Source organism: Dreissena polymorpha, chromosome 4 (genome assembly GCF_020536995.1).
Source record: "Dreissena polymorpha isolate Duluth1 chromosome 4, UMN_Dpol_1.0, whole genome shotgun sequence".
NCBI lineage: Eukaryota > Metazoa > Mollusca > Bivalvia > Myida > Dreissenidae > Dreissena > Dreissena polymorpha.
In genome coordinates, this window is record NC_068358.1 from 25,124,093 (window position 1) to 25,196,181 (window position 72,089).

The following is a 72,089-nucleotide window of genomic DNA, read 5'->3' on the forward strand; positions in this document are numbered from 1 at the left end:
GTAGTAGTAGTAGTAGTAGTAGTAGTAGTAGTAGTAGTAGTAGTAGTAGTAGTAGTAGTAGTAGTAGTAGTAGTAGTAGTAGTAGTAGTAGTAGTAGTAGTAGTAGTAGTAGTAGTAGTTGAACGAATACTGAAAATAATATTCAAATATTCGTTGGTCATTGTTCGATTATATTCGAATATTCGATTTTTTAAACCTTATATTAAATGTCCGTTCTATTTCATATCGCCACTTATAAATCGCATCATACGCGCAGCTTTGAAGAGCTTGATAGAGTCATAATTTTATATTTTTTTGTTATTGAATATTATGTTCTTATTTTTAAATAAATACTGTTTATTGTCATAAAATATTTCCGGAAAACACATTACCGTAATTATAATTTATTTTAATACTCCTAATAGATTCTGATTAATTCCCATCGATAATATTTATTCTTTTGTTATCGCTATGTTTTCTGGAAAGAACCAAGGCGATTAAATTGGTAAATATCTGAGTCACTAAATTCTGATTAAATAAACATTGATTTAATATATGGACAAAACATCCATAACAAACGTGGCATACGTCCTGATCTCGATGGGATGGTCCCGCTTTCGGGGTATTTGGGCCCGTCGTCCTGGTATGAGACAATTTGTCCCGACATTCGTAAAACACGACGTACGTTTTATAAATTAATAATAAATTTCAAGGTCTGTCTTGCTTAAACTTACCTTCACTAATACCTCGGGTGCACCAGTTTAGCTTTTGACATCTTATCAGCGATCTAATTATTGATTTTATCAGGCATTCAAACAATGGTGTGTTATGATATGGGTCGCTAATTGCTATTGATAGATGCGTCGCATTGAAATAAAAGCCAACTGCTGCCAAATCAAGTCAAAAGATACTGTATATTATACCCCCTGAGGTTAAAAGACCTGTCAAAACACAGATTTTCTATATCAAACAAATTGAATGCTTATCGATACACATTGTTGTGTTTCACATTATTTAATTTTCAGAGTGATTTTCGACTGATTTTCAGAAAATAGTATGCACATATTGCATCAATATAAATTTAAAGTAAATTGGTGATTGGTCCCTCACCTTAGTTTAGTTTAAACCTATTTATTTTAGTTCGATTGCATCGAAAGCCTTAGGCTTATATAAACGCCCTCGAGTCAGTTTCCTGGGCCTAGAATCAGTACTTGATGTATTTGGGGGAGATCTAAAGAACGCTCCCACGGTGGGGATCGAACCCGTCGCTAGGCGGACACCATATCCATTATGTCCCACAATAATACACTCCCGTTTGTCAATTAGCATCTCGTTCATTGATGGCAGCTGTTATTAAAACAATATTCAGGAAAGTCGTCTGCACTAAACCCGAACTGCGACTTTGTACATGTACTTATACCTTTTTAAAAAGTATCGGTGCATAAAATGGAATATTCGAATATGACTTTTGGATCGAATATTCGGCCAATTTTTGAATATTCGAATATTCAGATATTCGGTCCCGTCCCTAATTCTTATTATTATTGTTATTATTATAAGTAGTAGTATAAGTAGTAGTAGTAGTAGTATATTATATATATATTTCATTAATAGCAATAATAATACAATTATAATAACTACAAGTATGTATGTCATAATGATAAAAATATAAAGAAGAAATAGACAAGAAGGAGAAGAAGAAGAAAAAGAAGAAAAACTATATACCGGTAACAATTCCGATGGTTATGTTCGTAAACTTTAAGTGAAACATCATTTCACTGCTTCTGACACTACATATATACAAACATCGTCTTGTTTAAACATAAAATCAGGGTTTAACAAGTCACCGGTACGCAATTGATATAATACTCAAGGCAGAGATAGATCTCAACGGTTATGTCACACTATGTATTGATAATACGGCCTGATTCGAATCTTTTTAAACTGTATACCTGTTAAATAAAAGGCTATATTTTAACCCAACGCAGACGAAGATAGAGTCGGTTTATTACGTGTATGTTAAGCTAAATTTCTCATAACGCGGGTTTTTGAACTATTTAGATACGACGGACAAACAAATGTACAAAGGTAATTGTATATGAAACTCTCTAAAACTCTCGCATACCTGTATGATGGAGGAGTGTTTTGAACACGATGATGAAGCATTCATTGTCGTCTTCTATATTTATTACGAAATGTCAAATTAATTATATTTAAAATGTTGCAAGGAAAACTCGATTAAAAAAACAATCAGCACAAATTCTGATCGAAAATTATCTGGATGATTTCATTAAGTGTTTATCAAGATAACCAACTCAAATACCTTATGGGATAGAGGGTCTACAAGTTCGTCGTAGATTCCACCATAATGTACGCCTCTCATTCCCCGTCTCAACGCGAAAACAAGCTTTAAATTCGACCATTCGTTGTTATCTTACGACAACAAATATTAACTCTCATATACAACACAACAACACAAATTTACACAATTCTTCAAGCTACATATTAACCTCGACACTGCTGCCTTTATTTTGTCTGCGCTTGATTTGCTTTACTTTCGTCCACTATAAGCACGTCCTTTTTATAATGATTGGTTTATTTGTATTTTATTATCTGTTCTAATTTAAATGTTATATTGCAATAGTTTTTAAACGCACTTCCACGGTTCTTATATTATCTGACATGGCAAGATTGCTTTTGATGTTAGAAAATAAATTAGTGTTGTCCCTGAAGAAAATTAAGTTAACCAAGTTAGTTGTAACTACTTTTACTTTCTATGTTGCCTAAGCTTAGTAATTTAGAGCCGCTAACTTGTCAATCGCCTCGTCAATATTTAAATTTTTGAGGTTACGACCGTTATCATAATAAAGCGCATGGATAAGATCTGCAAGCAGTTTTCATGGTTTTGATTTAACTGAACAATATATTTACTTTGCAAGGAAAAGTCGATATCTTTTAACATCATTGTATTCATGAGACATAATTCTGACAACTACCTGTTACCTCATAACGAATAACTGGGGACTTTGTGACAAACATTATCTTAATTATAGAATTCAATAAATGATGCATTTGCACATAATCTAAAAATTGTTCATTACAACGTTCAGAGCCTCCTCGCCAAGAAAGATATTCTGTATGCCGATCTCAACAATTTTGATATTATAGTGTTTACTGAAACTTGGCTCAGCTCAACAGTTGACACTGACGACTTACTTTTTCCTTCTTATCATAAGCCGTTCAGACGGGATAGAAGAAACGATCCCCATGGAGGTATTCTAGTATACGTAAAATCCGATCTCTTTGCCATTGAGCGACCTGACCTACAAATTGATGATCTAGAATGTCTATGGGTCGAACTACGTATAAAGGGAAGGCGTCTTTTATCTGGCTCTTTCTACAGACCACCAAACTCTTCTCCTTATCTACTAGAATGCATAAACGATTCGATCTCACTAGCCGTTGACACCGGTATTGAGAACATGGTTATCACAGGTGATTTTAATCTTGACATGAATAAACCACAGTGCAGGATCAAAATGGAGACCCTTCTTTTACAGTATAATCTCAAACAGATTATTAAAGAACCTACTCATTTTACTGAAACCTCGAATTCCATTCTTGACCTTTTTATAGTAACACCTTTCTTGAAAGTGCTAAAAAGCGGCGTTGGAGAACCCTTTCTTAACCAGCAACTTCGATTTCATTGCCCAGTCTACTGCGTCATAAACTTCAATAGAATAGCTGGATCTAATTTTAAACGTAAAATATGGCTATATAAATATGGGGACTACACTAATCTAAGACAACTTGTGCAGAATTTCGATTGGAACAGTTGTTGTGATAATAATATTGACATATATACTTCAAATTTCACACGTCAACTTATCAGTCTCTGCGAAGCTACAATCCCGAACAAAATAGTTACAATAAGAACAGCCGATCCTCCATGGCTACATACTAATATTCGTAAGGAAATCCGACGCCGCAAACGAGCATATAAAAAAGCCAAGGCTACTAATTTAGACCGACACTGGCACATCTTTCGCCAACAACGTAATATTGTTAATAATCTTGTCAGATCAGCGAAAAAAGTGCACTTTGAAAATCTCGCTAAACTTATACGTGAAAATCAACACTCATCATCCGACTTCTGGAAAATAATAAAAAAATTCACAAATAAAAACACCACACAAAACGAGTTGCCTCCCTTAAATCATAATGGTACCATATATGAGTCACCCCTTGATAAAGCAAATATTCTTAATTCATTCTTCCAATCTCAATTTACTTTAACTACACCAAGTACGCATATGCACAACCTACATTCCCAAGAGCCAGATTACCCCGTCTTTGAAGATCTAATTATTTCCCGTCAAGATGTCTTGGATTCCATTAAAGTGATGAAAACGGGAAAGGCATCAGGTCCAGACCAAATAAATAGTCAAGTTCTAAAGCAAATTGCATCCGAGATTTCAGGTCCACTACAAAATCTTTTTAATTTTTCTATGAGTAATGGTAGGGTCCCACGGAGCTGGAAAGAAGCAACTGTTTGTGCACTTCACAAAAAGTCTGATCCTCAGGATGTTGAACATTACAGGCCGATCTCTCTTTTAAGTGTTTTAAGTAAATGTCTCGAGAGAATTCTCCACAAATATATTTTTAACCATTTAAGGGCTATTGAATTTATAACCCCATCTCAATCAGGCTTCATTCCAAAAGATTCCACTGTCAACCAATTAGTCTCTGTGTATCACTCCTTTTGTAAAGCCCTTGACGAAGGTAAAGAGGTTCGAGCCGTTTTTTGCGACATTTCTCAGGCCTTCGACAGAGTATGACATGGAGGACTTATCCACAAGCTCCGACTTAGTGGTATCTCGGGCAATCTTCTATCTTGGTTAAAAGACTACCTACATGAGAGGACCCAGTGTGTTGTAATCTCTGGCTGCCAATCTGACCCATTAACCATAAACGCTGGTGTCTCTCAAGGGTCTATATTAGGGCCCCTCCTCTTTCTCATGTATATAAATGTAATTGTACGAGATATTCACTGTCCAATTCGCCTATTTGCAGACGACACCACGCTATATATCATCGTCGACAACCCTGTTGATGCGGCTAATCATCTTAACACTGATCTTGCAAAAATTCATTCCTGGGCTGATAAGTGGTTGGTAACCTTCAATCCATCCAAAACCGAATCCTTGGTTGTATCTAGAAAAATCAACCGCCCAATCCATCCCCTTCTCTTTTTCAACGACTGCCAAAATCACTGAGATTTCGTCTCACAAGCATCTTGGCTTAACTTTTTCTGATACATGTTCCTGGCATGACCATATTGAATCAGTCATGAAGAAAGCATGGCAAAGACTCAATGTAATGCGAACGTTCAAGTTTACGCTCGATAGAAAGTCCCTTCTATCGATTTACAAAACATTTATTAGACCAATTATTGAATACGCTGATATAGTATGGGATAACATTAATACACAAGATGAAATAGAACTTGAGAAGATTCAACAGGAAGCAGCAAGGATAATCAGCGGGGGACACGTTTGGCATCCTTGAAAAACCTATACAATGAAACTGCTCTCGAACCATTAAAAAATAGGAGAACAAAACATAAACTTACCCACTTCTATAAAATGTATAATTCACTAGCACCCCCATACTTGTGCACACTTATCCCCTCTAGCGTGGGAGAAAGATCTGCTTATCCACTTCGTAACTCTAACAACATTCGCAGTATCCAATGCAAATCACACCTTTTTACACGATCTTTCCTACCATCAACTATAAACCTATGGAACAATTTACCGGAATCGGTGAGAACGGCTCCTTCTCTCTCTGCTTTCAAAGCAAATCTTAGTAAAGAAAAGAAAATAATTCCCCAGCATTTCTACAATGGGGAGCGGACATCTAATATTCTACATGCGCGTTTACGAATGCATTGTAGCAGTTTAAATGAACATTTGTACTCAAAAAACATTGTACAAAGTCCATATTGTCAATGCGGTGCGATTGAAGACACATATCACTTTTTCTTCAATTGCCCCATTTATGCAGAAAAAAGAGTTATCCTTTTTAACAATCTGTCTAGATTCTTACCCATAACTTTGCAACTTCTTCTTTTCGGTGTTAAAGACGGCTCATATGAAGTAAATTCATTAATATTCAAACATGTTCAGTCTTACATCCGAGATAGCCATAGATTCTAACCCATTTCTATCTTAGGAACAAACCATATTCTGCTTACGACGCCCCGTTCCCGCAACTGCTTCCTTTCTTACCGCAACTTCTCTAATTCTGAAACTCTACTCTTCCACTGCTATCCCTTTCCTTCTCCACTTATTAGCTCATATGCTATCTACATTACTCTGTTATAATTATTGTATTATAGTTTATATTATTTTTACATTTCTAACCAGTATGCAATAATCTATCACTGTAATATATTGTTTGTTATTTTGACATGTCTTTAAATAGTTGTTATACGTTTGGTTGTTTACACCATTACAGCAGCACTTCTAACTGACAGAAGAGAGACATAGTATAAGCCTCGAGCTTCCTTCTCAATTCTGTCCAATTGTATTCTACAGCCTTTATGTAAAGCAATACTGCAATTCTACCTGCCTAGCATATTGCTCAAATATAATATGTATGTTTGTATTGTATTGCTTATATGTACTTTCAATAAACTAAATAAATAGTGTTTAAACCAATTATAGAATTTTAAAATAATCGTCTGTCTATTCATTCTTACTTGATGCGGCAATATTAGAAATTCCTAAACGAAAACAATGTAAACATTCATAACGGCATAAGTATGGTTCAATTGTTGTAAACAATGTAATGGCATGGATCTTTTATATGATTGAAACACATGGGAACTTTTCATGCAAACTTAACCTGCATAGAAAGAAGAATTGCGTGTTAAACTTAACTTTCACATTCTTGTTCGGGTGTACATCTAATACATTGAGGGAATTATCCGACGCCGTTTACACGCGTTTGAACCAAACGACGCTTAGGATATAAAAACGGATATTGAAATGTTTTTACGAGCTGGATAAATAACATATGAACGATTTCTAACTATGATATTAATTGCACCAATACGCTACTTGCGTACCCATTAAATTCTTTCCTTTGATAATTATAAAGTTTAAATTATTAAACAGTGTCTTTTTTATACCCACTGATGATGTTCGATTGATAACAACCTGCAAAGCGAGTAACAAAACCTAGGAAAATATTTTGTCACATGAAAGTGTGCCGGAGCGCTTATTTATACCATCCTTCGCGATATAACTGCTACCGTATGCTGAGCCGATATTTTGCTTTAACAGATGGCCTGTCGAATCCGATCTACATGTGTTTGTCAATTTGACGACTTAACCATCGGGTCGATGAACATAACACTGCACCCGATTCTATTCCATAAATTGCTTTTTGTTCTCCATTATACTACATTTTATATGGATAATAGAAGTAAAACATGTGCTGTTTTAAGCTACGGTAAATTACATTTAGTTCAGCGCTGATTAACGATGTCTTTCCGTGCCTCCTTTGATCGTTATTTACAGAAACGTCAGATTGATACCGAAAGAGAAACGTCTTCATTAGAAAGGCGATATACACCTGACGAAAATATTAAAATGTTTGTGAAAATGTGTTGGTTGGGTTAATAAGTGTACTGTACATATTTTATTTCCCAGAAAATTGCGTTGTTATCGGGTAGGTATATTGTACACATATAATTTCCTAGCATATTTATTGTATTGTAATTATATCGTTGTTGGTTATATGGATATACAGATTATTTTGTAATCTAATTTCGTGAGCTTCCACGTATTGAAATTTATTAGTTTGGAGCATTTAAAGAATTATTGTTTTCGCAAATGCATCAATGTAGTGATTATGTACTGAAGTTGTGGAGTCTTACTACTATTACGATCTGACAAATGTGTGTCATGCCAACTTGCCGCGATATTTACTCATCCGTACTAACGTAATCGCATTATATTGTATAAAGTAACGGTACAAACCAAAACTTTCACACCACACACGGGACATTGGTGTGATTTGGCAGGATCACGACTATTATTCCAGCAAATTTAGTAATCAACAAAAAGGATCACTTTAAGCGAGTAGTTGCAATAAAATAACTCCTCGCTACGGACCTTCCGTTACAATTGTGTCTTTACTTACGTTTCATGCCTGTTTTAAAGTCTTTTTAGAAATGAAAGGCATGTTATTGCGGATTAATGCAAATTAATAAAAAACAAAATGACCTCCTGAAAGAGACGCGTTCTTAGATGGATATTTACCGCAAAACTATGCAATGATATAATAAAACTATCCAACTCATTTGTTTCAGATTTGATGTGGCCGTTCAAACGTTCAATAATATTTGTGAGATTGTAAAATCTAACATATATGTTTTGTTTTCTTTTAATTAAGCCATTTCAAACTGCCAGAAGGGACAAGCAACTGTCTTATCTGTTTGACCCGGTCCGTTCCTGTGAATGCTTGATATATTTAAGTAAACTGCTATACTAAAATAGATTTGTATTTTTATATAATTATAATAGCTATATTACTATATTAATATTGCAATATTCAACAAACACAATCTTGATGATATAAAATAGCTACTAAATGTTTATATACGACGTTATATGATACCTGTATGCATAGTATACTCGACTATGTACCCTTACATACGTTGGTAGTGTGTCTAAAAATAGTGCATGTACGCCTCCTTATTTGGAAACAACTGTACCGTTAAAAAGATTGAACGTTCTTAATGATATCATTTTTAATAACGTTCGATCTATGATGTCTAAAACTGGACAAGATAGTCTATTCTATTTTGAAAACGGCATGTAACTCTGTATCGAAACTTAACTCGAGCTTAGAAAATATGCGCAAAGCATTAACGAAACCAACATACAAGATAGCTGTTTAACATATCTTAAATGAGGCTGAATTAAAAATAATGAATGCATGTTTCAAATTGAATGCATACACTTCGCCTCACCTGTGACATTTATGTAACTGAAGGCCTCCCCCCAGCCGACCAGTTGATCCCCAGCTGAGTGGACGACCAGCCGAACGGAATCGCAGCTTATATTGCATCATCACTTGTCGCGTAAAGTATGCACTTGAGGAATCGGATGCGTCTGTATTACATATCTACTGGGCGCGGAAAAGACCCTAAATGTTTACCACTATAGTTCATCCACTTACGAGGAAGCAACCCTAGTTCAAAGGCCAAGAAAGAAGAGGAGTGGAAGAGGTGGTTATAATGAAATGCGGAAAACAGAACAACCGACTTGCAAACCAAACGTAAATCACGTTTATTTCATATGTTCTCACAACGCGGGAAGGATGTGGAAATTACGCAAGCACATCATACGACACATGCTTATGCGCAGCTTAGCGTTTCCGTGATTCAGAATACAAACTCTTGAGTGATATCTGAAATGGAACCACAAACAATAACATATCTCAAGCTTCTGTGTTTACTTCCGTAACGATTCCAAACATATAACACGACCTGCCAAAAGACACTTTTATCCTGCCTCTGTTGCAAACATTGACCGAATAAAGCAGGGTCGAATAAATTAGCCTCCGGTCAACAGGAAGTAGTGTATTCCTACGCACGCTGTTACGATCAACATATTCTAATATTTGACCTTTGAAAATTATTGGGACGCATCATGCATGTTATCGTTATATTATATATCATCCTTTTTCTTCTTAACAATATATTACGCAACCAGCTTTCCGTATTTATCATTTTCATCTATTTTGTTACGCAATTTATGACATTGTGTCACACCGGTCTTACTGACCTGTGTGAATGCGCGCTAAGCATTGTGGGAAACGGACTTTTTTCCATCATGGCGTTGGTAAACATAATAAACACGGAAGTGAAAATGGTAATTAATAATTAATTACCATTTTCACTTCCGTGTTAATTAAATTATTATCAAAAACAGGCCCCATCAAACCGGGCCAGCTGTAATATATATTTGGATGCAGTTTGTGCTTCAAAAGGAGCCACATTTCATGTCAGTCTATTGTTTGTAAGAATCACTAAACACGTAACTTAGACTAACTAAACACGTTGCAAGACTGTATCTTCGAAATAGTAAATAAATCTCAATCATAAATAAATATTTTTAATTAAATACCTGCTGAAATTTGAGAACGTAAACGATTTAAAATAAACGCTGTGAACAGTACAAGGAATCTTACATGTAGGCCCAATGTGTGAGAGGATTAATCAGGGATAAAATAAATGGAGTTCGAAGGATCAAACATTTTGAGGAGGACGTCATGGTAGCTTGGACATTTGGCACTTTCATATATTTATTTAGTAGATACTGAAAATGCTGAATGTGCTAATTGCAACATCAAAGACGAGCAGGTGAGATTTTTACAGCTTTATTTTTCTTGGCATAATATTGTATGTTTTCCATTTAATTTATGTGGCGCTCAATTTTAGCTCGGCTGTTTTCAGTGAAAACCCTAGGTATTGCCATAGACAGCTAGTCGTCAGACGTCCGGGTCGTGTTAAAACCTTTACATCGGCTCTAAAATCAAAGTGCTTCCACCTATAACATTGAAACCTCACATGTATATGCACCTTGATGATTTCTACACACCACACCCATTTTGGGGTCACTCGGTCCAAGGTCAAGGTCACTAACCTCTAATTTTTTTTAAATAAATTTCATTTCTTCAAAACTGCACTGCAGCCTAGCTTGGCACCCATTATGGGGTGCTCTTGTTTATATATAATTTTAAAAATGTATTAATAACCAGAATAGTTGATGCATGTATAAATAAAAAGATACAGCCATGAACAGTGTGTTTTAATTTTTAATAAATATGCTTTGATTGCGTATATGCAAAACAATGAAGTCCATATATTGTTAACTGATTTTTAAAATGTTGAATGTCACACCTTACGTACCAGTCCGTTTATGTACAGACACTTAATGTACCACTATCTGACACTTTATGTACCATATTTATAATATATAGAGATAACTAATTTAATATGAATGTGTGTTATTGATGAAATGTATTTTGTGTGATAGTATTTATGAATTTAGACTTATATATTGGCCATAGATTTTATTTTTTGTCAGATTGTCTAAGTGTCACCGAGTGTCTTAGTTTAATTTATTAGCTCAAGTACATGTAGTACTTAATAAATGATTTATTAGTCTTACCTAAAATTGAAGTACATTATAAAAATTCATTTGTCTCTTATCTTATCCTGACTAAGGATTATAAAGCCTAAAATGTTTGTATTATATTGGATAATTGAAATGTGATACTTTGAAGAGAAGAGAAAATGACCTTTATGTTCAAACTGTAAAAAAATTAAATTATTTCCTTCTTTAGACTTTAATCATGTTTAGAGAATGACCTTAATTCATTAGGACTGCTATGAATGAATGGACAATAACACCTATATTTTATGTAGGTGGTACGTAACGTTTCAAAGTACTGGTAGTACATAAAAGGTCTGGTACATGTACATAAGGTGTTACACCCTAAACTGTTCATGGTATCAGTGTTTCAATAATGTAGTGTTTCTTATTATGTATTGCTTAGGTTGTTTTGTTTCAAATTTCAAATTTGCATTTATTTTAAAGCATTTTCAGTCATTTTGTGAATTCCATGTTTTTTGTAATAAGGTGAATTATGTTGCACATGGCGTCAAATATTAATTCATGGTCCCTATGGTGTAGAGAATGTTGTCCGCTGGGCGTGGGTTCGATTAATACTCTGGGAGAGTTCTCATGATCGTCTCCATGGACAACAAGTACTGGTGTACCAAGTAGTAGTAGTAGTAGTAGTAGTAGTAGTAGACTAGTAGTGGTGGTGGTTGTGGTGGTGGTGGTAGTAGTAGTAGTAGTAGTAGTAGTAGTAGTAGTAGTTGTAGTAGTAGAAGTAGTAGTAGTAGTAGTTGTTGTGAGGTTCAAACACAAAACCTGTTGAATAATAAAACTTCTCATTTTATGACAAAAGAGCTAGATTGTAGAGTAAAAAATAAGTACAGTATAAAATTCCCTAATAGGAAAGCTACCATTAAAGGACCATGTGAGCTTCATCAAAAGCAATGCATGAAACAGTTATATCTCTTTCAAATGCACTCAATATTGCTGTTCCAATTGATATGCTCAGAAATGCTTCTGAATGGGCATACACCAATGAGTACTTTCCTTCAGTTATTTCTTCTAAAGACACATTAACAACACTGTCGCCCTTAGCAGGAATTTCGGACTCCCCCCCCCCTAAGATGTTCCCTCCCCCGACATTTACCCCATTTTAGTTTTAGTGCTTACATTACCCCCCCCCCACCCCACAATAAATTTATAATGGTTTGGTTGAAGTATAATCTTGATTTATTATCAAAATGATAATTTTGCTTATGTAATCTTATGTAATTAACTTTTTATATGAAGCAACTTGTTTGTTGTTTTCTTTGGATTAATCATTAATTATTTTTGTTAAACTGTTTAAGGAGTGCATGTAAATCATTAGTAAGACGTGCATGTTGGTGTACTAGAGGAATACTAGAGGAATACATGGGATATTATCAAAATCTTACACATGTTGTTTTTACCGGTAATATAATTAAATAGGATCAATTGATGAATTAATTCAGTTTGAGTCAACTTGGGCTGGGTTGTGGAACTATATTTATTTGTTGTTTTTAAATTTTAATCCAATTAAATAGGGTACTATGTGCCTGTCAAAGAAAATATGCATTCATACGCATTTAATCCAAGTATTGGATGTCACTGATATTTTCAAATTTACTAGTAGCTAATTAAGACTAATTAAAACAGAATTGGACTTTCCTTGCAAAGTATTTCATTATTAATAATATAATAATATAATAAGCTAATGTAATAAAAACATATTGATATTTTAATAATTTAACTCAATGATATTAATTATATTTAAATTTGCCCCAAAAAACTAGGGCAGGTAGATAGGAAGGATTTTTTTTGGAAAACCAACAGTGTTGTCAGTGTAAAATATTTGTAAAGCTTCTTCAATTTCAGTTTTACATTTTATGTCCTGCAACATATTCTATGCTACTTTATTTTACTATGGTCAGTCATTAAAGTGTTTTTTATTTTTCAACTATAGAATGTGCTTATCTCATATAATGAATAACTACCCAATTTAAAGATGACACCTAATCTAAATTCATTAATACAATAGTTATTATTGTTTTATTGTAACATACTATTCAACTAAAAATGACCATCATAGAACATCAATGCTGTGCTTTATCTAAATTTTTCATTGATCTCAATTATTTAAAGAAAAAAATCTATCAGGCACTTATGATTTTTTTTATATAATTAGGGTGTCAAAATTTAACAAACTGAACAAGTCAATTTGAACTTCTCTTGCAATACAAATGGAGCCACTTGAAATATCAAATTGTTCACATACTAGTCGGCAATATAGCTATGACATTATGTCTATTCAAAACATGCATCAGACACACCTTCTGAAACTTTTTAATCGGTTTTGAAAACGCTATTTCATTGCAAACTTTCGTCAATAAAGGATACATGTTGTTATACAACCGAAAGTGAAAGTACAGTTTAAAAAAAATGAATAAAGAGCGAAATTGTTGAAAACTAACGAAATTTTAATTGATACTAACATAAGACCGTAAGACTGAACAAAATAATACTTAACTTTTAAATCATAACATGAATGTTTACTTATAAAGCAAAGTCTTCATTCATCCGCGGACTTCTTTGTGTCGTAGTCATAAATGCCTCCAAATGGAGGTGTGTGATGCGTCTAAGTATAGAGGTGACAATAACGTAGTGACGTCACCATCTATGTATAGAATGCAATTTATGACGTATCTACTCTAGTGTGACGTTATTTCTCCGACGAAACATACTATCCTGAGGTTTCTCAGAGTTTGGGTCAGAGTGGTTAGCATTCGATACAAACGCTGTCAAAAATAGTGTGGTTTAAAATGCATTTCGATAATAGGGATGGAAAAATAGAAAAATGATCTATACAAAGGGATGGAAGAACAGAAAATGGATGTGTATATCGTTGTAAATTTATTGTTATAAGCAATGGATCCCGCAATGGATTAAAGTTGTCATTAAGGTTAATAAAATTTAGTTTTTGTTTTGCTGCTGCATTTTGTTTTTTCATTTTTTACCAAGAAAAATATCACATGCTCGATTCGTTTTTTTATTTCTTCTCATATTTTCAATAGGAAAGTATTAAAAGGAACAGTTTAAAGTGGAACTATTTTTTACGTGATACAATCGGTAGTTATTCGGTCGTCTGTAATGTTGTGTACATGTAGGGGGCTCGACGAGAATATTTATATTGTTATGTCAATTTATCATTTGTCTTTGATAAAATGTGTCAACGGCATTAAGCAGGATAAATAGAATACATGGTTGGTGCCGAAATGGAGAAAGTTTATCCGGTTCGGCCCGAAAAAGAAAAAAAGCTAAAGCTCGCCCTATTTTACTTTTTCTAAGCCTCGCCGGATAAACTTTCTCCATCTCGGCACCAACCATGTATTCTCTATATCTTACCTTAAATGATGCCGACAAATTATCACAGATTTACACAGATTGCTCAAAAACTGGCGCTGTGCATTTTAAACCTCAATGAAAATATTGGCTGCTTAAAATTTCGAATGTTTTCGACATTTCTCTAGGACTGCTCAGCATGAAGACTTATCGTAGGAGCGGTAACACCATACATGCGATACCATTTGACCAAAGAACAATTGATGTAATTAACAAGCTATCAGGCAAGACATTTTGAACTGGTTGAACACATGATCGAGGTTTACAGTCATATCAGATTGCCCGTCTGGCGGATTTGGAGCTAATTTTGGAGACTCGCCCTTTAGCGGTAAAGCCTTCACACGTGATGCAGTGGTGATGATCAATAACAAACGTCCTCGGTCATAGTGACATTTTGTTGCGAGTTTTATAAAGGTTGTGCAAAACGAAAATATCAAATGGCTTTGTAGTTTACTTTAAACAATGAAAAACACCGACGTACTTAATTGTACAAGATGATTGAAAAAAGCATGGACAGAAACGTTTTTTGTCTTGAACAGTTTGAAATCATGCCCGCTTTTGTTAAATGGGTTATTTCTTTTTCAAAAACATAGACGCCTTCTCGTCTTAAAATCACAAAAAAACGTGTGCGTTTGTATGAAATAATGTGTCATAATTATTTTTTCCATCACTTTTCAATTACCTCGTGTTTAGATCGATACAAGAATTTAAGTTGTAACGGATAGTTATGTCCCATTTAAGTTTTTTTTAAAGATTAAATCATAGTATAAATCGTACATAGAAGACTTGAAGATCCAACGAAATCCACGCACACATCCTGTTTTCGCAATTCATATATCATGCAAAGGGATGTACATTACATTGTATATAAACCGTTGTGCAAATGGTTTGCTCGCATTTAATTTAAACATGGTTCGCAGATGTAATAGCTTCATGACAGTATCTGTAACGTATTGGCGTGTCGAACGTTCATCAACCCAAACGCGTCAAATTTTAAAATGCTCAAAGCGTTATATCGTGGTTAAAAGAGATACGTTTAAAATATAACTAACTTGCTCGGGCGCTGTCATCGTTAATACTAACATAATGTTTAATAAAATTTAATTTTTAGTTAACTAAATACCAGTTTGTTGTTTTAACCATGCCGGAATTCTATATGAGTACATAATCAGTATAAATTGAGGTTATTTTGGACTTGAGTTTTTGTACCTAGAATGCAATATTTTTTTCGCGTATTTTTTATCAGCATTTGCTTGATAATACAATGTCATGTGGGTGTGCTTTAAGCGTATTCACTCATTCCCTGGTGCACTATAATATCATATGTTTAATTTTTGTATCATGTGCACTGTTTTCTATGTCATTTATTTCTAGAAGATTTATTTCCCTAAACAATATTGATTTGATTTAATTCTATGCCTATAAATAATAGTTAAAACATATTTGTATATACGTTTACTCTTTTTATAATGTCAATGTTAACTATATGTTAATCAATGACGATGTGTAAGGCTTTGAACTGTGTATACATATTATGCTTGTGCTTTTTCTCAACGTTTGGAAACGTTTGTTTAATTCTTTTGTCAGCTCTTTATATATTTTGAGGAAATATGTACTTTGTGAATATATTCATACTAGACGGGTTGATTCGTGCTCTGTTGATGTCGCCTTGTGTTGTCATATTTCCAATATTCAAATGCTGTCAGCGATAAGTACGTCTTATTGTGTTATTGACTCCTGTTTAAGACCTTTCTGGTACAAAGTTTTTCTGTTTTACTGCTTTGCAAGTTGTTTATGAATTATATAATGAACACATATTATTAAAAGCTTTATCACAACTGGTTCATGTATATACATATATGATAATTTGAAGAATCTAACTACATTATGTATTTAGATAAAACAGACACACGTTTTTCGTAAATTATATAACATAAAAAATAAATTGCCTGACTCTTCAAGGCTCCTTCACTTAGTTAGACAGCCGTTATGAATTTGAATTACCCTGACGGTTTAACATAGTCACACTAATTCGTGACTTGTATTCACACAACGCAAGTGTTTGAAGGTCGTGCTTCCCAAAATATCAGCATTCAAGCTCGTAAAGTTTATGACTTATCAAATAAGAAAACTCATAAATAAGTTGTAATGTATTACACTTTCGTCATATTTACATGCATTGAAGCAATTGAATCATGCCACTGTTTAGTCTCTTTATACATGCACAGTTGCATGCTATGCAGTTCCACATAATGGAACTTAACTGTTATCAATGTGCAATGTAAAGCTGATAGGCTTAATTATATTTTTCCCCTTTCAACAACTAAGCAAAGAATTACGCGTGGAATTTATTATCATCCAAATAAGAAGAAACACTTGAATAACTATCATTTCATTTACTGACGATGATTTTTCCACATCTGAAATAGAGGCACAGTATCGACTTTTTGTTAAAAATTCTCGCGGACGGCCAACAATCGTCTTAAATAGTTGTCTTACCACAGGAAGCAGTTTTGTTCTTGTACGGTCGCATGAATGCCAGCGAAAATGCGTTTCTAAAGATGCATACGATTCAGGATAATGTGTTAGAGGTGATGAGCACGTTTCGACATTTACACTATGTGTTGAATACAACTCACTGCATAAGGTTTATTATTTAAAGTTGATTTAAACATGCATCGGAAACAAATTTATTACGGTATAACAATTGCTGTTTAGTATAATTTTTAATCGACGTGATAAATAACAGCAATTTTAATTATTGTTCGCTAAATAGGTCTAAAAGAATAGCCACTCATCGTTAAAAGGCCAATCCTCGAAAGCGCGCTATTATAATCTACCACATTGTTGAATTTTCACTAATAAAATCACCGGTGAAGATCGTGACTTCCTATTAGACACATTTGTATATGGCTGATAACGGTTTCACGTTAAAGCAACTGTGGTAATATACTGTAGTCATTTGATCGAATACATCCCTAAACAATATTTACAACGAAACACGTAGGACAGCAATGCCGCTCGACTTCTTTCACAAAAATGACATTGTCTCCGTATATATTTTCGGATTTATTGGTCACATTCGAGTTGCAATGGTCAATCGTACCTTTGCATAGTATGAATAGTTGCTCGTGAAGACTGAGGCAAAGACCGAAATCTGCATTCAAGAAAATATGTCACTTCTTTATATTAATGTAATATTCCCGCTACTGGTATATGTTATCTAATCTACTCCAGTTCTTAAATTCTTAAATTCTTAAATCAACATTATCACTTGATTATACAATGAAGAGCGATATATAAAGTGCATTAAAAACCTTATAAACGATACAAACTGAGGCTAGTATTTTAGACAGTTTAACCATTTTTTTTTAATTAATTCTATTGCTTGAAAATTGATAATTATTATTGTAGTTTCATCATAATTAAAAAAATGAGTAACGTTACTTTTTGTTAAATATGTCAGTACCTACATTTGCCACTTTGTACAGTTTATTACATCAAATACACATGCTTATATTTAAAGCGATATGCGGATTGATAAATAGGTCGATTAATTGACTCATCTTTGGTTTGATCATAGTTTTCTTGTAATCAAACTCGTAAGGATATTTCAAAATTATCCTGCATAAAAGTATAAGAATATACTCAAGTGCATATGGTCAAGCGAACATTGATTTAAATATATTGATTAAGTTTTAAAATTCTGACAACTTACCTATATAGCCAACAGTTTAATAATGTGTAAGAAAGGAAAAAATAATAAATTGAGACAAACAAATTGTGTTCAGTCGAAAACAGTTGTGGTTGTGGAGAATGGTTATTGGGCTTTAAACGTTACTACTTTCTTGATAAGTCAGTGGCTAGAGAAAGAGGACATTTCAGATAGTATCAGTGGGCAGGAATGGAAACGTGTAAGTTGTTAATGTAGTTTAATCAGCAGGCAGAAATGGAAACGTGTAAGTTGTTAATGTAGTTTATTCTTAATTTGTTGCAAACGCATTTACCATTACATATGGCTTATATTCAAAATGTATATGTAGGAACATATATACTATGGCAAACAGTATTTATTCTATTCACTTCAAGCACAAAACAGGCTTCTTTATTGAAGGCACTCACACAAAATAAAATAACTGATTTTAAGTAATACAGTTATGTCTTTGACAAATGGTCGTTATCTTTGTCAACCGATACAATTTAGACTAATAGTTTTATTTATTTGTTAGTTATATTGAACATTCGAAGATAATGCTTCTTTGTTTATTTGAGCCTTATTTTATTTTCTTATTCATCTTGTAGATATTGGGTTTGTGACATTTGCAGCGACACAGATTTTAGCAGACACTGGTATCAATATGGATGTTTTATGTCAATTATGTTTACCTTTTTTATAGATATATTAACATTATAATTTTAGGTTTAGTAATAACAATTATAAGTAATATATAAGTAACGTTTAAATTATATATGTAGTATGTCTCATGAACAATAGACGGTAACCAATACAAATATCAATCTTCAATCGTTTTATTATTGACACAATTTGTGATACAATTTTAACTGTTTTACATGCGTAACCAACAACAAACACGGCATCTAACAATGTATTGTTGTTCTTTTTTTAGGTCTTTTGGAATGTTACAGCTGTCGAAATGCCTCTAATATCAATGTGTGTAACCAAGCCGTTACCTGTGCAGCTAATCAGGTATAAAACAATACTGTGATAATTTGCCTTAATGTTTAGTTGACTTAATTACTACTTCGTCGGTAAGTAACGTAAGTTATCAAAAACAAATTGATACAAGTGTAACTGCATATAACGTATTATGTAGAAAACACAATTATTCTGATTGGTACATGAGCCATAACCTCGGAAATTTTTTTAAGTGCTTCCTTTCGATGAATAAGTGCTTCTTATCATGAATGAATAGAGTCTTGTTCGCGTCTTGTTATGTTGTATACAAATACTTGTGAAAATCTTTCTAACCCCTACCTATTGCACGGCAATGAAGATACAAACGCCGTTCTATCTGCATTTTTCTACGCACATACGGCGACCTTTTACCGATTGTTATTTGCATTTCTTCTTTTAGGCGTGTTTCATGGAAGTCATGACACAGGCGAATGCTCAAAAATCGTATACGATGTCGTGTCGTGATAACAACGTAAAGTTTACATCGTTTCAATGTTTAAAGTTTTGTTGTATTTGTTTGACAGTTGCTTTGTATTATCAAGTCTATTTAGTTGTAAGTATATATGCTAAGTTTTCAAAATGACCCAGTACAAATCAACACATATATTATAAAGTTATTATAATATTAATTGATTCAATGTAATTTGATGAAACATGTATCTTTAAACAGTTTCGCTTATACGTGCAAGTGGCAGTGTTTAATATAAATACATATTATTGAATCATTAAGCAATTGTGTTCGCAATCGTCAATGTTTACAATAGCAGTGTATCAGTTATTAAAATTAACACAATTATTGATTACTTCTGTGTTTGAATGTTGTTTAGGATTGTAGCAAACTGAGTTCTTCTATTCATCCGGTTGGTCGATCCCCTGACGGTCCAGTTAGAAGGCAATCTTCTTTCGATCACAATTATTGTCGAGAATGCTGTTCCAGCTCATTGTGCAACATAGGAATCTGTAACCACACGCAACGTAAGTATTTTTGTTTATAGCGTTTGTTTGAGTTATTATGCATTTAACCATGCTGTTATGTACGTATTTGTGCGATACTACACGATTTTGTTTTTAATTCTAAAACGATTTGTGAGTTTTTATTTTCAATCGTATGTAATTAAATTAATTAAATGAACTAGTTATTTATTGCCTTATTGTAAATCATAACATATGTTTTTTATAACGTTATAACGATTTTATAACGTATCTATTATTTAACTGAACGCACGTGTTTGATTGCTATTGTTTGATTGTTATGTATTATCACACCCCGTTAGTTATTCATTACATATGTAGAATCTCTTTGTAGTATATTTGTGACTTTGTGCCTACAAATATATGTGTGTTACGTTTTAGGACTTCATTTGGGCAGGACTAAGCAAAATAAAAGCTAGTGTAATTATTAAGAAAGGTGGGCTTAAATGATAGCTATTTGTTCTTTTGAAAAATACGTGAAAATAACATGGCGTTAAAGATTACTGTCAGGTGAGGGAAATTGTTATACACTAGTTAAATCGATTATAGATATCAAAACTATGTTTAATACTGGCAAAATGTATGCAGAGAAATTATGTTTACACTTGAAAAAAACAATGTTGGCTCGATGTTCTTTAAAACTGTGTATTGTGTATTAAAAAAGTTGCCTGTAACAAAGGGTAATTTTAAAATTGACAAGAGCCATTCTTGTATTAAACGTATACATGAGAGGGGTATTCGTTTTTGGAGAGATATTCTGACAGGAATAAATTGTTTTATTTCCAAAGTTCTAAAGAACCTTTTAACGAACATGTCGGAACAAAAAGTAACTGTTGTATTGTACTAAGGATTAATTAACATTATAAGTAAATATATTTAACATTTTGAAACATGCCAAATTTTGACAATAAAACTCATTGACCTAAATTACCAACATACATGAAGAAAATAGTAAGGCGCACAATAGAAAAAAAAAACAAATTTATAAAATATAAATCCAAACAAAGGCATTCAAGCTTGTAAAACAATATGGAATTCAAATTGTTTTATATCGACTGGAAAAAAGTACATGAACTCGTTTGCAACCATACAAAAGATAAATATATTAGAGGGTTTCAGTGCTGAATAGTGTACAGAATCTTAGAAACAAAATCTCTTAAGTTTAAAATGAAAAATATTGCCAATAATCTATGTACATTTTGGAATAATGAAGTAGAAAATAGTATGCACTTGATTTGGTACTGTACATATTTCCAATAAATTGTTAAATTTGTTGTTGAGACTATTAATAGGAGAATACCAAGCTTAACTATTTATATCAAATGTCAGGATCTAATACTTGGAATAACGACCCCAAACATGAATTTTTAAATCACTGTGTGTCTAGAAATTAAACGGTATATTGTTCATTCCCAGAAGAAAAACAGAATCCCTTCAACTTTTGGACTTGTAAAAATCATAAAAAACACAAAAATATACAAAACAACAATTAAAACAGATGATGAATTAAGAGACTGGTTCCTTATAAAAACATCTCCCATAGTAAGACTTATCGTACACAACACATAATATAGATACTGTATATATATATATATATATATATATATATATATATATATATATATATATATATATATATATATATATATATATATATATATATATATATATATTTAAATCACAAAGTACTTTGTAAAGTCTGCAGTTTAAATGTATTTTACACAATGCGATTAAGCACTTAAGCACTTAAGTAACCTTTCGAATGTGCAATACATTACAGACAAAGATATACATAATTACAACTAAACCGTATAATATGTATGAGCAAATTAGTTGGTATAGTTCTTGAAATATTAGAACATATACATTGTATGTGAATGTATGTTATATAACTTTATTTATGCTGTTTGAGTGTCTGTACTCCTATTGTTGTACTTAAAATACTCTGTAAATAACATGCTTGCATGTATATTTGTAATATCTTACGGAAAGAATAACTTAGTTTATGTACAGATCTAATACCTGATCTTAAAATGCTATGTTTAATATATTCGTGCATGAATGTCTGTAATATTTTACGAAAAAAATGTCATACAACAAACTTAAGAATCATAATGATGCTCAATCTGTATACGAATATCAAAGTTCATGAAGTTTAGCATGATGTTTGAACTGTATGTGTTTGTCTTGCTATGTTTATTGCAGCTATTGTCTGTGAAGACGACCCAAGCATCGACTGTGCAAGAATCAGCTCAATTTTCAATGTGTGTGAAGATATTCATAAAGCAAAGATGGTTTGTCCAAAATTCTGCAACCTTTGCAATATTGGTGCGTGGAATGTGTGAAGTTATGTGTATGTTTATATTTGATTTTTCTTAAGTTATTTATAGTTAACAACTTAAACTCGCACATATCTTTAAATAAATATGGTTTATTGATATTTAAAATACCGTCTTGATATAATACAATTTTTAAGAATGTATTTTAAGGAAAACACGTAGTTTTTTACTAGTACATGGAAGGCACAGACAGGAAAGAAATTAATATTAATACTTCAGTGGACGGAAACTGGAATACGTGGTCATCCTGGACCGTCTGTGACGTCACGTGTGGAAATGGAACTCGGTCACGTGATCGAGCATGTACCAACCCAGCGCCACAAAACGGAGGTCAAGATTGTATAGGAAGTAGTGTTACAAGCGAAACGTGTTCTATGGCAGTTTGTCCAAGTACGTCTTTATTTGGAACGATAACGCATTTGCACTATATGCTTAACAAATCAAGCTGACACAAGCATAAAGCTGTTATCAGTGGTCACAATTCATGCATTAACTATCGATTACGAGATCAGTCGGTGTGCGGAATAGTATATCTAAAGGAATAATTTAACTTGATTATGCCACTACTGCGCATTTACTGAGAACACGATCTGAGAACTACTTTTTTGTAGGCTTGGAATGTCGCTAACCTCATTAAAATGTAAACAAACTGAAACATTCATAGTGTATTTAGAAAATTAATAAAAAGTAAGTATTAATTAAAACTTATATCATATAATAAGTTTATAAAAAATGGAAAACATGAAAGAAATTAGCATTCATCTTTGGGATAAATAAAACAAATACAAATGTGGGCCTCACTTGTTTCACTTAAAAAGAACACACATTATACAGCATAATAACTTAAAATAAGAAACATTAAACTTAACAAAAAAAACTTAATACGTTTTAATAAAAAAGTATACATGACAGATTTGATCAAAAGAAGAATTCAGGACAACTTATACTTTAAAGATGCAAATGCTTTCCCTTTTTTGTGTCACTCTTTAAATAGCAAGGCAAAAAAGGTTATATCATACACAATACATTTATGTCGACAAAGAAAAATTCTAAATAATACTGATGCTTTCTTAGTCAATACCTGCCATAACTTATATTATATAAATACATGAACAATTCAATTTTTAAGATTTTTTTAAATAATTAAGATGCTTCTTAATCAATACCTGCCATATCTAATAATACATGAAATATTCAATTTTTAATTGTCCGAAATAAATTTTTGACATAAAACTGCTTTTGTTTCCACATCTTTGAAAATGTTTGTTCACACGGGTAGTCTGGTAGTCTAGTTAACCTGAAAATGAAAATAAGAAACCTTTATAAAATCATCATTTAACACTCATTGCACAACTACTTATAAAATAAAAATCGACTCATTGTTCACAATTTGACTAGTTTGCAAATGATATTTCAAGAATTTTAAACAATGTGCGACTCATTTTTCACAATGTTGAATAGTCACCACCCATTTTTCACAATTGTGAACAGTGTGCGACTCAGTTTTTGTACAATTTGGACAGTGTGAAACTCATTTGTTCACAAAATAATGGGACAGAGGTTGCTGCACAAAGATGAAAAAAGCCCAATGCCAGAAACTATATCCAAAAAATAGCTCCATGGCTTATCGAATCTAAACAACCCATTCTACTTTCAACAAGCACACAGACCAATGACAGTAGGACTAGTGGCACTGATCGTTGGTTCATCAGCATGAAAATGGGTGTAAAGAATAGCACAGATAATGAAACCATGTGTATTGTGCATTAGTTGCAATAATCCAACTCCCAGCTATTTACCCTGTACGTATGTACTTATAAAAGCTCAGAGCATTCAAGAAGAACTATAGTGTGCCTGTATAACGATGAAACTTACCAACCCTCGACCAGGAAACATATTGTGCAGACTATGTGGATTCAGGATGCTCTCCCACTGATATCATGCAGATCATTGGTCAGAGGAACGTACACAACATCATTAATCGCAGCAATATATATCTCTGACTCCAAACACACAGCTTGCAAACTCGCTGAATATTTCACAAAAGCAGCTTCCTATGAAAGTTCCAGCGACTCGAAATCCACAAGAAGTCGCGTTCCCCACCCACTTCAACTTCGCACGCGAAGGCCTGTTTTTCGGGACAAACGTTTAAAGCTCACAACTAAATGTAGATCTATGCTACGGAGATGGACAAGTTGGAAAAAAATATCACTCTTATCACTTTCAATGATCGCACTACATTAAAATCCTGTTCCATTTGGTATTGTCTATATTGTTTGAATATTTCATACTACACATTCGCTTTGAAAATAGCGGTTACCGTGTACTTGGAAGTACATGTACATGTCGAATGTGTTATTATGAAAAAGAATTGGTATTGTGTTTTTAGTGCAGAAATTGTAATTTTAAGTATCGACATTTCGCTTCATTTTTTTTTATTTTGTTAAATTATGTGCGTTTAAATTGTATTGTTTGTTGCTTACTTTCGAACTATTTTTTATGAGTAAATATGCATAGAGGCTAGCGGATGTAATCAGGCTGCTACTAATATGCATGTTTTACTACAGTTCATCAATGAAATTTAGCGGTTGTTTGTTTTTGTGTTTTTTTGTTGTTAAAATTTGCATATTTACTTTAAATGTGGCATACTTAATAGAATATATGGTTGGTGACTTTTGATATCATGTGATATCAGACTCGTCCGATATGGCGTGTGAAAAGGCTCGGCAAGCCTCGCCTTATCCTACGCCATATCAGACTCGTCTGATATCACATGATATCAAAAGTCACTAACCATATATTCTCTATATATTACCAATATCAGGAAAAAACAATAATTATAAAAGTCTTCAGACATCTGAACGTTGCTTTAACAAATAAGGATAATAAATACAAAAGCACGGTAAAAAATCATTAAAACTTTCCTTGAATTTCCAATGCAGTTCACGGTAGCTGGAGTGAATGGTCATCATGGGGATCGTGTTCAGTCACTTGCGATATTGGCCTGCAGAGACGTGACAGGGACTGTGACACCCCATACCCGGCTCTAGGTGGAGACCACTGTTTTGGGGACTCCAGGGATGATAGGATATGCTATGAATCGGCTTGCGCAAGTACTTACACTTTGTTTAGTTCATACAGTATTACAATTATTTTTATCCATATATGAAATGAAATAATAAACTTATAATAATTATTGTGTAATAAAATTTAAGGAGTTGCTAAATACAAATACACTTCTTAACATTAGCAAAGCGTCAAGCAATACGTCTTTAAGCAACGTTTGAATGATATGAACATGTCGTGTAAGGCGTCATAAACATGCTTCTTAAAAATACTTTAAAGTCATAAATATTGTATACCTCTACAAACTTCTGATGACGCGTCGCAGATTTGATGGTGACTCGGGTTAGCGTGGCCCGAGGATATATCTGCATTTGTCATAAATAGCAAGGGAAACATATTATTAATAATTTAATAACTAAGAGATGTTTTATGCAACTGCATTATTTATGCATTGTACATATCGATCAATGTAGATCAAGACAAACACTCTTGAAGTATTCAGAGATTTGAATAATACAGTGAATGAGATTGTTAGATAACCAAACTGATACATGCAGGAAACGGGCAGTTATATGTACTATAAAGTTATTGAATAAATAAGTGCATATAGCAAAAGGTGAATAAAGAAAGGGACATAACAATACACATCGGCATTGTATCTTTTGTGTTTACTTAGACGGAGGATGGTCCCCATGGGAACAATGGAGTTCTTGTTCAGTCACCTGTGGAGACGGGCTGCGAACAAAAAATAGAGCGTGCAACAATCCAGCGCCATCCTTCATTGGTCGTTATTGCGACGGACAACCTCAAGTCACTGACCTGTGTTATAACAAACCCTGTTTAGGTTAGTATTATTAAGGTCATGTTTAATCGTTATATAAGATCTATCTATATCAGGCACTGATGGCATGTATAGAAAAACTATAGATGTTCAAATACGCTTTGCAAGGAAGTTAGATAAGAAGCAAATTTTATTTTAATACAAATTGACGCACATTATCGTTATTGATGAAATAGTACTACATGTAAATTATTTTCTTTATAAAATATTATTTAATATGATAGCATTTTAAAACATACGGATCAGACATAGAGATGTGTTTTAAACAATTTAAGAAATATGCTCTGCTAGTCCGCTCATCGCCCTGAGATCAAACTCTCCTTTTGTGCCAACATACTTAAATATTTAAATGACACACAGTGTGTTAAACTCACTTATGAAATAGCGTCCCCATAATTATATCACTTGGTTTACGTTATTTGAAGTGTGTCGCGTAAGTAATTATGACTTTGATCGATAGTTTTTGAAAATTAAACTGGATCAGCTAAAAGTTTACATTTCACATGGCCGAGGACTAGCCTATGGGGTAAATGTGTATTACCAGACGCCAACCGGTTACACAGACATATGCAACTAATTTGATGTTAAAATAGGTGATGCTATTTTCTATCCTCGTATATCTTTGTGATATCGGAAATCAAAACCAAAATATTTTGTAATTAGTGTATACCTTTACATCTTACTGAAAAAATGGGTTTTTGCACTATATCATGCAAGCTAATTCATAAGAAATCCGTATCTCACTTCAACAGATGGGAAAGTGGACAAGTGTGTTGTATCCATATACGTAACGTTCTTTACGACATTGGAAAAAACTTGCTTAATTTTTAAACACACACACAATATTACACTTACAGAATTGCGAACGTCTTACAAAGTCTTCATGCGCGTCTTTTTACAGCATGAGGTTCGTTTATTTATGTGATTCATTACTTTATGTTAAACTGATCCGTTTTCAAAGAATCTTTCAAGAGTATATTTGATTTGCTGAAATCGACATTAAGCAAATAAGTTCAACAATAGTACTCTTCGGAGGTGTATCGTGTGTGGCACTTCATTCGTTTATTGTCTTACATCGCGATGAATACAAAATCACAAATTCAACCTATGCGATAAACATTGTATAACACCATAGTCCTTTAATATAACATATTTACTCAACAAATAATTGGTTAACATGCAATATCTTATAGTTGTTACTGTTTCAGAAAGGCAGAATGTGGCGTTCTCAGTATATTTGCAACAGTCGGTGTACAACATGAGTTCAAACCAAACAATCACATTTGAAGTCGTTGTTATAAACGACGGAAATGCTTACAACCGTAGCACAGGAATATTCACAGTTCCAGTATCCGGGGTCTATATGCTCACGGCGTCCTTAGAATCAACACAAGGTCATCGGCAATGGTTCAACATTGTTGCGGACGGTCAGATACTTTCAACAATTGTTTACTTCCCGGCAAATGACGGGAAACATGCAACGGGTACAAATGTTGTAATTGTTCGTCTTAACAAGATGCAACGTATATGGGTTGCAGTGGATCCACTCGATACTGGGGAATCCCTACATGGTGATGTACGCACATCAACCTTTTCTGGACTCTTTTTGTGCGGTTTATTTATTAACAATATCATTAAAATAAACAGTTTCCTTTTAACATTTCTTTGATGTTTTGTATTTATTCAGTCAAAATAGTGCGCTGCTTGGTTAATATATGTTGTGGTATCTGATGACATGGTTATATGTCACATTTCGCGTATTTTATTGAGCGTTAAGGCCATTAAATTGTTTTTGTTAAATGTTCAGTAAAACAATATTTTGTTTTATAAAACTGTAACTCATTCTCAAAGTGGTTATATGAAAAGAAGGAACCTTCATTTGGGGCAAGTATATATTATTCCGAATTAAATAGAGTTACATATATATATATATATATCCTAATTGTTATTTTTTTGTTGATTATAATTCATTAGTATTTGTAATGAGTTGTACAAATTATGAGGACGTTTAATATTCTTGCCTGTACGCAATTCCTTGTGCCATAGTTAGTAGAGTTCGAATACTTCATAAAAAATAACATCCTTTCTAACTTTGTATTCAGGCGCTACCTACTAATTGTCATATTCCGAAACAATTTTAGAATAACATGCTTGTATATGTAACCTTGGAAATCAAGTAGGTTATTAAACACATCAGACTAGCTCGCTATTAAGATAGTAAAATAGATAAAAGCTTAAACATTGCATGGTTGAACCGCCTCAAGAATCTCTTTTATATTCAAGGAGCATGTTTTGAAGAAAACCTTTATATGATAATACAACCCGAACGTTAAAAAGCTTTCAGGGTTTAGGCAAGACGGGTTTCCCTTTACAGTGCAATTTTAACATTGTAATCCCTGGCGCGGATCCAGTTTGTACCACAGGTCTTTATTTCTTTACGCTTTGTAGAAGTCCAAATATTAAACCGTAGGGCCGAGCTTTTTTAGATGAGAATGTTGGTAGCATTTCTCTTTAAACCCCTTCTTTTTGGCCCCGATACTTTATTTGTTCAACGTAATGGGCATTTTCTCACGATTTTCATATATGACCATCCGACTGACTGTACTTTCATCACACCGCAATGTTACGGAACCGAAAACACATCATAATAATTACTATACACGATTCAGTTAAGACTCACACATCGAGATAATATTATATGCGAATAAAAAGAATCAGTGTTGAACTGCGTAAATATTTTTTAGAAAAGCATGATAAATGCAATATTCTGAACGTGATTTTTTTCACATTGGCATCAATAGCTAAGAACATTTAGCAGTTTATAGTTTAATGTAATTATAACTTGATTCTCTGAAAGACTTTTTTTAGTTTTATGGTTTACTTTATTTTATGCTACAGCGGTTTGGTTTGTACTGTGTGGATCAATAAAAAGTATAGTCATACATATCTTCAAGGTTGCAATTATCCATTCTCCGGATACTGTAAGCAGAAAAGATAATGTGTGTTATATGGATAAAATGTAGTTACGATCATTGTTTACATAGTTTATTTATACAAAAACACTTGTTATTGGTTTTATTTTGTAAACAAATGTGATGCCATTTTTTTAATGACTGTGAGGTCGTTCAATCATGTTTATATTTTTTGTTATTGTTGTGTTTTATTAAATAATTTTAAAAGCCGCGCGTTTTTTTTCGTGATTATATCGCTTGATAATGTGCAAAAACTAGATAGTGTTCATTTTACAAGTAAATCGTAAAAGTATTACATCTAATAGGCATGAGAGGTTATCAAGAGAGTAATATTTATTTTGAATCAGTGATTTGTTTCAATGTGTTCGATATAGTTGGTTTCTACTATTTAGACATTGCGATATTCATACCGCTTTGTTTATAACTACGCCTATGTCGAACTTATCAGAAATAATCCAATCCATTTGCCCTTCATGATAATAATGTCGTCTTGTTTCAAATATGATACAAACAAAGCTGTCTTATTTGAAACCGAGTTTCGTGTCAAAATGCACTTCTTGATTATAGATTTTTTATTTACTTCCCCTTTAGTACACAACTCATTTAAACATCCGATCCCTCAGAAGTACTCCAAATTGTATGAGCAGTGTCTATTGTATTAAGGTTTGATGTGATCACAAGTTGCCTCTTGAGACATGAGGATATACTCAGATAAATGCTGTGGTCATAATCTTCCTGTCATTATAACATTATTGTAAAATGGAAGAGATTGCCAAGAGCTCCTTGAAAAAGAATTATTCCAGCTTCCTGGTGAAATTTTTAAATGGTTCAATCTCAAGTGACAATTTCGTAAAAAATTATTACACAAAGCGATGACAAATACCTAACTGAAACAAAATCAAATTCGCCATCTAGTAATTGTAAATGCTTTGAAAAGTACATTTATTCTAAGCAGATCATAAATGTTCAATACTTTTCTAAATGAAGTAAACGAAACCCGTCAATGGGACGGTGAAAACGCAATACTAATATACGTTTATTTATAAAAACGCAATCTCAAAGAATTGATTTGACTTCTTATCTTTTCATGCCAAATCATGTATACATGCTTGATGCACTCCTTACAAACGTGTAGGCTGTCATTTGATTAATACAAATCTTTAAACTATATTTTCTATAAAACATTTTTTAATCAACAGTAACGAAAGCCACGATTAAGGATTCTAATAAATCGTTGTGTTTGCATAACGCCGTGTTGCTTTATTTACACAATTGTAAGAGCGTATGTTTTAATGTTTTAATGTGTTTTGCTTTTATTTGATAACTGTAACAAAAAATGCAGATAGTTAACTTGTATTAACATTTTATTCAATCGCAATTCATCAAAACACATGTTAACGACTATTAAAGTCAGAACAAACAGTGTCACACAATGCATGTTTGACATATAGTAAGAAGACACTTCATATGTGCTCACTTTAAACATTTATCAACTCATGCGGTCTGTATTAAAATGTCGATAATATAATTTTCGATTATTGTTTAAATGAACAAATTCTAAACAAAGTATATTATAAGAAATGTACATAGTTAGATAAGTATACAATGCTTTTTAAACTACGTTGTTGAGTTGGTCTTAAGAACATAGCGACGAAACACACCAAAATAAGTATAATCAATTCAATCACATTAAAGTAAGCATAACATCAAGAACTAAGAAGATAATCGTTTAATAGTGTTTTTAGAAAACCGTGTATTGTTCAGTGCATTATTAGTCACTTATGAGGAGCATCAACCATAAAATTTGAAATCGAACATAGCATTACTTTTTCATTTAGTTTGTGTTGTTATGAGTATAATTTTAAATTCGCAATCGGTTTTAATAAAGATTTGTTGGTACACATTTTCAGTAAATTGCTATAATAGATTATAATACTTATTTCCGTGTACTCAAGCCTCTGAAAAGTCGCCAATCCTTTGCAGTATCACCAGTTCCGGAATCTGTCATAATATTCATGACGTGCAATTGTTAATGGTCAATGGTTCTAGTTGTGGGCGAATTGTGTGTTGAGAGGATCTTATATTTTGTCCCGAGGACTTTATCTTCCTGTAAACAATTGATTTTTGCCATACGTTGTTCACGAGCAGTTCTCTGGTGCACCGCGTATATTGAAGTGACTAGTGACTATTTTTTAATAATTGGTTAAGTTATTATAGTAAGCGAGAAATACTCGGAAACAAAAATTCCATAATTAACTTAACACGAGGCATTACCAATACATATATAAAGTCATTAATGAATGTTTAAGTTGATTTTCAAATTCAAATCTTTATATTTCAAATCATACTGTGCTGAAATGCATGTTGACACGAGAACCGAAAGAAACAAATGAGTTTTCATCTTATTTCAATCATAGCTCTGATTTTATTTTAACTCCTAAATTAGAAACATACAACACGAGATTGTATATATGCTTGCAATGAAAACGACTACACAACATAATTCCAAGCATGTTTCATCAAGATTGAGTCATATAGAAGTGTTTACAGTGGTTACAAGGTTTTTCTAAGATTTAACCTAGTGACATTGTCTGGGAGCTAAAATTAGTGTTCAGACATAGTTTTAGTTACAACGGCTACTTTGGGCAGTGACCCGAACTCATATGTACATGTTTAGTAGAGGGCCTTCCAAGAGACATTTTCCAAAGTTCAGCATTTTTTTTAGACATTTTGAAAATATAACAAGAATACGATACAAAACTTAAATGCAATACCGGTTTTCAAATATCTATAAGCTCGTATTTGAACGTGTATCAACACTTACATAAAAGTGTGGATTTCTTTTTAATAAACAACACTTCACTGAAAACAGGTACATGTATACTTTAAATGCTCATCCTGTCAATTGTATAAGCGTGCATACTAAAGAAATGAAGATATATGTAAACAAGATATTGTAATAGACCTGTCAATAATAATGCAACAAGTCTATAATTTGAATCATTAATATGGTTAAACAAGGAACAAATAGCAATTCATTGCACACTTCGAATTCTAAAAGTTCTTCAAAAAGATTAATATTATACACTTTGTGTTCCTTTGACTGTTTACATCAGAGCGGAAGTAGATGATCTTATTGTCCCTTTCGGAGAAATGCAGGAGCAAGATCAGCAAAATTGGTTTCTTCGCCAATTAATGTTGTGGTGATATGACGGAATCGTTTCACTGTTGCTTTTACAATATCAACGTCTGCATCCCCTTGTGACACAACGACATAACATACCCGTTAAGTACGAGCTCTGCTGATCAGAGCAATCATGCCTGCCTTGTTTTTGTTACGAGAAAAAAAGTCCCCCCCTTTTGCATGAGCATTCTGTTTCTTTGGCGATACTCACAACAGAGTTCACGTTCTTTCCTTGTCTCTGGTGTGAGTTGTCTTTGATAGAAGGACCGTTTTCGTAACCATCAACACCACTGTCGCTTGTCCATAACGCCTTACAGTGAAACCTGCATAAGACTCGCCCCTTTTTTCATGAAGCAAAGAGCCAACATCTCTCACGTTAAATCGGTTTCAAGAATACAGTTTATTACAGCCTCACTTGATGCGTTTTCAGCATGACCTCGAATTGCCTCAATGATATCAGGCTTGTCTGCATTGCGCAGTATGGTCTTGGCTTCAAAGACTGAAGGGGGATGGAGATTTATTTCGCAGTATTGTCTTGGCTTCAAAGACTGAAGGGGGATGGGGATTTTGACACTACCAGAAAACGCTGTAATAGAAGTGCATGATCGATAGCACGGTCTTAAGCAATCTTTACAGCGGATCTATTCCCAAGAGTTTTGGCTGCTCTATCTTTTCTCTTAAATGTATAAGCAAATGCCGAATTTCCTATGATACAGACATGTGCCATAAGTGAACGTCATGTACGTTTTGAGTAATAGCTGCATTGGTAAGGGTAGCAAATAAACAACGTTCAAATGAAATAAAAATGTATGGGTTATATCCCTTCCTATAATCAATTATCTTTTTACGCTCATCATGGCGTATTTGTATCTAGAAAATGACGTTATCTGCCGCCGAAATCATGTCATAAACAGTCATGGTAGGTGAAAGGAAAGAACACCCCTGACTCAAAAACGGCTGTTGTTTCATTGTTTCAATCAGGTCTACGACAATCACCAATTTTAGCGATTATAAATATATATTTCGCGCACGGAATAGTGTTAAAACTTACCGAAAAAAGGAACCCCTGCAAAAATAAATGAACGTGAAAGTCGGGCATTGTACGGATCGTTAAAAAAAACAGGAAAATAACTTTATCGGACATAACTGGAGTTTTCAATCAAAATAGGAACGCTACAGTTTTCAGACGCACCGTTCAGAGAAAATTGTATAGTAAAGGATATCACATGCGAGTTTTTGTAAAACGGATTCAAATTCGAGAAATCAACCAAAAAAATCGCGTAAACTGGTGCAGAACAAACAGGTGGAGGACTGTAGACCATTACTAGAAAAGGGTGGTCTTCAGTGACGAGTGCAAAGTTGATATCGGGACCGACAATAAGGTTTTCCTTTGGAGAAAAGTCGGCAAAGAACGGCTACCGTGTTGCCTCGGAACTCCCCCAAACCCTGAGTTCAGTTTGATGATATGGGGTTGCATTACATACGAAGGTGTCGGTACTGTAACTGCTCTAAAGGGTACCATTTATGCTGAAAAGTATATTTCCATCCTAGATGATAATCTCTGGCTCGTTGTAGCTCGCCATTTCCAGGATTGAAGGTACATATTCCATGATGACAACGCCCCGATTTATAGAGCCCGGGTAGTATGCTAGTTCAAAACAGAACATAGAATTAATTCTATGATCTGTCCTGCCCGAAGTCCGGACTTAAATATATAATAGAGAACGTATTACATAGACTTAAATGACAACTAAAAAATCAACCTGATATCGTAGACATACAACATAAGCTCGAGGCAGCCATTCGGGACATCTGGATAAACAGTCCCATAGAATATATCAGAAACTTGTATTCGAGCTTACCAAGAAGAATACAGAGTGTAATAAAATCGAAAGGCTATATTACCAAATATTAAGGTAAATCGTTGGTGTTTAATATATTTAAAACGCTTTGTTTTATGAGGAACATTTATTGTTGACGTCACGTCAGCCATTTAGTTTTTTGACGTTCACTCGTGACGCATCTTATGATTTTGTTTCCAACCTCTTGAAATGCATGCACGTTCACATCTGACCCAGCCACTGTCTCATTGACAATGTTCCGTTAGTAGGATCAGCTGTGTAGGGTGAGCAGTTTGTAATATGTGTCTGCATTTTCTCGAGATCAGGAGTATCTCTTTTGATGCGCGCCTAACATGAGTCTTTGTGTTGTGGGCTTGAAGTATATACCAGGTATGTGAAATCATGTATGGTACAATTGTACTCGGATGTTACATGTGCAGATAGGGTTGAAAGGTTTGCATTTTCTCGGTCATCCCACTGCCACCAATAAGACCCACTGTGTTCTTTGGAGACTTCATCAATGTTTGCCAAATGACAAGATCACTGCTTAGCCTAGTCCGGCACTGATTGCTCCTACGAACAACGTGACAACCATCAGGGAATCTCGATAAACGTCTGGGTGCGTTTCTTCTAGGCTGCTCATTTGCTGCAGCAAAGAGGGATAGACAATCTGATACTGCCTGCAAATGCATCAGCCAACACCCAATACGATCCACCTTGATCAAAATCCTTGTCATGCTTACCATAAGCTGATAATTCAGCCATAATGTTCATATCTTTGATGTTTTGGCAAGTTCATTTTTGTTCTTCTCTGTAGCTGTATCGAGTTTGATGAAATCTCAAAACATGTGGCATCAGCTAGCATTGTCTCGCCCCTAAGAAGGGAAGAATAGAACTCCCCTGCCTGATCCAGCAGTATATTAATTTCGGGATCTTCCTGTTTCATTTCGGCTATAAGCTGGCTGTGTGGGCACTTGTCAACAAGAAAATGGCCTCGCAAAGCCCTCTTGACAGTTTTCCCGCTCTTAATGTACACATTGCATTTTCTTCATACACAGTCGCAAGATTTTGAGACCGGTTCCTTCCACGACGTAGCCTTACAAAACATGGATTCATCAAACGTTACAATGTTAGGAAGGTTGTTCCTCTTGGCATGATTGCAAACAAAGTCTAATGTTGACATAATGCACGATTTGTCCAAAGAGTACATATTGATCATAGGCAAAAATTTGACTGACGAATGTCCAAGGTGCTGGCTCCCCTGATGCAAAATATGCATAATTCCCTGCCGATTCGGTATTGCCTGTCTGAAGCTGAAGGAGACTTCCAACAAAATATCGACCCTCTAGTCATAATCTAGAAATCTCTACAGGTCTTCGAATACTACTTCATGACAAATATGCCTTACAAAACGGTACTCAAAGATAGAATTGTTTGTCTTATTTCTAGTGTTCAGCTCTGGGGTATGTTTTCGCGGAATCAGAAAGTTCGTCCGTGTTCTGGGGGTGATAGATGCAATGACACCGATCCCATGAAAAGGACGGTTGCAGTAAATGGTGATAATATTGAGGTCAATATTAGCGGCGGCAAAGAGAAAAAACATCTCCAACCAATCTATATTATTACCAAGGACATGAGGTTCCACGAAATCCGCTGCATTTTTCTCAAACCTCATAACTTCTGTATATAGGCCACATATACCGGCATTGTTGACACAACCTTTTAAGAAACAAGTATGAGGCAGTGTTTAGAACACGCATGTTTGATATGTGTGTACAATGGTGGTCTGTATTGATATTTTGTTGTTTATGACGCTTTAGCTTCAATATCAGATGTTTGTATACAAGATTTTACGGGGAATTAATATTTAAAACAAACATGAAAAACTATTTATTATAAAATTACGAGAAAAAAAACAGATTTTAGAGTCAATAGTGATTGTAACAGTATAGCCCTTAAATTGAATGCATGATCATACGCCGTGCCACTCTGTTAGTATATACATACATGCCTCCGCAGTTTACTCAGTCTATTGCTAGCGCTCACCACATGCACGCACACTATCAAGTTGCCTGATAATATATTTATAATGGATGTATAATAAACTTATAACCATACGTGTAGTTTATTAAGTACACCATAAACAGTGTGTAAGAAGATAGCTGATAATTGGATTAATCCGTTCAGACAGTTTCAAAACATTTTGTTATCTGTGCCAATTATCTGGATCTACGCCATGGGTGATGAACCACCACCAGCGGTCGCAATAGCAGCGCCAGCGACAATGCCATCGTTCATACCGTTACCAGGAAAGTTCGACATGGACGGTAAAATTACCACAAACTTGAAAACATTTAAGCGCTCGTGGATTAACTACGAAAAAGCATCAGGACTGAGTGCCAAGGCAAAGGATTGACGTGCCGCTACGTTCCTTACATGCATAGGACCGAAAGCTATGGACGTGTTTGAGGGATTCGCATTCACTCAGGACGAAAGCCAGGAAGACATAGACGTCATTCTACAGGAATTTGAAGCATTCTGTGTTGGGAAGGCCAACGCTACGTACGAAAGATACCTGTTTCATACGTGCGTACAAGGTGATATGGACTCATTTGACACATATTTGTCAAAAATACGCCAACTTGCCAATACATGCGAATACGGACAATTGAACGATGACTTAATCAAAGACCGATTGGTTATCGGAAAACGCGACACACATGTGCGTAAACGTCTTTTACAAGAAGACAAATTAACTTTGCAAAAATGCGTTGATATGTGCAGGGGCGCAGAAGCCTCAAGTGCAAAAATCAAGACAATTAGCAATGGTGCGTCAGGTGTGTCCGACGATGTGCATTTCGTAAAACCAAAATCAAAGCCGCAACAAAAGCAAAACAATCACAGAGGACGAAAGTCAGCCGTAAAGAAATATCCTTATTGTGGAACAAATTGCATGCCAAATAAGTGCCCGGCCTTCGGAGTAAAGTGCCGAAAATGTGAAAAACTTAATCATTTTGCGTCGGAATGTTGCTCAGTCAGAAAATCAAAACACAAAAGCCATGAAAAACAACGTGACCTTTCAGATGATGGGAATTGCAATGACATTTTAACACTAAACGCAGGAAAGTGTTTTAAGAACAAAATTTATGAAACATGTTATTAGTGAAACTCGGTAAAACAATAACATTTCAATTAAATTCGGGCGCGACAACAAATATCATTCCACGGTCACTAATTCTAGAAGTCAAAATTGAGAATGTATGACAAATCAGTGATCAAAGCTGAAGGGAAATGCAAATTAATGATAAAACATCCAAAGACACATGCTAGGTACACTGTTCAATTTTTAGTGATTGATAAAGATGCGACCCCGCTACTGGGCGCAGAAGCAATACAAGAAATGCAATTGATAAAAATTCAATATCATAACATATGCCCTGTGGACAACTCTGATTGTTTGTCAATGCATGATATTGAACAGAAATATTCAACAGTCTTCATTGGTGAAGGTGAATTTTCTAAGCCTCTTCATTTGAACGTTGATGATACTGTTCAACCAGTGAAAATGTCTGTACGACGCGTGCCGTTATAATTGAAACTTGAGCTTAAAAAGCAGCTAGATAAACTTGAGAATAATGGGACACTTGCGAAAGTTGACACCCCCACTGACTGGTTATCTAGTTTGGTAATTGTGAAACGTGCTACTGGAAAGATTCGTCTATGCATCGATCCTAAGCCACTTAAAAAAGCGCTGAAGCGTAGCCACTACCTGATGCCAGTGGTTGAAGATTTATTACCAGAGCTCTCACAAGCAAAAGTATTCAGTAAATTCTTTTTGGCATGTCAAATTAGATGAGGAGTCTAGCTTTTTAACATCATTTGAAACGCCTTACGGAAGTAACGTTGGCTCAAATTGCCGTTTGGAATATCTCCAGCGCCGGAATACTTCCAGCAGTATTTGCAAGAAAGCCTTAGTGGTCTCAGTGGAATATGCGCCATAGCGGACGATATAATTATTTACGGCAAAGGCTCAACATACGACGAAGCCGTCAGAGACCACGACACCAACTTGAAAAAATTGTTGCAACGATGCATAGAACGCAACATCAAGCCAAACAAAGATAAGTTGCAGCTACATAAGACAAGCATTCCGTTTGTTGGTCATTTATTAACGGACAAAGGTGTTAAACCGGACCCAGCGAAAGTTGAAGCAATCATGAACATGCCGAAACCAACAGACAAGCTGGGTGTGCAGAGTCTATTAGGTCTTGTCAATTATTTGACAAAGTTTCTACACAAGCTAAGTGACATGTGTGAGCCACTACGTCAGCTTACACACAAGGAAAACTTATTCTAGTGGTCCCATGCGCATGACGAAGCACTACACGCGATCAAGCAAGCATTGTGTAATGTCCCTGTGCTGCGATATTTTGATTCAAAGCTCGAAACTACATTCCAATGTGATGCATCCGATACCGGATTGGGGTGTGTGATGTTTCAAGGTGGACAACATGTTGCATTTGCACGTCGAAAAATGTCAAAATCGGAGATCAAAAAGGAACTCTTATCTGTGCTATTCGGATTTGAGAAGTTTCATTAATATATATATATATATATATATATATATGGTCGGAAAGTGACTGTAGAGGGTGACCATAAGCCGTTTGAAATAATAAGCAAAAAGCCGTTGATCAGAGCTCAGGGTTTGCAGAGGATGCTACTCAAACTGCAAATGTACGATTATGACATTGTGTAAAGGAAAGGCGAACACATATACATATCGGATACGCTTTCAAGAGCTTATCATGGCAATGGGTCAACGAAACTCGACGGCGTTCTACTCTCGGAGTTAAAAAGAGATTGAAAGTACAAAAATGACGGACTATCTTGTGCTTTCTCAAGCAAAACAAGACAATCTACGCAAGCAAACACTAGCAGATCCGACCCTAAGAATCGTGATTGATCAAATACGCAACGGATGGTCAAATACGCCACCAGAAGCAAAGCCATATGTATCAGTGCGCGATGAACTCTCATGCGAAAATGGAATTATATTCTGATGAGATCGCGTAGTGGTTCCAAAATTGATGCGAAAACACGCGCTAGAACATATTCATTCTCACAATAGTGTTGAAGGATATCTAGCAAGAGAACGCAACAGTGTTTATTAGCCGAACATGACGTCAGAAATAAAGGATTACGTCAGCAAGTGTGAAACATGCCAGTCGTTCGGTAGGAAGCAGTGTAAGCAACCGCTTATCAGCCACGACGTACCAGATCGTCCATGGGCTAAAGTAGCAACGGACGTTTTCACATTCAACAACAAAGAGTACTTAGTGACAGTGGACTATTTCAGCAATTTCTTTGAGTTCGATTACTTGGAACAAGCCACGTCCAAAATTTACATCAGAAAGCTTAAGGTAGCGCACCCATAATGATTACCCGCGATTTCTTTGAAGATTGAAGAGCCTGTGTAAAGTTGCCTTTGCCGAGTGCTTAAGGCGATAGACTAGAAATCTTTTGGGATTTTCCCGCGCAGATTCGAATCCTTACGACAACGCATACTTTTTGTGACGCGTTTTATTTGTTTTCTTACGTAATTTGATTTGATATAGCATATAAGCTATGTTAATTGTTAAATATGTTGCAATTTTTATGCTCATTTTTCAATTTTTAAAATTAAAACAGCGTTATGGCTAAATTTGGTGATTTACTGCTGAAAATACGAAGCATGCATGTTGCATTTTTTATCTTATTTAAAAAAGTAAACGGTAAATCTGTCTATTTCTTGGTATTTTTGCTGTATATAGTGTATCTATTAAAACTAAGTTCAAAATGTTACTTAAATGATACCATTTTTAATTGTATGACACTTTGTTTTTAACAAACCCAATTTCTACTTGGCTGAAACCACTTCCATTGCATAGCGCTCTACCATAGATAACAAGTTATAAAAAGTAAATGTCTGTGAAAGAATACTTATTTCATCTTGTTTAAACTTTAAACATCTTTACTGAATCTGTACACACCAACTGCATGCCAATATTTGAAAATCTGGATGAATTATGGAACTTTCATATACCCCATGGGTGCAAATAAACTGGACAAAAGCCGAGCATGGGGGTGGTTTTGAAAAAAGCAGTATATATTTGTTTTAAAGCACGGAAAGCCTTCCTAAAATTTGCATGTAGTTCAGTGAAATGATGCTGATTAATAAAATAAAACATTAGATTATATTTGGATAGGTGCCCATTATGGGTGCGCTACCTTAAGCAACACTTCGCAAGACACGGAATACCGGAAACGCTTGTGTCAGATCAAGCTACAGATATAAAGTCTGAGCAGTTCAAATCTTTTGAAAATGAATGGGACATTACTCACTTAAACTCGTCAGCTCGATATCCCCAGAGTAACGGAAAAGCCGAGAATGCTGTAAAACTGGCAAAGAACATAATGAAACAAGAGGGCCAAGATGGCCCTAGTTCGCTCACCTGAGAGGAGTCGGTTCATTTAATCTTTACCAAATGTCAAACTTGACCTAGATATTGTCCAGACAAACATCCTGGTCATGTTTCATCATTATTTCATCTGTGAGTCATGATCAATGTACCTATGAAGTTTCATGATCCTAGGCGTAAGCATTCTTGAGTTATCATCCGGAAACCATTTTTCTAAGTTGAGTCACCGTGACATTGACAGCCATTGTGTGAATACGTTTTTTGGCACTGTGACATTGACCTTTGACCTTGTGACCTGACAATCAATAGGGGTCATCTGCGAGTCATGATATATATACCTTTGACGTTTCATGAACCTAGGCATAAGCGTTCTTGAGTTATCATCCAGAAACCATTTAACTATTTCAGGTCACCGTGACCTTGACCTTTGACATAGTGACCTGGAAATCAATAGGGGTCATCTCCGAGTCATGATCATTATATCTATGAAGTTTCATGATCCTAGGCATAAGCGTTCTTGAGTTATCACCCAGAAACCATTTAATTATTTTAGGTCACCGTGACCTTGACCTTTTACCTAGTGACCTGAAAATCTATAGGGGTCATCTGCGAGTCAAGATTAATTTACCTATGAAGTTTCATGATCATAGGCATAAGCGTTCTTGAGTTTTCATCTGGAAACCATTTTACTATTTCGGGTCACCGTGACCTTGACCTTTGACCTAGTGACCTGAAAATCAATAGGGGTCATCTATGAGTCATGATCAATGTACCTATGGAGTTTCATGATCCTAGGCCTAAGCGTTCTTGAGTTATCATCCGGAAATCATTTAACTATTTCGGGTCATCGTGACCTTGACCTTTGACCTAGTGACCTGAAAATCAATAGGGGTTCATCTATGAGTTATGATCAATGTACCTATGAAGTTTCATGCTCCTAGGCATAAGCGTTCTTGAGTTATTATCCGGAAACCATTTTACTAGTTCGGGTCATCGTGACCTTGACCTTTGACCTAGTGACCTGAAAATCAATAGAGGTTATCTGCGAGTCGTGATCAATGTTTCTGTGAAGTTTCATGATCCTAGGCATAAGCGTTCTTTAGTTATCATCCGGAAACCATTTTGCTGCTTTGGGTCACCGTGACCATGACCTTTGACCTAGTGACCTGAAAATCAATAGGGGTCATCTGCTAGTCATGATCAATGTATCTATGAAGTTTCATGACCCTAGGCATAAGTGTTCTTGAGTTATCATCCGGAAACCATTTTACTATTTCGGATCATGACCTTTACCTTTAACCTAGTGACCTGAAAATCAATAGGGGTCATCTGCGAGTCATGATCAATGTACCTATGAAGTTTCATGATCCTTGGCATAAGCGCTCTTGAGTTATCATCTGACAACCATATGGTGGACGGACGGACCGACATGAGCAAAACAATATACCCCCTCTTCTTCGAAAGGGGGAGGGGGCATAATGAGAAAACTGCCCCCCTCCCAGCAGCCATGTTATTCAACTGACCGGAACCATTTTTGAACTCAACTCTCGTATCAAGAAAACAAATGTTCTGAGCAAACAATAAAACCAATGTTTTGACCAACGTTCTTGATGATTGGGCAAAAATTATGACTTTTAGAGTGTTAACAAGGTTTCTCTATAGCCAAATAGGGAAAACTGCCACTATTTACATATAGAGAAAAATGCCCCGCCCACTGGCGGTCATGTTTTTTTACCGATCTCGACCATTTTTGAACTCGTCCGAGACATCAATTGAACCAATGTTTTGACCATTTTTCATGATGATTGGGCAAAAATTGTGATTTCTAGAGTGTTTACAAGGTTTCTCTTTAGCCAAATAAGGAAAACTGCCTCGACCACTTTTGAACTCAACTAAGATATCATTAAGACACACATTTTGACAAAGTGACATGAAGATGTGACTTCTACAGTGTTTACAAGGTTTTTCCTTTTTTTGACCTAGTGACCTAGTTTTTAAACCGGCACAACCCAGTTTCGAACTCGGCCGAGATTTCTAAACTAAAAAGACAAATGCTTAGGTTATTGTAGGAAAATATATCTTCGTCACAATCGGCTCGGGGCGCTAATTGTCTTTGCTGCATTTTATGAAATTCGTCTTCAATGTATAATTTGTCTTGCCTTTTTTGTGTTATTTTAACATATTTTATCAATATATTACATTTTAACACAAATAAAAAATCGTATTATCTCGCTTTAATATTCATCATAAATGCTCGTGTTACCAATTAAGAATGCCGGTATACTTTATGTTACAAAGGTTTTGCAAACAACACACATTAAAACAAACAAACATCCCTACACAAATTTTAGAAACATTTATTTTTTATGAAACAGCCAATGCTGCATTTATAGCCTAAATGCAGTTTAATACACAATAATTGTTTTTTTTATTTCGTTTTGTTGTATTATCAAATGCGCATAATTAAATTCGCATTTTCCCATTTTATTGCTAACGCGACGTTTGTGCTAGCCCCATCTATTGCTAATGTACTTTTCTGTGTTCTGTTAGAAAGCGCGCGAAAATTAGCGTGGGTGTATACATTGTTGAAGAAAAAAAATGTGTAGCAAAGAGTTTGCTGTATCTTTGACGTTACGCTCATTTAGGTAGGTAATGTTCTGTGTACTGATTTACAGGAAAATCTGGTCAAGACTGGATTTAATTTTGGCTATTGTGAAAATATGATCAGCAGTGTTTAGACTGCGATGTTTGGCAAAACAGATACAAAATGTGCGAATGCAACGGCTTGCGGATATGGCCAATTATTACCAGTAATACATTGTTTTGAATGACGTTTGTTTTTAAATTAATACTTTCAAATAAATTTAATGGAGAAAATATATAAAGACAATGAACATGTGAGAGAACTAATGAAAGCATCGTTTTAAGATGAATCTTTTATCTGAAATAAACACGAAAGAGGATTAAACATTTAATGGATTAACATATATGAATGCAAATTTGGGAATATTTCATGATGATTTATGTGCGTCGTGTACGCCAGAGCGTCTTATGTATGGATAAAGAAATGAGATGCGCCTTACATTCTGGTGCGACACATAACCCGAAAAATACGGTAATAAATTATGAGAACATTATTTTTTTACTGTTTTAATAACGACATATTACAATATTGGATAAAATGCCCTGAGTGTCATATTATTTTGATATAATGTGCTAATAATGACCGTTTTAGCAATTTTTGAGGAAGGAACATCCGGGCTGTCCAAATAACGAATGAACGAATGTCCGGGCTGCCAAATGATGTAGGAACCATTATCCGCATTGTCAAAATAACGTAGGAACGAATGTTCAGGATGTGAAAAAACAAAGGAACGAATATCCGTATGTGTGAAATATAGGCTAGGACGAATGTCCAGCATTCTAGGTGTATTATTATGATTAAACTGGCTAATATCTATACAGTATTTAGTTTGGGTAGTTGGCGTTACATTAGTCTTAGAAATGACTACGTTATACTTCCATCACGATAAGACATTGGGGTACCATACATGGTGTTCAATGATCAGGCATCTACCACGGGTGGTTTATGACACCATGCTGTTTATTAGCATTTGTCGGCACAGTATCTGATCATAACGAGATAATTGGTTTATCGAGAACACAGGGGCTATTGAAACACAGATGTATCAATAAGCAAGATAGATCTTTATTCAAATCGCGTGATATGAAAGCTCTAACAAAGCTCGTCAAATGTGTGAACAATTGAAGAAAAACCAGTATTTCAATCATGACTATTTATTTAATATTTTACACTTATAATGTCAAGTACATATTAATAACTTATTCTTACAATGTCATATTGTGTTTTCTAAGCCGTTACATATCCGAATGTTCAAAAGAGTGAAAAGTTGAAATCAGATGTGGCGTTGCGCGGGGGGACTATTGGAATTTATACACGTTCAGCCTCGTTCTGATGTTCTGCGAGTCACGAGATATCTAAAAATAACAACAACGGTTGTATTGTGAAAAGGGTCTATTGGCCACTAGAACATGACACATCTTATTTATAGTAAAAATAAATATGATCTATATTTATTGATAATATAACCATTATTATTATGCATCATACTTAATATGTAATTGTTTATTTACAGGATGGGACGTTTCCATAGATAACTACATTCTGATCACTTATTTGTGTATTTACATGAATACATTGAAACGTTAAACACTGAATCGTATTGAGTTGTATAGTCTTCTAATGTGAGTTATAATACCTCAAAGAACCTCAGAGTTATATAATCATAGTGTAGTTTATTAAGTACACCATAAACAGTGATGCACTTACGGTCATTGTGTAAGCGTTGATTTGGACGCCATGTTGGAGTAAAACGCCATGTTGGATTAATCTGTTCCGTAACAGACTTATATATATTTTTTATTTTCTTAATGTATTATTTTACCCCCCGAAACCTGAGTAAAGAAACCAAACTTATGAAATTTGAGTGGATAGTCACATAGTTATCATCATAAATAGGTTTTGACGGCCATCTTTGACGCGATCTTGGAAAAAACAATTTCCCTGTGGTCCGAATTTGGTAAACCTTTGATATGTTATAAAGGATACTCTACCATACCAGGATCAGTTAATGTACCTTATGAAGCAATTTTTGGGGAGTTGAGGGGGGGGGGGCATTTGTCATATAATTTCCCGTTTAAATGTGATAATGATGTATTACAATTTACAGAAAGCTGTATTAATCCAGCAATTCAACTCAACACGAAACAAACGACAAACACAAAATAAATACAACGGGGGTCATCGCCATCGTCATTGCAAATAGTTTGGGGGTTATGCGGAAGTTATTGTACTCTAAGTCAAGATTAGAAAAGATTTATTCACAAAAAATCAAGTATACACACACATTGACCTCATGGCATCTGTATGAAATCATTTAAATGCAATTATCATATCATTTCTTAAAGGGGCCTTTTCACGTTTTGGTAAATTGACAAAAAATTAAAGTGTTTCAGATTCGCAAGTTTTGGTTGTAGTTAAGACATTTATGAGGAAACAGTAATACAGAATATTTACCATACTCGAAAATATCCATTACATGCATCGTTTGACGATTAAAAAACCTGAAAATTATATAACCTTGCAACGCGAAACGATTGAATAATTTGCAGAGTTTTGTTGTTGTAGTTATATTTTGTGATACTACGAGGATTTTTTATATCAAGTATAAATACATCAACATTGTGTTAGGACGGATTGCCGAGTGGTCATAACGATAAACGTTTACTCCGTTTACTCAAGGGGTCAGTGGTTCGAGCCCAGTGGAAGGTTACTTTTTTACTGGAGCTTTTTAGATCCAATATTTACATTTATCAATGTAAAGCATTTAATGACAAACTTCAAAACATGCCAAAATCTGTGAAAAGGCCCCTTTCATTGTTTGTCTGTACCTTTATATGGACCTGTTAACCGGTTTTCGTTTTTTTGAAAAAAGTCATTTAATATATTTACTAATAAATCAATAACGCAAGAAAAAAGTTGAAGAAGTAATTTTCTACCCGGGATTCGAACTCGGCCCATGCTGAAGCTCAATAATGCTTCCTTGTGCTACGCAAGGGTTCCATAGTAACCAGTGACTTATTTACGGTATGAAATTACCTCACTTATTTTCCAAATAATCGAGGAAAAGGGTCACACATGCTTTAATATTTTTCCGATTTTGAATGAACAATAATACATTAATGAACCAATATTTGTATCATTTGTCTTAGTCAAGAGTATTATTTCACTTGTTTAAACATACTGTATGCATTATCTTTTGAACCTATGACAATTATTTTGAAAATTGTCATTTTACCACACTGCGAACACTTTCTTTTAAGTAAGTACGATAGCCCATTGTTTTTGGGATAATCGTTAAATTATATAGGTAAATATATTTCACAAATTATATATAATAGAAAATTTTAAACAGGGCAGCGTTCAAAAACAAGCTTAGCTTAGAGTCAGGGTCAGAGCTTACCCTTACCCTTTAAAATTATACATTTGCCCCTTCATTATAACACAATGGGGTGGTTCATGTCAAAAGCTAATAGCATTTCCCATTTCCTTTTACAACATTTACAAAAAGACAAATAAACTTTTTAAACCATAATGGTTCTTGTTTAATGGGATGGTATTTACACACGATATCGTTTTTAATTATCTTTAGTACAGACATTATTTAAACCAGGGGGTGGATCGTACGCAAGTAACTGGCGTGGCGTAAGTGAGAAAAATAGTAACTGGTGTTCAAAATGGCGGTTAATGGGTGAATTGTGAATGTTTTCGTCGGAGTTTTTGAAAGGTTTGTACATTTACGATACTTATTCGACATTATACTTAGGCGCAGGATGATCTTCTGATATCCATTTAACCTCGGTATAAATCCTATTGATGAATTATCAATATTACAAAAGTTATTGAAGACTTTATGCACAAGATTCTCATTGTTTACGATTGACACGGTTCATTGTATGTGCATTTGTATGCCATATATAAGGGTTTCTCAGCAGTTTTTATGGAAAGGTGGACTCAAAAACCATTATAGTTTACCTTTTATGACCACCAGGATGCTTCCAACAGGCAATCGCAATATATGCATCAAAATTCGAAAATTAAACCCCATTTCAATAACTGGTGAGCACAGTACCCCCCACTTTCAGTAACTGGTGTTTCTTAAAAAAGCACACTTGGTATATGTACATAAAAACAAGGCTTAAATTCATGAAGGTTTTCGTCTGAATTATAGACTCAGACTTAACAAGAAATATCTTTAAAAAAGATATACGGCGTAAATAGTTTAATGAATGAGATCAAGGATAGCGAATGTCTTTTTCTGTGCAGTTCTTAGCTGCATCACACGCAGTACGGGATGTTACGGGGAGTTTTCGCGGCTTATTTTACATTATAACATATTGCTGGTCATAAACCTATAGATACAAAACAGAAAACCAAAAGAAGAATGGAAGTGAAATTTAAACATATGAGTCAACCGGCCACACGAGAACAAACCTGTTTTAGTGGTCTGTCGGGCATTGCTATTTGATTCGATTATTAACAGTATCGAGAATCATCGTGCTCATGCTTAAAGTGATATTATGGGCATTTTGCACTGTTGAATTGAGCTGAAAAGAATTAACAGGTCAAAATAGTTAGTTAAAATGTGGTTACTGATCAATTATCTGCAACTCCCCTTGCTACCAGTTGTTTATAAAAATATATTTTATATTCGATATTCTTACGTGACCCACCCAGTCCTGTAAGCCGAAATGATCCGTAAAACAATATTGTGTCTTTGTGTCGTATGAACAAATCTGCACTAAAACTAAATTTAGGTTCAACTCGTAAACGCATGATCAGTTGTCAAACGAAATTACGGTTAATATTCAAATGCATTATTTTTCTCTTTCTGGTATATTGTTTTAGTATGTTGATGCTGCATTAATTACTATAAGTGTATATGAAGTAGAAACATCAAAAATAATCAACGGTTGCGATAGACACCTATAAACTGTTACATGCTCATAATATCACTTTAGTACATTAGGCAATATGGTGGAATAATTATTGTTAACTTTATTAAAAATAATATTTATCATTGTATTGTTGAAAACACATTAAGAATCTATTATTGACATACCATAATTATATTGCTGAATATCTTCTTTTAACATATTTCTGGTCTAAAGAAAATTTCAGGTCACCTAGTTCACGGATAGCGTCTTTATTATATAACGATTATTTTACTGACCGCGAACTCCGGTGATGACCTGTATATAAACTCTGAATGTCCGCGACTTGACCCGAAACCTCGCGGGTTGAAATGCAATTCTTTAAAGTGAGGCCTCGCTTCCACTGCTCTTTATACTTTTACATGTTAACATGTTGACAGGAATATGGAAGTAAGTACTAAATATGAGAACATAGCCTTTTAAGTATAAACGCTTTTGCGTTGGTAATACTCTGAAAATAAAAGGTGTACGCACAAACTGTATTGATGTCGAGAATTGAGTGTAAAACTGTTCTATCTATTAAGCCTTTTCATTAGAGATAAAATTGTTTCATACAGTAAAACAGTGTTACAAAGACGCGGATATGTTTCCAATGTTCTGGTGGTATACTCAAATCAGCCAATGGAATAAATGAAGTGTATTCATTCGTACCTAGCCGCGGGAAATTTTATTTGAATTTTATTGGACACTTACAAAGGTCAAGTCAGGGTGAAAAGCTGGCTTATGCAGCTTACGCCGAAAAAAAGAATCGAACTATCATTTTATATACAATTCGTGTTATACAAAAATCACATTTACTATAAAGAGATTTACACAAAGACCACTTTTCATTCATTATTAAAGCATGATTTAAAATCGCTAATTAATTGATTGAAAATCTCAGTCTGAGTCTATATTTTAGCCTTTCAACATTTGTTAATACGGACCTTTGTGCAGTTACAATCCCATTCCTCACAACTTAGCTTTCTGTTTCAGAAACCATGAGTTTGACATAAGGGCTCCGCACAAAGGAAAGAAGAGAACGATAAGCAACCTCGGTGAAATTCCGAAAGGCGTTCATTATTATGTGCATAATAGACAAATAACAAGATTCAACGAGGCCGTGTTTTCTTATTTAAAGTGTTCGCGGAATTTTGATCAGAATGAGATTCATAGTAACTAATATTTGTGTGACACGGTAAAAGTTGTTTTACCCGTTTTGTAGCTTAAATCCGCGGGACAAGTACAGCGAACTATAAATATTAACGTTTTTTCCTGAATAAATTGCATTGCTGGTAAAACTGTTTACGTTTGCGTTTTACATGAATGCTCGAATCTGTATCATATAATACGCATGATCTGTTCCATACAAATAAGACATACTAGAATGTACTTTATTCATTGTTACGTTTATTAACATTTAAATAATGATTCAAAATAAATTCAAATAAATGTAAATTGACTAGAAACACGAAAGCCGCGTTCTGAGAAAACTCGACATAATACTTGTGCGTAAAGTGTCGTCACAGATTAGCCTACAAGCTTATCAGGGACAACACTTTCCGCTTTTATGACATTTTTCTTTTAAATAAAGTCTCTTCTTAGGAAAATTTCAATTTAGGCGGAAAGTGTCGTTCCTGATTAGCAGTGCGGACTGCACAGGCTAATCTGGGACACTTTACGCACATGCATTATGCCCAGTTTTCTCAGAACACGACTCACGGTATTAACACACACTGATGATCTTCTGATATCCATTTAACCTCGGTATAAATCCTATTGATGAATTATCAATATTACAAAAGTTATTGAAGACTTTATGCACAAGATTCTCATTGTTTACGATTGACACGGTTCATTGTATGTGCATTTGTATGCCATATATAAGGGTTTCTCAGCAGTTTTTATGGAAAGGTGGACTCAAAAACCATTATAGTTTACCTTTTATGACCACCAGGATGCTTCCAACAGGCAATCGCAATATATGCATCAAAATTCGAAAATTAAACCCCATTTCAATAACTGGTGAGCACAGTACCCCCACTTTCAGTAACTGGTGTTTCTTAAAAAAGCACACTTGGTATATGTACATAAAAACAAGGCTTAAATTCATGAAGGTTTTCGTCTGAATTATAGACTCAGACTTAACAAGAAATATCTTTAAAAAAGATATACGGCGTAAATAGTTTAATGAATGAGATCAAGGATAGCGAATGTCTTTTTCTGTGCAGTTCTTAGCTGCATCACACGCAGTACGGGATGTTACGGGGAGTTTTCGCGGCTTATTTTACATTATAACATATTGCTGGTCATAAACCTATAGATACAAAACAGAAAACCAAAAGAAGAATGGAAGTGAAATTTAAACATATGAGTCAACCGGCCACACGAGAACAAACCTGTTTTAGTGGTCTGTCGGGCATTGCTATTTGATTCGATTATTAACAGTATCGAGAATCATCGTGCTCATGCTTAAAGTGATATTATGGGCATTTTGCACTGTTGAATTGAGCTGAAAAGAATTAACAGGTCAAAATAGTTAGTTAAAATGTGGTTACTGATCAATTATCTGCAACTCCCCTTGCTACCAGTTGTTTATAAAAATATATTTTATATTCGATATTCTTACGTGACCCACCCAGTCCTGTAAGCCGAAATGATCCGTAAAACAATATTGTGTCTTTGTGTCGTATGAACAAATCTGCACTAAAACTAAATTTAGGTTCAACTCGTAAACGCATGATCAGTTGTCAAACGAAATTACGGTTAATATTCAAATGCATTATTTTTCTCTTTCTGGTATATTGTTTTAGTATGTTGATGCTGCATTAATTACTATAAGTGTATATGAAGTATAAACATCAAAAATAATCAACGGTTGCGATAGACACCTATAAACTGTTACATGCTCATAATATCACTTTAGTACATTAGGCAATATGGTGGAATAATTATTGTTAACTTTATTAAAAATAATATTTATCATTGTATTGTTGAAAACACATTAAGAATCTATTATTGACATACCATAATTATATTGCTGAATATCTTCTTTTAACATATTTCTGGTCTAAAGAAAATTTCAGGTCACCTAGTTCACGGATAGCGTCTTTATTATATAACGATTATTTTACTGACCGCGAACTCCGGTGATGACCTGTATATAAACTCTGAATGTCCGCGACTTGACCCGAAACCTCGCGGGTTGAAATGCAATTCTTTAAAGTGAGGCCTCGCTTCCACTGCTCTTTATACTTTTACATGTTAACATGTTGACAGGAATATGGAAGTAAGTACTAAATATGAGAACATAGCCTTTTAAGTATAAACGCTTTTGCGTTGGTAATACTCTGAAAATAAAAGGTGTACGCACAAACTGTATTGATGTCGAGAATTGAGTGTAAAACTGTTCTATCTATTAAGCCTTTTCATTAGAGATAAAATTGTTTCATACAGTAAAACAGTGTTACAAAGACGCGGATATGTTTCCAATGTTCTGGTGGTATACTCAAATCAGCCAATGGAATAAATGAAGTGTATTCATTCGTACCTAGCCGCGGGAAATTTTATTTGAATTTTATTGGACACTTACAAAGGTCAAGTCAGGGTGAAAAGCTGGCTTATGCAGCTTACGCCGAAAAAAAGAATCGAACTATCATTTTATATACAATTCGTGTTATACAAAAATCACATTTACTATAAAGAGATTTACACAAAGACCACTTTTCATTCATTATTAAAGCATGATTTAAAATCGCTAATTAATTGATTGAAAATCTCAGTCTGAGTCTATATTTTAGCCTTTCAACATTTGTTAATACGGACCTTTGTGCAGTTACAATCCCATTCCTCACAACTTAGCTTTCTGTTTCAGAAACCATGAGTTTGACATAAGGGCTCCGCACAAAGGAAAGAAGAGAACGATAAGCAACCTCGGTGAAATTCCGAAAGGCGTTCATTATTATGTGCATAATAGACAAATAACAAGATTCAACGAGGCCGTGTTTTCTTATTTAAAGTGTTCGCGGAATTTTGATCAGAATGAGATTCATAGTAACTAATATTTGTGTGACACGGTAAAAGTTGTTTTACCCGTTTTGTAGCTTAAATCCGCGGGACAAGTACAGCGAACTATAAATATTAACGTTTTTTCCTGAATAAATTGCATTGCTGGTAAAACTGTTTACGTTTGCGTTTTACATGAATGCTCGAATCTGTATCATATAATACGCATGATCTGTTCCATACAAATAAGACATACTAGAATGTACTTTATTCATTGTTACGTTTATTAACATTTAAATAATGATTCAAAATAAATTCAAATAAATGTAAATTGACTAGAAACACGAAAGCCGCGTTCTGAGAAAACTCGACATAATACTTGTGCGTAAAGTGTCGTCACAGATTAGCCTACAAGCTTATCAGGGACAACACTTTCCGCTTTTATGACATTTTTCTTTTAAATAAAGTCTCTTCTTAGGAAAATTTCAATTTAGGCGGAAAGTGTCGTTCCTGATTAGCAGTGCGGACTGCACAGGCTAATCTGGGACACTTTACGCACATGCATTATGCCCAGTTTTCTCAGAACACGACTCACGGTATTAACACACACTGTGTTACTATTTACGAATGTAATAATAATGAAACATAAAATCACATTACTATTTGTAATGACAATCACAGCGGTTCGGAGGGGGTGGGGATATTTATCACAATAAAATGTGAACACACTCAGACTCCATGCCAACTTTAAACGACTAGAAAAGTATATGACGCTATTAATGTATGGTTTATGTCACTTGTACGAAACTTAACTAGCACCAAAACCCATACTATATAAAATCTTTCCATGAATTCCACCACAAAATATTTGTAAATATATTAACAATGAAAATGCCGAATTCCGAACACAATGTATACATATTTTTTGATTATCTATGTGTCCTTGTGAAAAATTTACAAAATCGCATATTATTGGAATGTACATATTGGGAAATAAGAACAAAAACAACTAAGTGTATACAAAAACAAACACTCAGTTCCAGAATGTCTACTCGTAATATAGAGCATACAGCTTGTAAACAAAAAACTTTTAAAAAATCAACTGTGATAACTTAATTATTAAAATCTATTTTTCCTATCCTATTTATAAAAGAACGGATGCAAGCCTATAAGTTTCAAAACATTCGAGAAAAATAACTTCAAAAAGACTGTCAGTGTTGATTTCCTGATTACTTACATTAAAACGACGATAAAGCTCAAATTAAAGGAAATATTGTGATTTGTGGTTTGAATAGGAATTTTGTTAATTAAGCAAAAAATGGCACTCAACTTAAAAACAAGCAATTCAAACAATGAAATAATAAACAGGGAAACAGTGGCAAACGTTGTAGTTTTACGAGAAAGGGTGTTAGAATTACTCTTGATTAATTTCCACACAACATTGCTTAATATGATTGTTCATGCAATGCTTCTATTTGAACATTTTTCCACAGACGTGGCAAGAAAATTTGGGAGCATCGTGCTTATTCATGAGCTGTTTCAACAGCCTCATTGTCTTAAATGTTTTGGTGCATGTTGCACAGGCATGCTTTCCTTTTCCATCGTCCGGAGGGCTGCAATTGTGTATTCGAAGAATTGATGGGGTTTTGTATGACTTCGAACATACTTCACGGGTGTATTTTTTTCATCCGAATGTCAACTCAAATGTTGTTGAAGTGCGTATCCTGACTGACAATGCTTCGCACACACTGTCCATGAATACTTCGATGCTTTGCCTCGGTGAATCTCATGTTCATGCTTGTTAAGCCAATACGTCGTTGTGAACTCCTTCCCACACTGACTACAGACCTTTGGACCATCGGTGTGGGAACGGGTGTGACGCTGCAGAGATTTTTTTTTTACACTTGAATGTTTTTCCGCACTCTGGAAAATCGCACTCGTATGTGGAATCACTATGAATCTGCATGCGCCGCTTTAAAGAGTATGCACATGATAATGCAACACCGCACACTTCCCATTGAATTTGATCTCCGTTGGACGATTCCATCTGTAATAACACATAAAATAAATATTATTATGTTTTCTTTTTTCTGTGTACTCTGACTATTGAATAAACACCAGTTACTGAAAGTGGGGGTACGGTGCTCACCAGTTATTGAAATGGGGTTTAATTTTCAAATTTTGATGCATATATTGCGATTGCCTTTAGAAGCATCCTGGTGCTTATACAAGGTAAACTATAATGGTTATTGAGTCCACCTTTCCATGAAAACTGCTGAGAAATCCTTATATATGGTTTCAAAATGCACATAAAATTAACCGTGTTAATCGTAAACAATGAAGCATTTGCGTATAAAGTCTTCAATAACTTGTTTAATATTAATAATGCATCTACAGGATTTATACCGAGGTTAAATGAATATCAGTAGATCATCTTGCGCGTAAGGACAATGTCGAATAAATATGGTAAATGTACAAACCTTTCAAAAATTCCGACGAAAACATTCACAATTCACCCATTTACCGCCATTTTGAACACCAGTTACTATTTTTCTCACTTACGCCACGCCAGTTACTTGCGTACGATCCACCCCCTGTTAAACGAAAGTGCTTAACGGTTAGCAACCAGGATTTCGATTTTTTTCACCTGCAAGATATCTTTCAAAAAAGGACTTCTTCGTTTATTTTCACGATAGTTTTGTAACTTAACTTCTTTTTTTTCCAAACGATTTTGCAGTTGTTTTACTGCCAAACAATATTTAAGAGCAAACAGCTTTTTTCAAACATTGTTTTATTTTGTTTTTGGATCGGCATGTTTCTCTTAAATGTGTTTTTTGATAAACTTATTAGATATTGTTCCGTCAAAATTTCGAACATGTGACCATATCTAGCCCTTATGTACTTGGACATACACATTTTTGATTGGGCGTTTATCTTCGAAAATTCTAAAAAGATTTAAAGAGAAATCCGATAATCTTAAACTGACGTGCACGAGACACCGAGGCATACTATACCCTTAAGATTACATACATTAATGAAATAATATTCAATCAGAATACTATTTTAAAGATACAAACCAGAATTTATTAGAATGAATTATTTTTTACCATTTCCTTTCTAGGGTCACGGGTTCAACTTTTAAGTTAAGAATATGACAAAAACTTAATCGGGAAGATTAACAATAAATGGTCAACATTATCAATATGGTTTCTGTTACTTCTCACTCAGCATGAGCAAACTGAATACATTCTTTCAACATATGAGAACTATTGTATTGATCATGATCAAACAACAGGAAGATGACAAAGTGCATGAATTAAGAAACCCCACTTTCGTCTCTATGTTTAAGCAGATGACCACGACACGAATTCATGCGCTTTGCATTTACCATTTCGAGTCAAACTCTGGTTCCAGGTATTCATTAACAAAGATAAATAATAAAATTGTCTTAAATCCACTTTGGCTGAGTCAGAATCCCGCCCCGGATTATATGGAATACAGAAATTTGAGCGTACTGAAGTCGTGGAAGTATGGCAGATTAAGCTGATGAAAAAAATGTAGTTGTTGATGCAGATCGTTGGGTGCAGCTCCTGTTTGTGGATTAGAGGGCCATTTTTAGTTTTAACTAATTTGTCTTTATTAGGTTATTAGTAGAAAAATATTCATGATAACTGATTTATTAAACATACGTTTTTACACTGTGTTTACACTGTGTTTACACTGTATTGTTCTTCGTTTAGAACAATGTTTGGTAAGGATACATATTTTAGTGCACTTTATATAAGCTAACTCTGTAGTATTGTTTCACGAAGTCTAAGTTTATACATAAATCTTTCTTAAACAATTGAATTAGTCACTACGAGTCCTGTTTATGTTCTGTTGTTTTATTTGAAACAAATCGACATTAAATTATATTAAATACCAATAAATATGACAGACAAGCATTTGATACGAACAAGAATCAAATGACAAATACGAAATTTGCTGTTTATAATGCATATAAACATCCATTTTAAGTCATTGTGGTAAAACAACTTTGACGTAATTACACGGAAGTTAAAGAGAAGTTAGAGTCGATATAGTATATGGGTGAAAGAACATGCTAACAAAACAATATGTATGAACTCCATTATTAAATGGTATATAATCAGAACCCAACATTGAATGCCAGCAGAGGCTTTCGAGAGCAGCTAATGATGAACTTGAGCAGCTGCATCTTTTGGTCGTCTGTAAAGTCCTTCACTATATCTCGGAACATCTGCATGACAGGGTGGTCGTCCCCCTGAGATGAGCACCTGTAGCTCCTGCTGGTCAAACATCTGCAGCCACTCCGGGTGCAGCAGGTCCAACAGACCGTTGCGGAATGCAGCACACTGCTTGTGAATCTGTATGAGTAATCTAAGTCTCGTGTAATATAGGTTAGGTTCAGCAGGTCAGACAGACCGTTACGGAATGACTAACAATGCCGGTATATATGTGTGAGCAAACTAGGCAATGGCAATTGCAGAGCTCCAGATAAGGGTCGTATTTTCGAAATTACGAATTATTTTCAAGTCCGTAACGTATTTATTTTAAAATCTTGTCGTACCATTAAGAATTACAAAATAATGTTACGAATATTAATTTTATATCGGTTCGTATCGATTTTTATTGAGTTCTTTTCGCGTATTAAAGATCTATTCGGTGCTTATATAGAATGGTTATCGGGTTTGTTTAACACAGCGCTTTTTTCCAATAAAAGCGGCGTGTACAGTCTATCTGTCAAAAAACAATTGCGGCGCCCAGAGAGCGTCCTAAAAAACTGCAAAGCGTGCAAAAACACGCTTTAACATATTGTACGCAAAGTGAGCCGAAGTTGAATGTTAAGAAAGACATTATAGAAAAGATCTTATACGATGGTGTATGTCCAGTTGGCGGAACAGTCGGAAAAGCTATAAAAAAAAACGCGACACGACGGGTCCAAACTTAAACAATAAAACATTGAACGAGTGGAAGGGAAAATTCCCGTGGCCAATCGTTGAAAAATTTGAAGGGGAGACCCGTTTTAATTGTGAAAATTGTAAAAATTCATCGAAGGCATGCAATCTAAGGACAGTTTGGGCATATGAAGGTATTTGAAAAATAAAATTGTATAATACTGAATAGACACTGTTGAACTCGTTTAAATTAAGTTGCTAGTATGTTTATTTTGATTTTTTGCATGAAAATAACCATTATTATTTATTTTTAGGTCATTTAGAAAAGTTAAGAATTCTTTTCCAAAACTTAATAGTAACGTTAAGAATAAAATTTCAGAGTTAAGAATTATTTTTGAAAATCTGGTAGTAACGTTAAGAATTTCACAAAACATTATCTTGAGCTCTGAATTGACTCTCGTGGCCATTAGCTTGTTATACAGATAAGAGCTCAAACTGTTTCGTAAAACTTCGAATATTTAAAAGTAAAATAAATCAATATTTTATACACATGTAGATCTAGTCTTCCTGCACTTAACTACATAAACTATCAACTGTGATTTTTGTATTGAAGAAATTCGATATCTCATCTTTGTTTTTATTTCACCTGATTGCTCAGGTGAGCTTTTGTGACCGGTCTTTGTCCGTCGAATGTCCGTCCGTCCGTCCGTAAACATTTGCTCGTAAACACTCTAGAGGCCACATTTCTTGTCTCATCTTCATGAAACTTGATCAGATGCGTTGTCCCAATGAAATCTCGGCCAAGTTCGAAACTGGGTTGTGCCTGGTAAAAATCTAGGTCACTAAGTCAAAAAAAGAAAAACCTTGTAAACACTGTAGAAGTCACATTTCATGCCCAATCTTCATGTTACTTTGTCAAAATGTTTGTCTCAATGATAGCTTGGTTGAGTTCAAACGTGGTTCCGATCCGTTGAAAAACATGGTCGCCAGTGGGCGGGGCAGTTTTCCTTATTTGGCTATAGAGAAACCTTATATGTATATAGTGAAAACATGTGAACACAGTTGAAGTCACATTTTTTGCCGAATTTTCATGAAATTTGCTCAGAACATTTGTTTCCTTGATACGAGAGTTGAGTTCAAAAATGGTTCCGGTTAGTTGAATAACATTGCTGCTGGGAGGGGCAGGATTCTCATTATGCCCCCCCCCCTTTCGAAGAAGAGGGGGTATATTGTTTTGCTCATGTCGGTCCGTCCGTCCACCAGATGGTTTCCGGAGCGCTTATGCCAAGGATCATAAAACTTCATAGGTACATTGATCATGACTCGCGTGATGATCCGTATTGATTTTCAGGTCACTAGGTCTAAGATCAAGGTCACGATGATCCGAAATAGTAAAATGGTTACCGGATGATAACTCAAGAACGCTTATGCCTAGGATCATGACACTTCATAGATACATTGATCATGACTCGCAGATGACCCCTATTGATTTTCAGGTCACTAGGTAAAAGGTCAAGGTCACGGTGACCTGAAATAGTAAAATGGTTTCTGGATGATAACTCTAGAACGCTTATGCCTAGGATCATGAAACTTTATAGGTACAATGATCATGACTCGCAGATAACCCCTATTGATTTTTAGGTCACTAGGTCTAAGGAAAAGGTCAAGGTCACGGTGACCTGAAATAGTACAATGGTTTCTGGATGATAACTCAAGAACGCTTATGCCTAAGTTCATGAAACTTCATAGGTATATTGATCATGACTCGTAGATGACCCCTATTGATTATCAGGTCACTAGGTCAAAGTTCACGATCACAGTGCCAAAAAACGTATTCACACAATGGCTGTCAAGGTCACGGTGACTCAACTTAGAAAAATGGTTTCCTGATGATAACTCAAGAATTCCTACGCCTTGGATCATGAAACTTCATAGGTACATTGATCATGACTCGCAGATGAAATAATGATGAAACTTGACCAGGATGTTTGTCTGGACCATATCTGGTTCAAGTTTGACATTTGGTATAGATTGAATGAACCGACTCCTCTCGGGTGAGCGAACTAGGGCCATCTTGGCCCTCTGGTTTTAAAGGTTTGAACAAACACATATTGTACTCGCTTGTTCAGATAGAAGTCTGCCATGAGGTGAATGTATTTTATGCGATTGTTGACTGTAACTGGTATGTGCCGGCCGCCTTGTTTTAGCTCTATAACCTGCCAAATAAAACAGAAAGACAAATAATAAGCAAATGTTACTTGCCTATAGAATCATTCCATTTGCATGCACGACACCTATCTTAACACAATATCTGCACATTACCTCCGTCAAAAGTCGAGATATTGGGCAAAAACTGTTTTCCTCGTTTTGCAACCAATACAATCATAAGCTGGATGTTCAAGTACGTTACATGCACCAACAAATCACAGAAATATCTCCATCCAAACAAAAGTTATGGGACGAAAACTTTTTTTAAGGTAATAGTAACCTTGATCTAAGGTCTCATGCTAGCTATATCCAAAGACTGTTCAATTCCAACCAATTTTACTTAGCAGAAACTATGTGTTTGATCTTTTTCTATTTTTAGTAACAGCGATCTTTAAGCTGGCCCTAAATACACACACTAATCATTTCAGCGTAATAGTTCCGCCAAACTTACGCTTGAGTTAACCCATTTGATTCTATTTTAGTAACAGTGACCTTGATCTGCAAATCTCAAAATAAAATCCTAGGTATCCATGCAAGCTTGCTATATCCAAAGTTAATTCGAGACAGGTAAATACAAACTTAAGTTATTGCATGCAAACCACCTGTTTGACGATGACCAAGCACCATATTTCCAATCATACACAACTATCAATCTTACATTATGATTTGATTGAAACAGATTTTGACAGCTAAATATGGTTATCACTAGAATATTGCTACATTATGATTTGATTGAAACAGATTTTGACAGCTAAATATGGTTATTACTAGAATATTGCTAAGTAACAAGGACAACAACGCTCTTGCGGAAGACTGAGTAAGCGCAAGTGAGCTGTTGTGATAAACATATTGAAATAATTGTTTCGTACACGATTCAGGGGTTTCAAGCCTCACAGCGACAATGACTTGGACATTCAAACAAAGTGGCTCCAATAAGCTTAAGTTTATGGAGAAAGAATCGAGCCAGGGCTTAATCATTGGACTGCCATCTCCTAAAATCTGTAACAATTAATAAAAGCTCCAACATAAGCAGGTGAATATCAGGCGAAGGTCTGGGAAGAGTTTATGGGAAGGGGGCATTACTGTGCTGGACATTTGTTGCATGTATGCGTGTGCTTTTTTTGTTTTGTTAATAGTAAAGTGGTAATTACTGTGATTAGATTTCTTGCTTACTACCAACAATTGTTATTTTCCGACCTGAAACAGTTTTTTCTTTAAGTCTTTCTAAGTTTATTTTCATGGTGAGATTTTTTTCAATTCAATTATATTATGTTTTGAGCCGATTTAAAATAATTGTCAATGCATGGCAGAATGTCAGTGTTTTTTTCCTGAAGAACAACATATGGCATTGATGGATTGAAAATGTCAGCACTAATCACAGCTCTATGATATGGAAAAATGTGCTGGACGTTTAAAAGGCCGCCCTCAAGTTATTTACTGATAACGCAGTCGACTATGAATTTGATGCTAACTCTGCAACATTGTATTTTGTAATTTTTGAAGATATGTATTTTCTTTAAAAAAATGACGTGCATTGTTGTATATTTTCTGCAAAGGTCAATAGCAGGCTACTTCTTGGGGTTTAAGCACGTGTGATGTATGTGCTTGAAGAACAAATATTATTTGTGTTTTTCTTTGCCCATTCCAATATAGGGATTTGGACGTGAGATTTGTGGCAAATATGACGATAATTGGCTGACAAGGATCATATCTTTGAATGTACTTTATAAAATGTGTTTGTCAATATTTGAGAAAAATGCTTGAATTAGGAATCATCACATCTGATCGTGGAGAAGCACATTGCAGAAATATTTATTCATTCCAGCACCCACGAAGACAAAATAGGGCGGGATCTGTGTCCCAATTGCGTTACCGCCACCAATAACTGTGGGTGCCGCTGACCGGGATTACGATATTGCAAGCAAAGATGCACTTCCACTAACAATGTATGGTGTGGTATGTTCAGTTTGAAACCCTTTTCATCTACATAGTATATACAGAATGGTTTGTTAATAAGGTTGTTACTTTTTATTACTTTTTCTAAATGAGAGAAATGCTTCTTCTTGTTGTTAGGAAGCCTTCCCTAAATTAGGCTAAACCTATTGGTTGTATGACCCTTGCCACCTCATGCACAAGCCCTTAAACTATTTAACGGAAATAGTTTCACCCGTGTTAAGATTCATCAGAACTACAGCGTTAACACTAGCTTTGAAGACAACTTTTGATATGGTGACACCGTACCCCAAATCAACAATCAGTTTTGTGTGATGGACTAATTTTGCCCTCTCTTCCAATGTAAATAGTGGACCAGAACAATGTGGTTAATTGATCCACACAGTCTTTTACTCGACCAAGAAGAGTATTTTGTGGCACTCAATACTGTTTAGCAATAGTTTTACAAGGCATCCCTGTTTATTATTCAAGTTTATAAGCATGTGTGAGTGTTGTTGGAGAGTATGCCTTATGCTTTGTAACTCTTTTTTATCGGGATTTTCAGAAATTTGTATGACAAATAATTAAAAAAAATTGTTAAAGAAAAACAATCGGGAAAGTATTTCATTAGTTGCAATATTAAGTGGCATGTAACATTTCACTTCGTTTAACAATTGTTAAGAGAATTGTCTATGGTCACTCGACTTTCTGCGTTAGCCGAAATGTGTGAGTTGTCAAGCATAGTTGAGAACGAACATTTGACCAGGCTTTCATATGTTTCAAAAAAAAAATTCATAATACATTGTAAAAAGCGTTAAAGAGGCCTTTTCAAGTTTTGGTAAATTGACAAAATTGTAAACAAGAAATATCTTTTTAAAAAGATGTACGACGTTGATTGTGGTTAGAGTTGGTGAAAGGTAAAGAGTGAGATCAAAGATGGAGAATGTCTTTTTCTGTGCAGTTCTAAGCTGCATCACACGCAGTAAAGGATGTTACGCGGAGTTTTCGCGGCTTACGAATATCAGGATAGGGAAAACCGATACTTTCATTAACTTAAATATACTAGTACACAGACAGGAATATGGAAGTTATTACTAAATATGAGAACATAGCCTTTAAGTACAAACGCACTGGCGCTGGCAATCCTCTGAAAATAAAAGGTGCACGCACAACTGTGTTACTGTCAAGAGTTGAGTGTAAAACTGTTCTATTTATCAAGCCTTTTCATTAGAGATAACATTGTTTCATGCTGAACACGCAGCAAACACTGTTACAAAGACGCGGTCATGTTTCCAATGTTCTGGTGCTATGCTCAAATCAGCCAATGGAAAAAATGAAGTGTATTCATTCTTGTCTAGCCGCGGGAAATTTTATTTGAATTTAATTGGACACTACAAATGTCAGGTACGGTCAAAATTGACGTTAAACAGCTACGCCGAATTCTCCTTAAAGTTATGATATTTGTGAGGAAACAGTAATACTAAACATTTACCATGCTCTAAAATATCCATTATGTGCATCTTTTGACGATTGAAAAAAACTCAAAATTATAAAGCGTTGCAACGCGAAACGATTGAATAATTTGGATTATTCTGTTATTGTCGTTGTATTTTTTTATACTACGAGGATTGCTTACATAAAGAAAAAAATACTTCAGGAATGGTGTGAGAGCGGATGATCTAGTGGATAGAGCAGTAGACTTTTGCTCCATGGGTCCAGGGGTCAGTGGTTCGATCCCCGTTGAGGGTTACTTTTTTATTTTATTTTTTATTTTATTCTTTTTTTCTTTTACTGGAGATTTTTAGATCCCATGTATACATTGATCAATATAAAGTATTTCATGACAATACATGCCAAAATCTGTGAAAAGGCCCCTTTAAGGCATACAATAATTTTAGCGTGTTTTAGGTTCAATATACCCATTTGACCTGTTTTTTGGCGCATTTTTGTCTATTGACAGTTACGCGCGGGTCGTCTTTAACATTGCCCTGGTACATATAGACGATGACGTAGTGCGTATGCGTATGCGGATAAAGTGTAAAAAAATGGTGGGTTCTTAAAGAAGTGATGTTCGAGAAGCGGTACCTTTACGAGACCGTTACTTTGACCGATAATTGGACAATGCGACCAGCAATATGTCACTGTGACCATATTGGTAACAAGAACCAAGAAGGGTCACACTAACCGTGGTGACCAATTGTAGAATGCTATGAATAAACAGCTTTGAAATTATAAAATATACTTAAAAAGATTCACCAGTGTCCGACTAATACTAGTATATAGCGCATGGGTTGCCAACATTTTTATGGAGCTACCAGAATTTTCTAACATAAGCCCTGATCTACGATCAGTGCCCCATATATTCAGGTTTATGAGCCTTGCTTTTGATTGCATATCGTCACAGATGCATTGGATAAGAGCTTCTAGTGTGTATTGGTTTGAATCACATCAATTAAATGTGTTTATCGTAATGGTGTAGCGGATATGATGTCCTACTAGCGATAGGGACGTCACGGGTTCAATTCCCACTGTGGGAGTGTTCTTTAAAACTCCCCTAAATCGACCAAGTTCTGGTTTTACCTAGGCCGAAGACTCGTTGAATAGTCAAATTGTGTCGATGCTTTAGAGGAGCCATGCAATTAATGGAAAGAAGATGAATTATTTAATCAACAATCTTATCAGTAGTTTATTTTACACAAAGTAAAACATAAACTGTTCTGCTCTTTAAACATACTTACATAGTGAATATTTGATGACATAACAAATACACAACTAAATCTTCAACAACAGGAGAGAAAAACACATTATGAGATCCTTTATTTATGGCAAGAAACCAATTGACAAACAGTGAGACGTAAAACAAAGGCCCTTGACCAGACACAAAACTACAAAACAAACGCACCAGCGTTAACACAAACTGGGGTCACCGCCTTGGAGTGATCCATGCAAAACCACTTGTAGTAAAAACCGGTTCTATGTAGCTCCAACAGCACAAGTAAATTCTCTGCGACAACAAAGGAGCAAAAAAAAGGATCGTGCAGTGAAAGAAGGTAAGTGTATCTTACGTGTTAAAACATTTGCATGTGTCGTTTTTCACAAGCATAACAAAAGCATGAGATATGCACGAGCTGAAATTACGACTTATGTACAGATTATGTTATTTTTGTATAACAAGTTTGGACTTGATTTTTTTCTTCTTTAAAACAAGATGCGTTTGTGAAACACAATGTCCCCCTATATGACGTTTGACCTTGAAGGATGACCTTGACCTTGACCCTTAACCACTCAAAATGTGCAGCTCCATGAGATACACATGCATTTCAAATATAAAATTGCTAGCTTTAATATTGCAGAAGTGACATTACATAAGAAATTTTGACCCATATATTTGACCTTGAAGGATGACCTCGACCTTGACCTTTCACCATTCAAAATGTGCAGCTCCATGAGATACACATGCTTGCCAAATATCAAGTTGCTATCTTCAAGATTGCAAAAGTATTCATAAAATAAGCGATTTGGGCCACATATATTTGACCTCTGACCTTGAAGGATGACCTTGACCTTGACCTTTCACCACTCAAAATGTGTAGCTCCATGAGATACACATGCATGCCAAATATCAAGTTGCTATCTTCAATATTGCAAAAGTATTCATAAAATGAGAGATTTTGGCCACATATATTTGACCTCTGACCTTGAAGGATGACCTTGACCTTTCACCACTCAAAATGTGCAGCTCCACATGCATGCCAAATATCAAGTTGCTATATTTAATATAGCAAAAGTTATTGCAATATGTTAAAGTTGGCGCAAACAGACCAACCAACCAACCAACCAACAGACCAACCAACAGACAGGGCAAAAACAATATGTCCCCCACTACTATAGTGGGGGACATAAAAAGGTAGATAACCAGAATTTGATATACCAATCAAAATACAAACCTTTGGGACATTCAGCTTTAAAGGAGATTTTTCCACTAGATACACATCAGAGAAACGAGTTACAACGGGTCGGGCTAAATTTGACCCTAGAGACATGAACGGAACAAACCTGCTGAGGACAATCTTTTGATGTTACATATCAAATATCAAACTCTATGTCTTGCGGTGCCAGAGTTGAATATGTTTCAAGTGTTCATTATATACATATAGTGAAAAAGGTAACACCTAGTGCGGTACCACTTATGATCCAAGGGGCATGCTTGACACAAACTTTGGAGGATCACCATAAGATGTTTCATGCCAAATACCAAACCCCTGGGTCATATAGTTTCAGATAAAAAAAGTTTTCATTAACACATGTACGGAAAACTAGTAACCCAATGGCGGGGCTGATTTAAACCCCGGAGACATGATTTTAATCAAGATGCTAGATGACCAACATGTGATTTTCCTTGTTATATACCAAAACATCTGGGCCTAGTAATTTCAGAGGAGGACATATGTAAATTTTTCACTATATACATATAAGGGAAACAAGAAAGCCCACGGCGGAGCCAATTTCATGCTTTGGGAAAATCTGAGCAAGCTTCTTAGAGAACCACCATATGATGTTATATACAACATATTACCCCTCTTGGCCTTGTCGTTAAAGATGAGATTTTTACGTTATATTATATGTCAGTCCTTATAAACATATGATTCTCGGCCAATTTTGCACGATGCGCTTGATTTATAAAGGGAAACTATGCAATGCTACACATTAAATGTTGAACCTCCAGGCCTTGTTGTTTCAGAGAATATTTTTCAAGTTTTATCTTTTAAAATCTATTTTAGCTCTGGTTACCTACATATGCAGTGGACCAGAACAATCTAAACATCTTGGGAAGAGAGTCCTTGAATAATAATTCCTGTGAAGTTTTGTTAAAATCTGCTCAGTGGTTAATTAGGCTAAGTTACTAGAAGAAAAGGTTAACAGACGGATTCACGCACTGACGGACGAAACACAATATGGTATCCTAAAAGCTCTTCGTGAACATAACGTTCTCAGGTCAACATTATTTTGAAATTTAACTATAATTTCAAGGCAGTATTGAGCACTTATTTCAATACGTTTTGTTTACAATATGTTGGCATTATGGCTTAATAGATTTTTTTTACAGAAATCTATCAGTTAATAGTATAAGATTTTTGAGTACTTTTCCGCAAACGAAGTGTCTCATATGTGTAACTTTCTTCCGATAATACATACATGTAATGCTTTCTGTTTAAAGTACAGGGAATTGGTATCATGATGATCGTTCTGTGTCCCCCTCCACAAATTTTAAGATTTTATGACACCTGCAGACCTCATAAACGGAGGGAACCAGAAAACAAATAGAATTTTTGGTAATAAAATGTTATTAAAGATATAAACATTGTTAAATTGAAACGCAGTCTTGAAATATTATTCCGCATACTATTTCAATATATTTGGAAATAATACTGGCCTTTCTGTTCCATCATCAAAACAGGTAATTTACTGATATAACTTGATACATTACTGTTTAATGTTACAAATACACCTTATAAAAGATGTTTTGCATGTCATATGATGGTTTCCAATAGAACAAGCAAATTCGTTGAATTGATATTCCCTGCCAATATGCTTCTGGACACAAAAGTGTTGTATTTGACACTAAAAAAAGCATTTTTTCAAGATACAAAGCGCCATAACTCTGTTATTATCAGATGGTGTACAATGCCATTTGGCGTGCATCATCCTATTATCCATATATATACTCATACCAAGTTTCAATGAAATCCGCCAAAGCACTTCCAAGATATGGCTCCAGACGGACGGACGGAAAAACAGGACGGACGGAAGGACGGACGGACAACGCCAAAACAATATACCTCCGCCTATGGCGGGGGATAATAATCTGGTAGACCAGTTGTTTAACCCATTTATGCATAGCGTCAAGAAAAAAGGCATTGGCAAACAGCGTTGGAAATAAATTGATCCAATTTAGAAGGATGGGAGAGTCCAATAGGCATAAATGGGTTAAAGTAAAATTCCAAATGTGTCGGACAATTGATTAACTATTTTAAAACTTACTATATAATCATACTCATTTACCGCCTAGCTTCTTCAATATTTAATATTCCTAAAGTTGCAATATCAAGAAGGAAAAAATAAAAAGTGACAAAAAAATAATTGAAAATTGAAATGAACGGAACGCTTCTAGTATACTATATTTACACCCACTTAATTTTGCAAAATCGTCTAAATAGATGGTCAAGGACAACGTCAGTTTTTCTGCGCTTGCTCTTTACACGGTTTACAAATAAATCAATGCAATAACTGGGACTAATTTATTTGTTTAATGCATTGTTGTACATATTTTTATCAGTGTAATTACTAGACATATGAACGTAAAAATTGGCATATGTTCATAGATGTATACACAGATGTCTGATGCCATGCGCAAATAAAACATAAATCAATTTTCAAAGATGGCGAACATCAGAAATGACATCACAATTTTCAATGCATATTGCAAGTAACACTCCAAATAAAAAGAAAACCATATGATTCGTATGGATTAATAAAATATGTGTGTCCAATAATTCTGGAAAATGCTTTCTGTGTATACGCACCAAAATACGCTACAAATAATTTAAGTGAAAGTTTATCTCGAAACAGAAAATCTTCAAGTTTTCTTGGCAAGAGAAAAAATCTTTGGTAAGTAACAAGTATGCTTCATTTCATGCGTAATTGGATCTTTTTATAGTCATATTATGCTTTACATGTTTCCTACACAATACGGAGGTATATATATTTCTTTAAATCGCATTTAAAATAAAATTTTAGTAATTTGATCGGATTAAACCTTATAATAACTTGTCAGGCATTTTTGGAGGCTGGCGTAAATAGCATTTTTATGAAAAAATGACACGTCTCCTTTGGGTTAGGAATCATGTATCAAACTCATGCCCCTACCACACAACTGATAACTTAACGTGGTTGGAATGTTCGAGTTCCTCTATGAACCGCACAATTATGCAAGCCCGAGTGTAATCTCCTGAAAAGGTTTCCGAAGCTAGACAGGTTGAAGAATAGAGAAAAGAGGAATATCAGCCACCTCTCCTCTAGGCTGAGAGGTATGAGAATGATCACTCAGAGAGAAAAACTATGGGCGGAGACGCTCTAAAGCCTTGGCCGATTATTCTTTACGACATGGAAAAGCCGGAATATAAACCACTGATGAAAACCAATACACTGGGGCCAAAGTGCACGCAACGACGGTGCAACGCTTTCCATTAAATTGATGGACAATCATGTTTTTTTGTATGTTATGGTGCTTTGTTTGTGGAGTCCCTCCGTTCTCGTAGAGTGCATGCCTCAAAGGTGTCCAACCCAAGGTACCAGAGATCACATCGTCCTATTACGCAAGATCTGAGCGATAGAGACCACGATGCAAGAGAGACTCTATGTCAGTCTGGAGGATCTGCATAGATACATTTACGAAGAAAGACAGCGAGTCCATCTGAGTGATTGAAAGGAATAATAAGAACTCGTGCCCAGGAAGAAGTAATGGTGCTCAAAGTTGTCTAGGAGCAGAGCAGACTGATGGTTGGGGGAGAACAGCCTGTCTGTGGTCTGACTGAAGAACCCTCGGTTGGGATCAAAGCCAGTCTTCAGCAGTTCAAAGAGGAACTCCCTGAAGATTTCGCCCCTGTCTATACCTGCCTCATCCATCCCTGCTGCATTCAACAGCTGAACACGTATCTTGTACTGCAGAGTGCGCTCTAATGAAAACGTACTACTTGTCAACAACAATTCTGAATCATGGACCTCAAGAGATGGTTTTTTTCCATTCCACTAAATTCAAGACTAACCATTGAAAAATGGGCTTTATGATTATTAAATGATTACAGGTTTCTGAAATCGGTTGCAATTTGTTTTAAACAATACAAACATAAAATGACTGAAACCAATGGGTTCGAAAACATCATAATGCGTAAACAAGTTCATAGATCACTCGTAAAATTGTGTTAGTATAATAAATCGTAAATTTCAACAATAATATATGTAAGTGCATAATATTATTACTTATCTATTCTGAAAATTACACATTATTTTAGGCTTAAAATCATACCATTGTCTAGTGATAATTTTTTTAATGCGTCCTCATAGATGTAATTCCTCCTGATCATCACGCTGATTAAGCGAGTACCTAGGATCTGACTGGTCACTGCCTGAAACTCATCTTTGTCCTTCTGCAGAATCTTGTGAAATATCTGTTGAACAAATATTGCTTTCAGTTTGAAATAATCCGTCACTTTGATAAACGCACATAGTACAAATAAACTTAGAATCATTTCTGGATACATGTCTTATCATGAAATAAACATTTAAAATATGGCACAATATTGACTTTATTCTATGTTGAGTATTACAACAATACTAAAGAATACACTGATGTATCCCAAATAAAGGCTTTTACTAACTTAATAAATATTTCTTTAAAGTGTATGAGAAAGCATGCTATACTGTAGAGAGCAATCCTTCCTACCTTCACTCGTTCATGGAAAGCTACAACAAAGGGCAGCTCAGTGAGAATAACGAGGTTCTTGACGTCCCTGTTTGACAGCGGTGGTCCGCCTTCCTCCGCGTTGATAAGAGTAAACAAGTGCATGCCAACAAACGAACGACGGACCAACATGGAAGGACCGTATATATATGATGGCTAAATAAATTGGGTGCAGTTAAAAAAGTATGTGCAATATAGTATACACAAACAAAAGAGCAAGAGTTTCTTGTTAAACGGATATGACCGTCTGTGGTTTGGCGAAGATCAGATTAAAACCGTTAAGAATGTGGCATGGATCTTTTACCTAATAATGAAGACCTTAAAATCCGTGTTACCATAATATTACTTGCATGAGAATAGGTCCAAGAGGTTTCAAAAAGTGTGTAGAAACAATATATGCCGAGCATCGTGTTTCAAAGCAATACACCCACGGACGATGAATACAATATAAACTCTCTTCTTCTGGGGGAATAAGGGGGCCATAATTAGAATTGAATTTTCCAATTGCTATCTTCAATACAAGTAAACAATGACTAATGCAAAATAAGAATACCTGAACATATAATAAAGTCACAAACTTACTGCATCTGCACTGATTTTGAACCTGTCAGTAAGCCAATGATTTTTGTCACAGAATGACTTTCTTGTGTCTCTTGTGTATATTTGCCGAACAAGTCCAGCAACCACCTGAAAACAAACATATTCATCAGCAAGTTTTCTAGCTTTAAATAGAATTACAAAATCCATACATGTTCATATGTCGACTTTTCGAGTGCTTGACAGTATAATGGCAAATTGTTCATATTCAATAACGTCAATGTAATATAGTCATATTCTAACTGGAAGGGCCATAATTGAAACATATGGATCCCTTATGTTTTAAAGAAGTGGTACATTATAGACGATTCTGAGTTCAGGAATATTTTCCACAACCTATTTAACATTTGTAAAGACATAAAACAAACTAATAAGACTATATTTCAAGTTTGGTAGCAATAGCTTGGGTGTGATGGTTGAACAGTCTTTGAAAAATATAATAAAACAAGAGTTGTCAGAGGACAGCGCGCTCGACTATTCGAGTGCTTGACAGTATAACGTAAGCCATCATGGGGAAATTGTTCATATTCAATAATTTATTAGACGATCTTTCAAAAATTAAAAAAGGAAAAAAAATGGGAGGGGGGTAGGGGGGTTAGACGGGGTATAATGTGGGGTGTGGTAATTCATTAGATGATGTTTTAAAAAAATTGGGGGGTAAGGGGTAGTGGGGTGGGGGTGAGAGGGGGGTATAATGTGGGTTGTGGTAATTTATTAGATGATGTTTAAAAAAAAGGGGGGAGGTTGGGGGGGAAGGGATTCTGGGTAGGGGCTTGGGGTATTGTTTGAGTGGAACCCATTGTGGTATTCAGGTAAGTGTTGTTTTGTCAAAGTAATAATAAAATGTGATCATTAATAAAGAAGTTATGGCAATTTATTTAATTATCTAGGTGTAAAAGGGGCCATAATTATGTCAAAATACTTGATACAGTGGTCTGCGCTTGTTTATAGGTTGGGGTAATGTTGGTAAACAAGTATGCAACATATAAAAGCAATATGTCAAAGGATATAGGAAATATTTGGGGAAGTACGCAAACTTTAACATAGATTAATCAATAATATTCATATTCTAAGTATAAGAGGGGCAATTATCATGACAAAATGCTTGATAGAGTTGTCTGCTGCATATTCTAAGTGGAAAAGGGGCCATAATTATGACGAAATGCTTGATAGAGTTGTCTGCTCTTGTTTATAGGTTGGGGTCACGTAGGTAAACAAGTATGCAAAATATGAAAGCAAGGGACAATGGAAATAATTGGGGTAGTACGAAACTTTAACATTTGCACGCTTACGGCACGGCACGGAACGGAACGCTGACGCTGGGGTGAGTAGGATAGCTCCACTATATATATTTCATATATAATAGTCGAGATAAAAATTAATATTT

General features: G+C 34.9%; 1 protein-coding gene and 1 pseudogene across 1 annotated transcript; one reads left to right on the top strand and one right to left on the bottom strand.

Annotated features, from left to right (window-relative positions):
* Positions 1-18,489: 18,489 nt before the first annotated feature.
* On the top strand, positions 18,490-38,868 carry LOC127878288 (uncharacterized). Its single transcript, XM_052424808.1, has 12 exons — positions 18,490-18,559; positions 18,903-18,950; positions 19,229-19,308; positions 19,697-19,768; positions 20,124-20,271; positions 22,474-22,596; positions 22,827-22,997; positions 25,550-25,720; positions 26,350-26,517; positions 27,723-27,941; positions 36,956-37,108; positions 38,447-38,868. Exons 1-12 carry the CDS (start codon positions 18,550-18,552, stop codon positions 38,866-38,868), a joined length of 1,785 nt encoding a protein of 594 aa, XP_052280768.1. The 5' UTR covers positions 18,490-18,549.
* Positions 38,869-56,675: 17,807 nt separating this feature from the next.
* Positions 56,676-70,210, bottom strand: LOC127878289 (ubiquitin-protein ligase E3C-like; annotated as a pseudogene).
* Positions 70,211-72,089: the final 1,879 nt, after the last annotated feature.

Coding starts and splice junctions, on each gene's coding strand:
- LOC127878288 (XM_052424808.1), top strand. Junction 19,769..20,123: donor TGTCGTGTCGTGATAACAAC/GTAAAGTTTACA, acceptor AATGTTGTTTAG/GATTGTAGCAAACTGAGTTC. Junction 25,721..26,349: donor CTATGAATCGGCTTGCGCAA/GTACTTACACTT, acceptor GTGTTTACTTAG/ACGGAGGATGGTCCCCATGG.